The following is a 72,089-nucleotide window of genomic DNA, read 5'->3' on the forward strand; positions in this document are numbered from 1 at the left end:
AATAGAAATGTACAGTTTTGGAAAAGGGGGGATGGATACGATTATTCGAGCCTTGCGCCTCGTTTTCATAGTTGTTCACATAACCAGCTTTATTTACGAGATAAAGGACAATTCGGGAGAACTTGCTGTACTGTACTGTACCTTTTTTATCGTATCAACTTTTTTCTTCAGTTTATCATCTCACTTCTTTCTATTACCGACAGTAATACTTCTATTGAACCATCAAGCTCTACTTTTATTTTCTTTGTTAATATTTCGATTTGCAGTTTGCATAAGTTACATTCGGCTATCTTGCTTTCTGAAAAGAGATTGTGATTATAAACATATAAGCTTTCGTTGTAAGATATAAAGTTTCATTATTGTTTTAAAGGAATCACTTTCTCGCATTTTTGAATCTTCCAAATTTCTAATCCTCTGCGCTAGAGGTTCCAATTCGTTATCGAATGTTTTCGAAGGGGGCGGGGATTTCTTTCTCGTATGCGGAGACATCTCAGACGCAGACACGCGGGACTAGCGAACGAAAGAGTGTCGGTCGTGGAAAAACCGTCGTCGCTCTGGCTGCTCTCGTTTCGAACCATATACTCTAATTTTGACCTTTCTTTGGCGTTTCCCTCTTTTTCGTAGCCACGTCGTCGAAGGGAAGCTGCTAGTTTGTCCGCGAATTAGCAGACTCAACATTCCGAGTAAAATCTAAATGCGTTGTTTGATTGCGCAAATAAACGACAACCTTGCGTGTCTAGGTTAATACTGAGCTCCAAAATGGATGTAGTTTCTATCACTGTACGTCTTTCGTCACTTTGGATATATAACGGTCTTATTTCACAAGGGTATTTCATTTTAAGGGAGACCCCATAATCAAATGATGCCACCGTGTCAGATTTGCACATTTTTTATCTCACTCGCACAGGAGGTGAGATATTTCATTCGTTGTTCCGACATTTCTTCGTATTTGTGTACCTCGAGTCAATGTGTGTTCTCTTTTCGTTACACCTACGCGCTTCGCCACGAACGACGTATTTCGACGATTTTATGGTAAATTTTGTTGGCACAAAAAATATGTGCTTTATAAGCACATTTCGATCGGCGCATTCTGAATAAGTATTTTGAGAACATATTTATTCCGACATGCGGCACAACTCTTTCTATTTCGGTCGACAAATCTTTTTTTGTTCGTCCATTCGTTGGAGTGAACATTGGTCGACAAATTGTTCTTATTTTCGTTTGGTCATAAGAGCGAGGCATATTTCAATCGACATCTTCCGGCAAATTTATTCGTGTCGTCTTCTTGTTCGATCTACGACGAGCTAACCGTCCTTTTCCCGCGTTCTCGCTCTCGTTCGCTCGCGGCAAGGTTTTGTCGAAAGAATGAATACGATCTCGTTTGTCCGCACGAATTTAAACAAGGAAATTATAGGACATAGCGGTCTCTGTTGTTACTCAGGATTTGAATGGATTTACTTTTTCAAAGGAGCTGGTAAGCCGTAGCTCTCCAGCGTGTCTTTATTTCACTCCAATCACACAATTATTACACGAGAGTGGGAACTTGTCCACTTCGGTCCATGCTCCTTCCTGATCAGTCGTAAAAATGGGACTGCCGCGCGCTTAACGAATGGCCCACTTATACTCCTGTCTTATCTCTTTCGGAGACTGAGAGTGGGGTGGTAAGGATCAGCGTTGCAACTGTTACGCAGGATTTGAATGACTTCGCTTTTTAAAAGGAGCTGGAAAGCTATGGCTTTTCAGCTTATGTTTATTTTACAACAGTTTTATAAAATTGATACACTTAGAGTGGGAACTTTTACACTGTGATCGATGTTCCGAGCCGATTATTAGAATGTCACTGCTTGCTCGCATAATTAATGGCCTATTTATACCTGTGTCTTATCTCTTGTGGGGACTGAGAGTGGGGCGGGAAGGGTCAGCGTTACAATACCTGTGTCTTATCTCTTGTTGGGTCTGAGAGTGGGGCGGGAAGTGTCAGCGTTATAATACCTGTGTCTTATCTCTTGTTGGGACTGAGAGTGGGGCCGGAAGTGTCAGCGATACAGCAACGGCCGCGGAAGCGGTGGCGTCTGGGGATTTAGCGGCCCAATCTGCCCTCGCGGGCACGACGGTGGCATCAAGCGACACCGCCTGCGGTCTTGTTGCCATGGTAGTCACCGCCTTATCCACCGTTTGGAGATGCCTTCACTCGCTTGCCCTGCACTGGCGGGGCACGTTCGGCTGCCGTGGCGGTATCTGGCCGGCCTGTCCGCGCCCGCACAGAGCAGGCAATTGGGCTGGGCCGAACACCCACTGACCTTCTGCTCCTGACTGCCGCACCAATAGCAGCAATCGGACCGATCCTCGGCCGCAGTGCACCCCTGCTTCGTACGGCCCATACCGAAGCAGCGATAACACTGCAAAGGCCGGGCGCCAAGAGTCTCCACGGTGGCCCATTGTGATCCTGCCTGCAGCCGCAACTTTACGTGCGGCCGTTGCAGGACATTGGACCCAGAGGGTGACAAGACCCGAGGGGGAGGACCGGATCCCACTGGTTCTGACCTCCCCCTTGGTGCACCCACCAATACGAGCGATCACCGTGGCGGCCTCTCGGGGTATGGTTGAGTCGAGGAGACCGCGGATCCTGTAGATCCGCTTTCTTCGTTGGCCTTGTAAGAGCGCGATGCTTAATCTGTGCCAGATCTTCCTTGGACCTGGCAGTGGACATCGTCGCAGCGGCACTACAGCAGGCGCGGCCTCCGGTCTTACGGGATTCGGCAGAGCCGGCCCACGGCACCTCCCAACAGACCAGGCGAACTCAGTCGCCGACTTCCCGGGACCCCTCCCCACGGCGCTAGCTTCCTCCTGAACGATGCCAATATTGCATCGATGAGGGAGCCGATCTGCGCCAGCAGGTTTCCCGGCCCAGCCGCGGGTGCAGTCGCGACCCTCGCCGCTCCCGCCACGGGTCTGATAGCATCCAGTTGCCGACGGGCAGTGGCGGCACCGGTGACGGATCCGTCCTCGGCGGCGGCATCGCCGAAGCCGACGCCCACCCCTCCACCAACTGAAGGAGCTGCGACATCTCTGCCCGCAGCTCCGCCAGCTGACCATTCAAGAGGGCATTCTCCGCTTCCAGCGCCCTTATGGAGTCAGAAGATGACCGGAGTGCTAGTTTGCCGACCGTAACCCGTATGTTGTGTGCGGTCACCCTCAACGCCCAAGCCAGGCTGTCCTTGAGGCTCTTAGATATCGAGGCCACCTTTGCGACCTCGTCCTGGGTTTGTAGCACCTTCGCAGCAATATCCCCAGTCAGACGGCGGCGGCACTCGCTCGCGAACGTATTGGACGTGATCGACGAGTCAGAGTCGTCGCCGTCGATGTCCGATCGCCCCAACGCAGAGCGCTTCATACCGCGACCTGCCGCGAATCGGGTCTGTAGCCTAGACTCCGCCAGACGCTCAAGGCGCATGCTTAGTTGGCGTACGTCTCCCTCCCCAGCCTGACATTTATCGTCAACGCCAGTAAATCTCCTTATCGCATTATCCCTCGTTGCTGGCTCGCCCAAACCCGGATACGACGGGCTCTGGCGGTTCCGAAGCCCTCTGAGCAGTAAACTCTATATTGTTATGCGACATATGTCCATAAACTCTTCGTTGGTCGCTCTTAGTTTTAGTATCCTTCCATTTTCGCAACCGGGACGATCGAAATACGTGAGACTTTGCTATTTGTTGGGCAGCATAGCGATTGGATTTTTGCACAATTTTTATGAACCCAGGATTTCCCCTAAATTCGAACTGTGGTGGATCGCTTTTATCGCTTATCCATGTATCCACATCATGATCAGGACTATGAAGCTGCTCAATCGATGAAGTTTATAGAATCCTTCGAAGTCGTTTTGCAGGGAAAGGTCGTATTTTGTCTTCACTTTCAGATGTAAACTAGGTTTCGCACGTATCACTTCCTCCCGAAATTATGTCGCTATTGTCCTCAGAGTACCCTTCCTTGTTGGTGGAAAATTCTTCTTCAAAAAATACTGATTCTTCTTCACGATCCATTGTTCTGGATTGAGGAAATAAGTTATTTATTTTTATTCTAATATCAGAATTTATATAGCTATCTATATGATGTACATTCGTTAATGCACCACCTTCTAAATATCACCACTTATATAATTCAACACTATGTTTATTGATAATACGAGTAGATACGGTCTTTTGCTTTCAAAAAATCTATCTGATAGAAATATCATTTAGATAGGAAAAGCACCGTCAGTCTCTAAAGTTTCTAGGGTAAGTACTGTGCTCTCTGGCACAGTCCTCTTCCCAGAGAGCATCCGGTTCCCCTACTTTTTAGTCAGATCTTTGTTCAATTGTTTATTACTTTGTAACGTGTAACGTTGAGTCGATGACGTGGGGGCATCGGCCACGTGCACGCACTACAGAAAATATCTTTCAATATGAAGATTTTTATTTTAAAAAACAACACTACGAGATAACTCGTACATGGCACTCAGCACATGAGTCTTATTTTGTGACGCCAGCTACGAGTTATCTCGTACTGTTTTTTTTTCAATAAAAATACTGTAAATGCCATTGCAATATTATATCAGTAACTTAATATTATTATATTTTGTAAAACTTCATGTTTTTTTTTTCTTTCAAATAAAACCGTGGCACCCAGGGCAAGACGCAGTAAATTTGCGTGGCAGTCAATGGGTTAAAGACTAATATGATCTTTGGTTTGATGAAGAGGAAAGTAAAACACAATATCTAAAAACTCTAGACAAAGAAGAGATAAATCTAACTATTCTTTCCAGTATTTTAAGTGGAGCAGGAGCTAACGCTGCAAAAACCTTTAAAGATTTATATGACCTTTGGTTTGATGAAGAAAGAAGTAAAACAGAATGTTTAAAAATTCTGGAAAAAGAATGAATACATCTAACTAATATTTCCAGTATTTTTAACCCCTTGCACTACGCGGAAACTCTGGAAAAGCCGTGCCAAACTTGTCCAGCGGAATGTTCGCGGGAGGAATCCAGCGGCCGAGCTCGAGTGGCGTAATTTGAAACACGACACTTTACGACCGAATTACATAGTTCCGCTCGTATTTACTTCCCGCAATGGAGCTCTTTGGAAATTCAAATGAATTTGAATAAAAAACTTGCAAAAAATAGTTTAATTATTACATATTATAAGAAATAAATTTTGCATAAGTAATAATAATATGATTAAGCAATAGCGGGTAAATATAAATGAAAGCAAATCCACGGTAGTAATATTTTAAGTGAAATCAATATCGTTATCACCAGATCTAAAAATGAGAAACAAAATATAAATAAGCAATTAAATATTAACAAACTATTAAGTTAAAAAATAATTACGAATCTAAAATTAGTAATCTTGCTTGGTATGATAGGTTATAAAACAATTCTGTACATGTAAGGCCACCTTACATTTTGAGCATTCCCACGTCGTTTCATTTCGTTCATTGTGTTTGTGACACACGTTGCATATTCTAGTTGAATGTTGCTTTGCGGGAGTTGGATCAATATGTTTTGCAAAATGAGCCCAATATTGTGCCTGTAAGCATATTGGTGTTTGATATCGTGCAGATGTCGAGCGTCTTGTGTAGTCAGGCAGCTGAACATATTTTAAAATTGCCTCGGCTATATCTATTCTGTAATTCACATATGATTGTCTTCCTGAATCTTGTAATTGTTTTTTTATAATATATGTATTAAATAGGGTCATTTCGGACATGTTAAAATAGAGTTCTTTATAGCCCTTCAGATATTTCCTCGTGATGGGGAAACATGCCAACATTTGGTCATTGGGGTCAATTCCACCCATTCCATTGTTGTATTCAATCACGTAATTGGGTTTCAATTTGGTTCTAGCGTGTCTATCTCTCACCTCGGTCAATTCCACAGATGCGTATTTGGTTGCCAACATATAAACATCACGTTTATCGTTCCATTGTTACGAGCCGAGGGCCAGGCAGGTTGGGTGGCCGGAGGTTGCACGCAATTGGGATTTTTCATAGGGGTGCGTAGACCGGCCGATGCTTATTTCGGCATGGGTGGCTACGTTTAAGGTTGTAATTATTGGTATTAGACTGCCTCGTAACTTTGTAAGAAAAAGAAATAAAGATATACCTCTAGCGGTAAAGACATATCTTTGTGGGTTGTACCAACTACTGCTTCGAAATAGGAAATGGAAATAATTGAACTTGTAACCAAAGAAAACTGGTAAAAGCTAATTTATTACGCGTTTCCGGTTTTTACAAATGTATGTAGGTGTTCGCAGACTATCGCGCTCTCAGCTTTTCGCACTGAATCGGCGGGAGCTTCTGATTTGATGTCTACTACCCACTAGTTTGTTCGAAGGAGAATTAAGACTCGTCTCACTAGCGTTTCCACGTCGACGAATGACTCGAAACTATCCCGATTCCCGGTCGCGTTTAGGCCTTCATATAGCCAGATTTTCTCTGGAAAAATGGTAGTGGGGGTGTTCCTATGTGATCCGCTAGTAGCCGATCCGCCTCGATCCCTATATATACTCCGAGACTTCGTCCTACCCTTACGTCTAAGGCAAGGGCCCGCTAGGATAGCCTTACCGATGAGTCCTCTAGCGGGCCCCGGACGAAACGTCTCCCCACTCCTTTCCTTTACCACGACACACGAACTGCCGCCAAACTGGTGACCCCGACGTGATATGAACACACAACCTTTCTGATCAACCTACATCATTGTAAATATTGTACATAGTAGCTTTAAGGCTCTGATGTAGGTTGATCCAGCTGGGATCAGGATCAGGTAACGTTTGCACTACCTCGGGCATTAAACGCGGTCAAGTCGAGTAGAGCTACGCAGGCATCCTTACGACCGCGTCGATGCCCACGAGGTATAGCAAACACCTAGCATGGAGAGGACCTCCATCTTAGATATCGTTATCACTGGCAGGGGGGTATGTGGCGGCTACCTCCAGACCCGCCAGCAGAGGGCTCCTCTTCCCGCTAGTAGCCGATCCGCCTCGATCCCTATATATACTCCGAGACTTCGTCCTACCCTTATGTCTAAGGCAAGGGCCCGCTAGGATAGCCTTACCGATGAGTCCACTAGCGGGCCCCGGACGAAACGTCTCCCCACTCCTTTCCTTTTCCACGACATTCGAACAGCCGCCAAAAACCCGTTGCACGTTCTGTGTAGATATTCTCCTGGTTTTAATTTCTTTTTTAGAAGATCTTTCGGCATAGTTTTCCTGGTATTACGCACGGTACGAATAACATTTATCTTTTGATTGTGCAATTTCAGAAATAGAGCGGATGAGGAATACCATTTGTCCATATATAATGTGTATCCTTTATTTAGTACCGGTTTTGACACTTCCATCACAACATTTTCCGATGCACTGTCATTTAGGTCAATTTTGTCTTGGCCAATATATATTTTTAATTTGCTGCAGAATCCAGTTTTTGCTTCATATTATTTATATATTTTTATTAAAAACCTGGCTCGCGTTTGGATGGGTTACACTGTTTCTATGCCAAGCAGCCCTTATATTGCATCAATGACTCATCAATACTTATATATTGATCTGGTGTGTAAGTCTTATTGAATTTGTCGTTCCAATAATTAATAATTGGTCTTATCTTGTAAAGGCAGTCGTTGTTTTGGGCCGTTACATTATTTGCGAAATGATGTGATATTTGAGTGAATCTTTTCAACGGCATTACTGTACCAAATGTAGGAGTTTCTATCACTTCCCGGTCAATATTAGGTTTTTTGTCTTGCGTCATCAAAATACACAACGCAAAATAAGCGAACATCTCATTCTTGGTGACTGGAAACCAACGATCATCCATTTTCCTTCTTCTCCTATTGCTCATTATTTGTTGGGCATAAAAATTTGTTTGCGTAACTACAAGGACCAGAAAGTTTCGTCGAACACGGTAAAAAATAAATCTAATAATCTGTCATGTGTATCTAACTGATCTAAAACATAGTCTTTAACACCATGAGACTTGGAATATTCCTAAATTTTTATTATGGTTTCAGTTTCCTTCCAATTCCAGTCAATACTCGAATAAGATCTAGGATTTTCCTCTTCATCAGTATCATATATAATTAATCTTCGTGCAGGATTCACCACTGGCACAATGACGCTGCTGACATCAGAATTTTCATCACTCTTTGTAACTATTTCTTCTACTCTTTCATTACTCTCACTTCTCCGCGAGGTAAGTGCTTTTTTACCAATTTTGCTTCTTTTCTTATACATGGTCGTGAGCTTAGTAAAATTATAAATAATGAAGAATATTACTTTCTGTAAAGGAGGCTGTTCGAAACGTATGCGCTTTGTACAACGGAATGGTACAAGCTGAAGAACGACTGAAACTTTCTTGGTCTCACCAAGTGCCCATGTTTATTTAACTTAGAGATGTTATCTGTACCGCGGACCTGTAATACTATCCCCTAGGTAACATTTGGCCTATATGCCTAATGCCATTCGAGATAATCATACTTGGCCCGGGATTAGGACCACGATTCAGACTCGTGATATCTATGTTTGGCATTGAATTGTAGCACGAGTCAGACTCGTGATATCTATGTTTGGCATTGAATTGTAGCACGAGTCAGACTCGTGATATTCAATTTTGGCACAAAATTTTCATCACGAGTCAGACTCGTGAAAGTAGTGCAAGGGGTTAATGTAGTAGGAGCTAATGCTGCAAAAGTTTTTAAAAATTTATATGACTCTTGGTTTGATGCAAAAGGAAATAAAAAACAGAGTTTAAAAAATTTTATTGCAGTCAAAAATAAGGCGAAGAGCTTTACGCTGCATGACTTATCTAGCATGTCAAGAGGACGGAAAAACGCACACTATGACGACCCACACATAGAAGAAAAACCATATACGTGTATTGGTTTTGGAGGTTTACATCCACTAAAACTGACGCTTTAATATCGAAGTGTGCAGTTCGCAAGTGGAAAAATTAGATTCCCAAACGACTAAACTCGAGGTCTTCGGTTGTAGAAATATCCGTTTTGCAGTTATTGAGGAGATATTTGCAATATTCGACCAGAGTGGTGTGTCAATCTCACGAGCATGACGTCACAAGGTGACCGCCGCTAACAATTTTTCGTAAACATCGAGAGATTTAGAGCTCGAATCGAAAATTCACAACCGAAGCAACCGAGATAAGGCATGTACAAAGGCAGTGGAGTGTATTTTCAGTTGTTTACTTACATAATTGAGACATACGGCTAGTGGATCTAAAACACTACCTCGAGGTTCCGACATTTTTCACTACTAGCACCACAGTTCTCTTCCAACCAAAAAGATGCACCACAGACGAGCTTGTCGATGACTATAGTTAGTTACAGTCGATAATACAGATCGACAAGTTACATAGTTTTATACTTCCATCCAAAATATTTCGGACCAGGAAAAGGTGACATGCGGGGCAGTCTCCATACTCGAGCGGCACGGCAGTTACAGCAGCTACGCTCGTCGAATATTGTAAATATCTCAAGTATAATAAAAAAGTGGTCATTTCTGCAACCTTGGGCTTAGACTTTTCGAAATCGAAATATCCAACTCCCGAACTGCTCACTTGAATATTGGCACGTCCATCTTAGTTGATGTGAACAGTTGTCACGAAGATATTCTGCCACGCCCTAGGTTTCTTGACCAGGGGAAGGTGGCATGCGGAGCAGACTCGGACTCGTGAGCAGCACTTTTTGCAACATAATCTTTGAAAACATTAAAAAGTTCTGATTTGTGTTCCATTAAATATGTAACGCAATAATGAGTGTACTCATCTATGAATGTTACAAAATAATATTTGTTATTTATTGTGGAAGGATTAATTGTACCGCACACGTCCGAATGTGCTATAAACAAAGGTCCTTTTACATGATCTTTATCTTTATCCTTTTTAAATGGCAATCGTGCTTGTTTTCCTTTAATGCAAGCTTCGCATAAGTTATTATTTGGTATTATTTTATTTACCAATTCAATATCGCTAATCATATCTTTATTTCTTAACTCTAAGAATTTACCTTTTCCAATATGTCCCAAGCGTTCATGCCGTAGTTCAAAATTAGCTTTGATAGTGTTGTACATTTGGACTGAGTTTACTTGTTCATGCTTTATTTTCATGCTCCCATCATAACATGATGGAAGTGGTAATAATAAATGAGAAATTACATCTATCTCTTCTAATTTTCCTCCAGCTGCTTTCAATTCAGTGATTAGGCCATCAAATGTCGTGAAGTGTTTCATCAATGGGGTGTCACTTTGCAATTTTGTACTCAGTAATTTCTTTCGCAGAACCAGTTGAATGGCGAGACTTTTTCGCTTGTACAAATTGTCCAAATTTCTGAAGATTTCTCTCGCACTGTTTTCTGATTTCACGAAACATAGTAACGAGTCTGGCAGATTCTCTGTAATTATGCCTTCTGCTTTATCCCACTTCTCCGTTTTATTGAGTGGTAGTTCTTCGTCGATTACGTGCATAATATTTAGTTCTATCAGCACAGCACGTACACGGAATTTCGAAACACTGTATCGTTCACCATCGAACACTTTAATGTTTCGTTTTGTACCCGCACTTTCCATTCCATTGTTCTATAAGTATTTACAGTTTCTGTTTATGACATTAGAACGTTACACGTTAAGATAATAGCGTTCTCATTGCACAGTCCTTTTACACTTCCTTTGAATGTAAACTCGCTAATCAGAACGAAGGAGAGTCTCTCTGTAGCAGTACCAGACGAAGAAGTGTAGCGACCAGTCGTGCGCACAATAGGAACTTCAGTCCTCGTGCAAACGGCCAGCGTAATTTATGACTCTCCTTCGAAGAAGCTATTTTTGAGATGACAAGTCCCAAACCTTGACAGCACATGTTTGCAATAGAGTTTTTTAAGAAATTCCTCAATAGCTAAAGAGACCGTCATTAATTAGGAGAGTTTCCGAAGGGTACTCGAAGCGGATCCAGCGACTCAAGGGCCACGTGGTCCGACGCGGGTGACCTGGAGGAAAAGTTCCACACGTTGTCACGTACAACTCATTATCCCCTCCGATTACCACGCCGTCCCGAAAATACGCAAGGAGCGTAAGGGGCAGGCGGTAAAAAGGACAAAATGCGCAACGCTGATTGGAAAGGCCCAACGCGTTGTTCAAGAATTTTACCAGGGCAAACGGCGAAGGGAAAAAGCAGACTCATTCACTGCATCGCGACTCGTCCTAAGACACAGTCCACGGAAATAAAGAAGTTTTTCCACTGCACACGAGTGTGCTAGTAATTCCGAACCATCCTACCCAAAGAAGAATTTTATATATTTTATATTTTATAACATCTATTGAGATTATGACTTGGATTATTTCTTAAATGAATATGATATTAATTCATTTTCTTAAAAGTTTTATTATTACTTTTATTTGAGAGAAGGTATATGTGCGAAATGTTTGACAGACCAAATTCAACTATGAGACGGGCGACTGAATATCGCTTGCTTATATACCCTTTTTGGTGTGACGAACATTATCTTGAATCTGACAAGTTCGGAGATGACAGCATTTTCGCAAAGAAAAGAGTTACTTCAAATGACGCTCACAAGTTCAAGTCTGCCCCGCATGCCACCTTCCCCTGGTCAAAAAACCTGGAGCGTGGTAGAATATCTTCGTGACAACTGTTCATATCAACTAAGATAGATGTGCCAATATTCAAGTGAGCAGTTCGGGAGTTGGGTATTTCGATTCCGAAAAGTCTAAGCTGAGTTGCTTCGGTTGTAGAAATGACCATTTTCTATTATACTTGAGATATTTACAATATTCGACGAGCGTTGCTGCTATAACTGCCGCGCCGCTCACGAGTATGGGGACTGCCCCGCATGCCACCTTCCCCTGGTCAAGAAACATAGAGCGTGACAGAACGGGCTCATGAAGCAGGAATCAGTTTCATGAAACTCAGTTTGTTTTAACTACAACGGTTTGAAACGGTTTTAACGACATGGCAATATTGTAGCGAGGAATGAAATGTGGCAATCATGTTAAGTCGCTATCCTTCTGTTTCAGCTTTTTTTCTCTCTTCCGCTACTGTTCAATTTTCTTACATTCCTGAGTCGGTATTTCATACATTCTTTTTTACCGATACATCGTGTTCGATACCTGTGGTCACAGAAACATACGTGTACCACCTGGCGGTCGAAAATATTTCTAATTTGCTTTGTCTAATGTCCGTTCGCACAACTGCAGCGCGTCGATCAACTCCGTTAAGGTCGAATTCTTACCCGCCCCGTTAATGCCCTTCAGTCCCGAGGTTATCGATCCTGCCTGGCACTATGCTTACACGCCTAATGTGAACATTATCAGTCGAGCACGCTGCTAGCACGACACGAGCCTGGCACGTACATGTGAATCGGCCCTTAACGAAAAATAGTAACCACTGAGAGACGAGATCCAGCTGGCGCGAGGCAGCAGAGCCAATGTGCGGAACTGGGCTTTGAGCGCTTGTTGGCTCAGTCATCTTGCGCCAACCGAGTTTACCTCTCATCGATTACTATTTTTTGTTAATGACTCGTAAACAAAGATGCAGACCACATTTTCGCTAAGGAAAAAATTACTTGAAATGAATCCTTTCCTGCAAATAACATATTTTTGGAACACCCGGTATAATCTCCGAATATTGAAGCGCGACAGCATAATTTTAATCTATAGCCTAATAGCAATATAGCAATTCATTATCAACGATTCTCATTTTAAATTGCTGGTGTCTCTTGCTTGTTTTGTTTCAAGTATGCGTCTTTATTTTACTATTATCGATTCTTCATTACGTTTCTAGACTCTTGTTCTTACACATATAATCAAATATTTTTTGATCCTTTATATAATTCATATCCGTTTATGTATCGGTTTATGTAATACCTTTACCTAGATATATAACGATTATATGTAACGCGTAGTGACTATGTGTTTTGTGTATACGTTCAGCTCATCAGACGTTGTCGTCTCTCTATAAATGTCCCCAACATTATCGAACGCAACTTTTAACTGCAACCGTAGAAAAAGGCAATGACGGAAGTTGTGCGTAACGGATACAATAGTTACGTCAACGTTTTTCATTTGATGCAACAAAAACTGGAATAACATGTTTTCGAATTTTTATTGCTTGAGAGCTGGAGAGAAAATTAACATATCTTTGAAAGTACGAGAACATTAGGCAGGCTTACTTCTTAACCCTTCTTATGGACGGTATCTGAAAAATACTTCATTTATTTTTAAAAGTTTGGAGCATTAGGAGGAATAACAGTTTTCACAGGTGATTTCATAGACTTTTATTTTTGGTATTAAAACAGATCAAATACGTAAATTGTTATTGCCTTAAAAGAAATTACTACTTATATAATTGTATGATTGCAAATATTTTATAATTCCTACATGGAATAATCTCCATAGATATTGATTCTTGTCTCTCAGTTTATTCTCTCTCAGCGATCTACTAAGAACACCTACCCTATTTCAGTGAACAGTGGATCGCTATCTAAATCTACAGCGATTCATACACATTTAATTTTTTAACTTAATTAACATTTTGAAGATCTCAATAGCTTGTATGCATACTAAAAATTTCATCGAAATCGGTTCACGTCGATTTGAACTACGGAAAATTAAAAATTACAAAACATCGTAGTTTTTTTATAACTTTCGACCGATAACTGTAAGAAATCTCGGAATTTTGCATTGTGTAATTGTTTGTAGTTCCTAACAATGTTATTCGATGAAATTATCGATTAATTACCGAGATCTTTGTTTCTTTCTTTATTTCTTATATTTTCATTATTGTCTCAGATAAAAACGTTGTCATTTTTTCATTTCGTAATCATCTTATCGAATTGCAAATGTTTAAAACAATTTTTTAGTCATTGTCTAGTAAACTAGTTCCACCATCATTCCAACAAAATTTTGATCGCTGAGCCTAGTTAAAAGAAAGTTTTCCGTTTTAAAAAGTGTACAAAATACGTTTCATCCACTATAGATGTTTGAAAGATTTAGTTCCGACGTGATGTCAACACCTATTGCCGATCGCTATATTTTATTAGATTCTAATCAGTAATTATTCAAAAGACCGTATGTAATAGATACGATTCAGTGTTTCGACCGTTTCAGTATAAATCTGCAAAATTTACCCTGATGAAATGCTTAAAGTAGTCGAAGGGTTAAAAAAGAGTAAGGACGAATATTTTATCTTATTACTAGTCGCGAGCTTGTCTGCATGCCTAATTTCTATGAGAGGTATTTTTCTGAAAAACATTCAACGTATATTTATCTTATCGGCCACCATGGATGTTGAAAAGCTAAAAACAACCCTTATAATTTGGAAATAGAAAGTACATTTAATTTAATTTTTGATCATCGATGAGAAATCATAGTTTGCAAAAGGTGTAATGATTGCACACACTAACTAAATCATATTCAATATGTTCTTTCGCGAAGGAATATGACAATTTTTTCACATTTGGCGACTATTTGGCGTCGAACTTACATATCTATCTACCGCAATAGCCGCGTTGTGTCATAAACCCGGAACACTAAGTTCATTCCAATTGTTCCTTAGCACGGAAACATAAATGAACACTTTGGTAAGAAGAGACACGATTATTCGAGCTTTTTGGCTCATCGTTTTTGTAGTCGCCGACTGTCAACAACTATAAGAACGAGTTGTCGGGTTCTCATATTGTCCATTTTTGTTTACAAGCTGAGGAATAATTAGAGAGAATTTTCTGTATTTCCGAAGAGTTATCTGAAATCGAGCGCGTAACAGCATCCGAAGCTACGAAAAATTGATCTAGAAGAATTCCCGTGACATTGTCGAACGCCGCGGTGACTGCACGGCCATGCGAATAACAGTCCCATCTTCTCCAAGATAAGACCTGCTTGGGGAGAGGTCGGAACACGACGGAAGATTTATGGATCATACGTTAAGAAGGAGCTGACTTGGAAAATGTAATGTTCGGTGAAATCCAATCAACGTACTTCTTCTGCATGAAAATGAAAGCCCTTATCGGGGTTATCAGGTATTACCTCGAATGTCTCGTGACTCGATCTATGACAACACGGATCATCAATCGGGTAACGAGGGGTAGATAGCAACAGGATTGCCAGGGATGCTTGCAACTTTTGTCATTGTTCGTGTTGCGTTGGTCGACTACACTGCCGTGTTCAACAGTTCATCCGTAACGTCACAAATGGAGGCAGATGATATTTGAGTGAACCCCTGGCAACCTCGGTTCAGGAACGAACTTCCAAAACACGAGAACACTTACATATAGCGAGGAGATTGCATCAAATTGGATCCGATTGTCCAACATTAGTTTGGTGGGCAATATTTCGGCGACACGGGAATCAATGTGTCCGCGATCGACTGTTTTAGGCCCGATTCGGGCCTTACAAAGCCGGATTTTAACGCTTTACAGGCCGCACGGTTTTTCCTGGATTAAACTGCTATTTTACAAACAAACAAAATTATAATTAAAGCATAACTTGTAAATCAACAATCAATCGCCAGGTAAATGCTTTCACAAATATTTAAATTTAAGGAATTCGTAACATTAAATAAAAATGCATGTACCAGACGGAAGATTAAAGAAAAAAAGATAATTTACGATTTCGCACTCGTTCTCAGTATTTTCGGATCCGATTCGAAGTAGTCGAACTCTTTTCGTAGCAAGACGAAGAGTACCTCGAATTGCGATAGGATAGAAGGAATTTAGAAAATAGGAATTATTTATTATACGTGTATCTTGTATAATTCGCTCGTATGACGGACAAAATTAAATTTAATAAATACACAAGTAATATTTACACTTCTTTCAATCACTCACAACACAAGTATTGCGGGTAGAATTGATTCAAGCACAGTAGAGCTAACACGAACAGCGAAGTACATTAATTAGCATGATGATAAAAAAAAACACGGTACAAAATCGAATGACCGTAGCACATTTGCATATATTGTCTACGAATTTGCCATGCGAGAGAGAGATTGAGTGAGAGAGAGAGAGAGAGAGAGAGAGAGAACGCGGCAGGGGTCCGTGAGCAGAGATAGCAAGGATCAAGAATACAGAGTGGAGAGCGCAGAAACGTGGAAGTCGCGAGGCGATAAGTCGACTGGTTGCGTGGTGGCTTGGAAGTAGATGCTCAACGAATAAGCCTTCCAGGATTCGGGGTTTAGCAAGCGTGGAGGCGCGTCTCGCCCCTACGACACTGCCCGTTCCCGGAAGGGAACGTTTACGAGGTTTCGTGTGGTCTCCGTCATGCACGAAAGATTTCCTCGGGGACTTTGCGTTGCAAGGAGAAGTGTTGTGATCAACGATATCTGACGTCTTCGTCCAGCTTGGGGATTCCGGTATGTTTCGCGACCTTGGTTAAGAATACAGATCCTATAATTTCGAAGGACTCGGGAATCCTCGCAGTGTCGGCGCTTGCGAGCCGACTTTCCGTTGGCCGTCGCCGCGCTCTCGTGCAGCTCCCGTTATCGTAGGCGGAGTCGACGGTCAGATTATAATGGCGACCTACACCTGTGCATTGGTAGTTACGGATTTGGTGCCTATCTATCGTACTGTCGCCCCGGGGAAATTACTACAACTGATCGCCGCGGATATAATAATCTATACATTATAAAAGGTGCGAGTGCTGGGTGCAGCCGCGTGACTGCGCAACGTGAAGCAATTACTCGATTAAAGTCTGATTTAGAGTCTACTTTCGTGTCTTAATAATGTCCGCGAAATCCGTCAGCGGTACGGGTAACTCTCCCCTATTCCCGTGATCGAATCCTAGACCACTATCCTATAGATCTATCTTGCGCCAATCGGTTACTGACGTAGCCGCAGTAAAAAGTATCTCGCGTTTCGTGTGGCACTCTTCTGGTGCCGGGCGTACGGACTTGATATCGTGCGTCACGTCGGATTTCTCGGGAACCAAATTTTGTGGCCTAAGCGTCTTAAAATTCCGGAGTCGCATCGGTCCGCGTCCGGAGACTCGCATAGGTCAGGGCAGCATCACTAGTTATTAAACACTATATTATTATAAAAATTATAAAGATGTACAAAATATATTTAATTATATATTAACATTGTCTTTATATATAACTATTAAACACTATATAATTATAATAATTATAAAGATAGACGTCCTGCTCTATCGAATCGATTACTTGTTGCCAATGGTGACATCAACCCTATAACAGTTGCATTCACATTTCACAGTATGTCTGAATGCAAGTTTCTTTTAACTTCAGTGCAACTCAATAGAATTATGTGGACATTATATGTCTGGTCGAAACCGCTCCTGATTGGTCGAGTCACTGTACCGAAACAGTCACCGAAGCGTGAAGCGTGATCACGGCTATATATACTGCAAATTTTGACAAATGTGTCATTTGACGCCTTGTATCTATTTCAGCAAGATGGAAAACTTCAGGACTTTCCTTGATGTGATCGGAGTGCTCGACCCTAACAAGGTAGATTTTATTTCCGTACTTCCACCAGAGGTGTCGCAGTTGATCCTACGTATGTTGGATCCTCGGTCCCTGCTTTGCGCTGGTAGAGTGTCAGGTAAGTGGTTGAATGTCTGCAAGGATGATCCTGTCCTGAAACGAACCGCAAAACACTATAAGCAGCGCATAATACAGAGACAGTTGCACCTCATGTACAAGCCCGACCAGGTACAAGGGGGACTCTGTGCCGCGTTCGAATCAATGAACAAGTCACGGAGCATGAACTTTCGATATCTTTTTTACCATGTGATAGTGATAATTTTAAGAAAAACGCTGTTCATCTTTATTTCAGAATATCTGAATAATATTTACGAACTTTTCGGACCCGAAATAATAATTAGTTTAACCGTGACAGCCGTTTTAATTTTCTGGTGTGCATGACACCTCATGTGTACCATATGAAATTTTTATGCAAGGTGTACACAGTGAAGATTAACAAAGTTCGCAAATGATATTTTAATTTAAATAATTCCGTGTCCGAACATAATTCAACGAATGATTTGCAAAGCTGATTTAATAATAAATAATCGCGATAAGGGACGTAAAGAATTTGTTTATTAGAGAAATATATGAAAAATATTATCGATAAGAAACTGACCCATTGAGTTGAGGATGCATTTGCTGACTCGTACGCACTGATCTCGTACAACGAACAGCTGATCCCAGGTCGATGACCGCAATATTCAAGGGATACTGTCGGAGGAACCTCTGGTATAGTTACTTACGAAGTTCACTCACACTGCACTGTCACCAAACACTGATCAATTAATTAATCACTGATAATCCGAATCACTTGTTGATAGTACGAAAAATCACTGAGACTCGTTCGCTGATAATCGTTTATTCGACGCGTTCGTTCGGGAGTCGACGTTTCACTGCCGAAAAATTCAGGTCTCGGCCGTGGGCCCTTGTCCTTCGTCGTTCGGCCGTCCGAGAAAATGAACCAGATGTGCAGAGACGCAATCTACGGCCGACCCGCTGTCACAAAATGATACCCGATACCATTTTCCTCAAACGGCCGTTAATTACGTTCTAAAAGCGCAGAATACCGTCGGTGACAGCGGGTAGTACTACAATACTACGAAGAAAGTATGAACTGCTCAGATTGTCCTAAAAAATTGACAAATTTTTAAGATGAGACGCGATTATTCGTGCCTTGCGTTTTGTTTTTACTGTTATTTCTGAGTTTTCGAGCGCAATCGAGACAATTCTTGTGCGCGATCTCAGCGCGAATTAGGGTGAAATTATTGCATATGCCTTTAAATAATATAACTATAACTTTTAATAAATATAACTATATTACAGATAATGATATATAACAATATTATAATATAATACAATATTATTATAATATTTTATAGTTACGAATTGTTAACGATAAATAAAAACGAGCCGCAACGCTCAAATAATCGTATCTCCTCTTTCTAAATTGTTCGCTTCTGTGGACCATCTGTGCGTCAGTTAGGGAGACATTACTGTACGTCGTTCGAAAGAATGTATCAGTGAAGTTATGCTATTCGGAGAACAGATGCCTCTATCCGACGGATATTCGACGAGCCTACGCGTTCGACGGACAGTGTGAAGAAACAGTTTACCCTATTTTTCGATCAACCCTAGAATTTTAAGCAATCTTGGAGTAAGAGTAATCGAACGGCAAAGAAAGAACGACACCGTTTAGATACGCAACAAATGGGTTGCAGATGTGACGACGAAGAACAATGGCTATATAAATACAACGGTAATCTTCATGAAGCAATGAAACCAATATCGAAGCAAATGTTAATTTGTCTCGATGGCTCTGTTCAGAAAAATGTCACGAAAACATGGGACAATAGCCTAAAGAAAGCAGGTATAAGATCGCGAAAAGAGCGCACTTGGTCATCCGTGATCCGCCGGCGCAACCCCCACCCCCACCCCCCGGTAAAACTCATTACCGAGATACTTTATCATAGCGAAAAATGCTAATCGTTGATTGGTGCGCACTTCGGCCACAAAATATGTATAAAAATGGCTCAAATAGGAAAAGTACCAATTTGATTATCAACTGTCGTTGCGAGTGGTCACGTACATTTAAAGTTCCGCAGTTCTGACTCTCATCGAAACAGATCGTTATAGTTTCTTACGAGTATTATTCGCGTCTAGTGTCAAGTGTTGCTATCGGTGACGATAAATAGTGATATATAAATTGTGAGAATTATGGCACCAACAAGGAAATCGGAGAGACTGCAACGCTTGTATATCTTAAGGAAACTACGAAAATTGCCTTCTGTACAAACTAGATGGAACAGTAGAGCTGGCCTCGGAGCGGTCCAGCGTATTCAAAGAGTTGCGTCAAGAACTCCTGGGCTTGCGAATAGAAATATACGCAAACTTAAACGACCAAGTATAGCAAGCCCGCAATACGATCAAGTAGATACAGAGTTATTGTCGTGGATCGAAGAAAGAAGAACACGTGACGAGCGCGTAACCAACAATCAAATATTAAAAAAGGCAAGGTAACTGAGAGAAGATTTGCTATTGTGTTTGCGATTTGGTCCGAGTCGCGAGTGGTTGCAACAATTTAAACAGCGTCATGGCATAGAATGGGAAATCATGTACAGTTATCAAGATGTAATTAATGATAAGTATGCAGTTAATTTTAAAAGAATGTTACTGCAGGAAAACTTAAATTTAGAAAATGTTTACTATATGGACGAAAGCGCGTTGCTATGGGACACGCTTCCAAAGGAGATATCGTCTGCAACGGAAGAAAATTCTCTTAGCGGACACACGCGGAAAAACAAAAGTATTACAATTGGCTTATGTGTAAATGCGGCTGGCACACATAAGCTTAAGCCTCTTGTAATTTACGAATTGAAAGAAACAAGAACTGTGAGAGACGAGATTGCATTACCTACATTATTTAAATCGGTGCCGAACGCACGAATGACCAAAGCATTATTATTCGATTTGTCCATTTGTAAAAAGATATCATGCACAGAGAGGAATATCTGGAAAAGTAATTCTATTGTTGGACAATTCCGAAGCCCATAAAATTCTTCAACCGATGGAGCGAGTGAGGGATTATGGGGGAAACGAAAAGAATTTTCCGTCATGAATTCTTGAAACGAGTTTTGGAGTGTAATGCAGAGATGAATAATTATGATTTTGATTGCAATTACACGTTTAAAGTCTGCATGCACATCTTATCGCCTTCCTGGATATCAATTAGAATGGGATATATCCAATATGCATGGAATAATCTCATTAATCCTTCTAACTTTTCTATTCGGTCAAACCTAATAAATATGGAACCTGATTGGTCAGACATAGTAAATGCGATAACAGGGAAACAATGCACCATGACACATGTTAGAAAATATTTATTAGAATGTGACGAGGAAGAAAAAAGAAATGGAAACGAAGTACAGAGAGAACCTGGTGAATCTGATTTTTATGATAACAGTACTATGAGTGCTGAATCACTTATCCGGGGGGGGGGGTATCTTATCCGGGAATTAAAAATGATTATTGAAACTACCCCACCTGACATACAAAACATGGACGGGGTTAGTAATATTACATATCATGAGGAAGGAGCGACCATATAAGTAAGTACATACCTATTCATATAATGGTAAAAATTTTTCAACCAATTTGAAAATATGAATTATTTACAAATTAATTTTTCTTTTTTTAGGTTATTGGTTCGTAAAAGATGCAGGAAAACCATCGCCTTCGACCACAGCTATTCCAAGGATGATACGCAACGGAACGATTCGTTGCAAAATGCTATTTTCCACGTACCTAATTATAAACAATGTCAATGAAGATTTTAATATTGTATATATTTAATGTTGATATTAATGTTGGAATCGAATGAATTTCATAGTAAATATTGAATAAATAAATGTACATAATCAAAATTATAACGTGTTCGATCTTATTTTTATCGGAAATACCTGTCCAAACTGCATTGCGCGCACTGTCAGCAATATGTAAAATAAATGATCGGTGTTAAAATGTTAAAATTTAAAAAAGTTATCTCATTGTATTATGGAATTCGAGTCAAAGAAATCGCGGCACACGTGTTCACTGACTTCGTAGAACATCGGCTTAGAGAGAAAATCAATGAATTAGAGGGCCGTGACAATGTCATAGCGCGAATCCCAGAATACCGAAGTTCGTCAAATCCCGGAGAAAGTACGGTATTTGTTTTCTATAATAACGTTACACAAACTTATAAACGAAACACACGAATAGTTAAAATTTTCGAAATTGATTCTATCAAAGCAACACGTTTTATTCAACATATTTTATATTTTCAATTCTTTGCAAAAAATCGCAACCTTTCAGATTGTATTACCCTTGGACCATATATGGTCTGAGATATTGTCAATGGGGTGAGAACCTACGTATAGTATACAGTGTACAGGATGTAGCGAGATTAATTGTACAAGTAAAAATATGATTCTACATGTTATTTAAAATAAAAAGTGTAGAACATTTTTATGCCGCATGTATAAGCATTTTCCTAATAGAATTGTAGTTTTATAACTACATTTCTATTTTATAATAGAAAGAAAATGTGAATTTATTATAAATCGAGATCGTAACCATAAGTACTGGACAGTGAATTGTATTCTAATACACGTGGTTCAACGAATGGTCCTATTCCATTCATTCATAACGACGCTTTCGCCAGGAAAATTTTATTTTATAATTTTTATCAATTTTTGCATGTAAAATCATCTCGCGTTCTACCATAACACAGGATCCACCATATCTTCATTAATTTCTTTCCAATATACTTACCATTTATGTGCTATTGAAGAAACAAACTTATGCGGATGTTCATATCTAGTTTACACCCTTATTTATACATTTGCCTGTTGTAATCCCCGTTTTCTCACATTTAGAATAGAGTTAGCAAAGTTTAGTCTAGCAATAGCACAAACTACACTACACGTAGAACAACAAAATCTCTGTTCAGGACATTATGCTGTCAAATTGGCAATTACTAACTTATTTTTGGTTTACATAAAAAGAACTTAAATAAAAATATAACGAAGAAATAATTATTCCAAATATGTAAAATCTAGTAAAAGCGAAAAGTATTATTGTTACACTTGTTATATCGTTAATTAATATTCTAAAAGTTAATTAATCCAATATTTCGTTAAGCACTTTGAGCAATATTGATTTAAAAAAAAACGTGTCCCTAAACATTTGATTTATTTGAAATCAGGAATAATATATTCAAAGTTCTTGAAAAATGTTCTCTGTACCGGATAACAAATAGATGTTCCTATACAAATAACACTTTAGACGTGTTGTGGAATGTGTGTGATATGCACCCCCTGTGAATGTGCTGGTGGCTTGCAGACTCAGACCAGGAGGATCATTCTCACAACTCTGGCCGTCTTAACATCAGAAAGCTATTAGGTAAGAGTTTGTTAAAATAACGAACATTATTGTTAACTTTTTACGTTTTCACAAGCATTTACAAAATATGACAACACTTGCTTTCTTTGCATTAGTTTAATTATTTAACCATGAATGAGCATTATGAAAAGTAGTCTGCTTTTTCAGAATGTAGAGTATTAATGTTAAATTATTAATGTTATCATCGGTTACATCTCTGTAATAATTTCATTCGCATACGATAGCAAAGACTATATTATTGTTTCTCTCAGAACTAGTTAATGTAATCTAGAATTTGATTTATATTCGTTTATACAATAGAATAGTGTAACCGTACATCTAAAGCTAAAGAATTCGTAGACTAACTTGGTCTAAATTGTAAATTAATGTTTAAAAATTCTAGTTACAATTAATCTTGTTAATCAACAAGAAATACGTCGATACTTTTATTGTATATATATCCAGGATGGAATGTTTATACAGGAATACTTGAATATCGCTGTTAATTATAATTATACATATGAAAACATCGTTTGAAACGAATCATGATTTTCCTTCTTTTGTAAAGTTTCAAAGTCATCTATGTTCTTTAAATGTAGAAACCATATCATTTACTTCCATAGTCTTACAAGTATTATTGCTACGCTAAACTCTAGTAAAATTGATATTAATTTGCTCAAAACAATGAAAGATAAAAGTGTTACCATGGATTACACATAAATGAACAACGAAAAATAATTTTCTATTTTGGAAAGGCATAATTTCGAGGCTGGTGAAGACGGGGATGATAGTAGTGGCGGTGGAAATTCCTGGCGGGAAGAACTTCAACGTCGCTATCAGCAAGAGAACGATTTCCTGGCCGAATTGCGTGCACGTAACGTTAATATGACGCAGACACCGTCGGCCACTCCATCCAGCGAGCAAGAACAAGAAAGAGGCGAGAGAGAAGATGCGGATGGAGAAAAACAGGAAGAGAACGAATCCAACTGGACAGAACCTGTGGAGCGATAGCTTAATCGATAAGTTTAATTTAAAAGTATTTACATGTACTTGAATAACGGCTTAGAAACTGCTACCTAATCGAAACGCAAATAAATTATTATAGCACCATGAGCTATTTATAATGGGCATATATCTAGGTGTTAGTGTGAAATAACTATAAACATTCGTATTAGACTTTGGACAGTATTTAAAACTTAAAAACTTGCATTTTCAAAGCAATACTTTTAATCAAAAGAATTGTCAGCTCGGTGAAAACGAAACGCCGTTATAGTAATATCACCGTATCAATTTTAAGGGAACCATCAGATCAATAACATTGTTTGTAGACGAACCGAACTTTTTATCAGACGTTTACAATATTTATAAAATGCGGAGAGGTCGTTTGTTGCTTTCAACGTCATTGTATCATCGCTAAGTACCTACACAGATTAATTGCAGTCGCATATATGAGTTCCAATCCTTTTCTATTGCAGGAGAATGTATCGATGTTTCTTTCTTCCTACGTTTACATTCACATATTATGAAACGTTGTAACGCTCTAAATGATCCACACCACCATTGCACATAACACATCTATGGGCCTAAACAGATAAGAACCGATATCATACTTAGATTAGAGACATAGAGAAAACAAAAACTTCGTTTGCTTATTCAAGGTTAAATCATTTGTGTAAGTTTCACACGCACACACACAAATATAATAACGAAGAGACGTTTTTCTTTCAACACTAAGTGCTCAATAAGAAACTTTTTAGTCTACAACGTGTAGGTGAACGAAATAGACAAGAAATTTTGCACAAATCAAATGTTTGACCAAACTTTGTATAAAAAGGTAAGTGAATGTAATTAATGGACTTTTTAAAATATTTAATAAAAGGTCCTTCCGTCCTTCCTTTGGGCCGTGTTCCTCCAGTGCCTCTGGCCTTGCTGTCACCTGGGAGACCATCGTGTCCAGCCTCACCCCATGGTTCATCCACATGAACAGGTTCCGCTACCTCAGGATTGGGGGTGCCTCTTTCCTATGCGACCACTTTTATCCTCCCTTCTCTCTTCTTCTAAAATCAGCTCTGACTCTAGTTTCGTGTTTCTTGTTCCAGAACCAGATTGGAATATGTCTCTCTAATTGACGCTCAGATTGTCCACAGAACTGGACACTTTGGGAAGAGGAGATACGATTATTCGAGCCTTGCAGTTAGTTGTTATAGTTACGAATTGTCAACAACTATAAAAAACGAGCTACAATCTTAGCGTCAGTAAGGGAGACATTACTGTACTCTTGAACTTCGCTATCCACAATACTCATTTGCAGTTATTGTGAGTTCGGTGCAACCTCCAGTTCCTTGTCGATCCAATCTTATCAACCCAAGCTTCAGCTGGGAGTCATCCTCGCCTTGGACCCATGACCCAAAGTTCCACTGCTCTGGGGAATTATCATAATTATATTTCATGTTGCCTATATCGAACCAGTGAATTCAAACAGCCCTGCAGGCTGGTTCAGACACAGTAATCCAGTCGAGTGACTAGTAATGAGTCAAATGTATATACTCTATTCTAAGTTACTAAATTACTCGACTAAATTGCTGGCTGCGTTTGAACCAGCCTTTATAGATGAAGTATAATACTTGGACACTCCGTAGTAGTAGTAGTAGTATAAGTACTATAATACTTGAACTCTCACCTTTTCTGAGGTGTCCAGTACGGTTCAATCATATCCAGCCATCCGTTGTTCAACCAAATGCTCACCTGCCCACGTCATGGTCTTGTAGATATACATTGCGGTCCTAAAATTGTGGTACTTCTGGTTAATGAGAGAATCCTGAGGTTGATTGAAGTAGTTTTTTCCTTTAGAACCAAACTACTATAATCATAGTGCTCAGAGATGTGTTGCGGTCCATGGCAGCAGCTGCTAGAGGCACGTTGGACACGAAACCATAAATATAAATCGTCTTCACCGGGTTGATGAGCCCAGGCTGCTTGGGAGCTTAGTTACAGAAGCTCATGTTCTTTTATACATTCGTACTACTTAGATACAACATTCAGTAATATGAGACATATCAATAGATTATTGGAACTTTTGTTCAATAGGTGATACTTTCTGGTTAAATAATAGAGGCCTCGAATCTACCGATTTATATAGGTGTAACATTCATTTTATTTTATTTCACTTGCATTTATTTTATTGTCTGAAATGTAACATTTATGTTGTAGTAAATAGACAGTTTTAGAAACTCATAATGAAAATCAATTTTAATTAAGCTAGAAGTCAGTATTATTGTGCTGTTGTTTGAAAGATGAATAATGTTTATGAGTCAATAGCTTCGAGGTAAATTATGTTACACCACTACAGGGGATAATGTATATAAGTATTACTGTTGATTACGTATCGGACATAAAATACTAATATATATATGGTGTAAAACTTTATATATATATATATATGAGTCTGTATTTCTTAGGCATTTCGACTACTATCTACATTGTTCTCATCTCACTTTTCACATTCTTGAAAACTATTACATTCGAATGCCTAAGTTTTACACCATAGTCACAATTACGTTGCATTTACAGCTGTACGTTGCATAATAATAGGTCTGATATTGTTTTCTGTGCTATACCTAAATTTTAGTTCCTAGATTATGTAATTAAATAATATTCAATAAAATGATCGTTGAATTGTAATAAATAGAGAGCGACGCATTTTGTAATATTTATATAGCGCATAACAACATTCGCAAATATTCTGTGTCTATATTCATATGATCACTTTTGTCTATATATTAACATTTACAAGGATTGTGTAATGACTACATGATACAACTATTGAATAAAAAATGAAACGATAACTTGTAACTAATTTATAGATTTCGGATCACCGAATCACAAGTTTCCCTTGTGTTTTTCCCTTTAGAATTCTGTGTAATTTTATCCTATCATGTCATTAGATTTTTATGGCATGTAACGGTATTAGTATTAGCCTTCTTATTCATTATGAAGATCTTATTAAATTTATTATGGTACTATGACATTGGTACAAGGTAAATTTCAGTTCATGTTTCTATTTATGCAACGATTCATAAACGGAATTAATTATCTTTTTTATTTTCTAATATATACATATTGTATATAACTCTTTGATCAGAGATCCATAGTTGGATATTTGCAAATAGTCTAAGATTATTGACTTTTTCAAGATGAAAGTATAAAAGATGAAAATTAAAACTACAATATTAACACTATTTGCGAGCAAACTAAAAGGGTTTCACGAAAATAATAATAATAATCTTCGAAAATTACGATAATGAAAATACCAGTAATATAATAAAAACATAGGGTATTAATGAACTGATAATACAATTTGAAAGGAAATAATTTTACGCAAGAAAAGGTATTAAAAGTATAAAACAAAAGTTGGTATTATAGTAAACTTCATTTGTGATTCAGTCAATATTGCAAATACAGTAATCTCTCCCTAAAAGATGCGGGATCGGAATCCGAAATGTATTTCAAAGTACTAAAAGACGTGATTCATCAAGCCTCCCGGCCCCCCTTTATAATATTGTTCGACACAATAATATATAACGGCATATTGACCGCTGCCTATCATAAAATATCAAGTAGTTTCGTCCGACACGAGTTTCATTTTCTGTCTCTCACTCTCTCTCTCTCTCTCTCTCTCTAATAGGACCATTCGTTGGACCACATATATTAGAATACAATTCACTGTCCAGTACTTATGGTTACGATCTCGATTTATAATAAATTCACATTTGCTTTCTATTTTATAACTAAAATTCTATTAGAAAAATGCTTATACATGTTGCATACAAATATTCTATGCATTTTATTTAAGATATATAACATGTAGAATCATATTTTTACTTCTGCAATTAATCTCGCTACATCCTTGTACACTGTATACTGTACATAGGTTCTCACCCCATTGACAATATCTTAGACCACATATGGTCCAAGGGTAATACAATCTGAATGGTTGCGACATTGTTACGGCCCTCTAATTCATTGATTTTGTCTCTAAGCCGATATTCTACGAAGTCAGTGAACACGTGTGCCGCGACTTCTTTGACTCAAATTCCATAATACAATGAGATAACTTTTTTAAATTTTAACATTTTTAACACCGATCTTTTATTTTACATATTGCTGACAGTGCGCGCGATATAGTTTGGACAGGTATTTCCGATTAAAATAAAATCGATCACGATATAATTTCGATTATGTACATTTATTCATTCAATATTTAATATGAAATTCATTCGATTCCATCGTTATTGCGATTACATAAGTAAAATTCTAAATTATATATAAAATTATATTGACATTAATATCAACATTAAATATATATAGCATTAAAATCTTCAACGACATAGTGTATAATTAGGTAAGTGGAAAATAGTATTTTGCATTAAATCGTTCCGTTGCATATCATCCTTGGAATTGCCGTGGTCAAAAAGGTGATAGTTTCCCGCTATCTTCTAACAACAATTCAACTATAAAAAAAATTAATTTGTAAATAATTCATATTTTCAAATTGGTTGAAAATTGTTTACCATTATATGAACAAGTATGTACTTACCTATATGGTTGTTGCTCCCTCGTCATGATGTATGATATAATATTACGCACGATGTATTGTATGTGAGGTGGTTCAGTTGGAATAATCATTCTTCATCCCTGAATGAGGTAACGGGTTTCTGCAGTCATAGTTCAGTTACTATACAAAATTAATCCTCCAGGTTCATTCCTTATTTCGGTACCATTCCTTTTATCTTCCTCGTCACATTTTAATAAATATTTTCTAACATGAGTAGGAATGCTAGTAACGTTCTAAGCCACTGTGCTCGAGGGGTAAGTCAAACCGCGGGGCAAGAGAGGGGAATCCAGCCGCCATGAGCGCTGGTGGGTATGGAGGGGGAAGTGTGGCCTTGAGCGCAGGTAGGTGTGGAGGGGGATGGGCCGCGGCGTGCTCCGTAGTGGGGGGAGTCTCGCGGTTTTGCATTTCGTACGCGTTATCGATAGTCGCTTATCTACCGGTCTTCTGTTCTTATTGAATTTAATTATGCAGCGTTTTATATCGCGCTTGCATTTTCACATAGTAGGAGATGTTTTGGAGTGAGAGAGAGAGAGAGAGAGAGAGGAGAGAGGGGTAGCCGCATCGCAACGGTTTCTCTCTCTCTCTCTCTCTCTCTCTCTCTTCGGCAGCATTTGTAACGAGTTTGGACACGTTTTTTAAAGCGGTCTTCTCGTCTTATTGAAATTTAATTATGCAGTGTTTTTTATCGCGCTTGCATTTTTACATTGTAGGAGATGTTTTGGAGTGAGAGAGAGAGAGGGGGTGTAGACACATCGCAACGGTTTATCTCTCTCTTCAACAGCATCTGTAACGAGTTTGGACACGTTTTTAAAGCGGTCTTCTCGTCTTATTGAAATTTAATTATGCAGTGTTTTTTATCGCGCTTGCATTTTTACATTGTAGGAGATGTTTTGGAGTGAGAGAGAGAGAGGGGGTGTAGACACATCGCAACGGTTTATCTCTCTCTTCAACAGCATCTGTAACGAGTTTGGACACGTTTTTAAAGCGGTCTTCTCGTCTTATTGAAATTTAATTATGCAGTGTTTTTTATCGCGCTTGCATTTTTACATTGTAGGAGATGTTTTGGAGTGAGAGAGAGAGAGAGGGGGTGTAGACACATCGCAACGGTTTATCTCTCTCTTCAACAGCATCTGTAACGAGTTTGGACACGTTTTTAAAGCGGTCTTCTCGTCTTATTGAAATTTAATAATGCAGCGTTTTTTATCGCGCTTGCATTTTTACATTGTAGGAGATGTTTTGGAGTGAGAGGGAGGGATAGACACATCGTATCGGTTTCTCTCTGCCGCTCGATCGTTTTTCGTCATCGACGAAACGTGGTTTTTTGGAGTGTGAGAGAGAGGTGTAGACGTGTCGCAACGGTTTCTCTCTCTCTCTTTCTCTCTCTCTCTCTCTTCCGCACGGTCCGCTATGAACGAAGCGCGGTTTTTGGAGTGTGAGAGAGAGGTGTAGCCGCATCGCAACGGTTTCTCTCTCTTCGGCACGGTCCGCTATGAACGACGCGTGGTTTCACATTTCGTTTGGATTGAGATAGAGGGGTAGATTCGTCGAAATTTAACTATCTAGCGTTTTCTTATCGCGCGCGCATTTTTGAGAGAGATAGAGAGGGGTAAAAGTAAAAGATTTAATAACATATTTATTTGAGAAAGAATCCAAGCCCTAATCCCAATAGGTTGTTGAAAAAAGAAACTTTAGCCTCGGACAAAAATTAATCTATAGTTTACTTTGGATCGAGATTCGAAAATATTAGCTTACGTTTCCGCCCGGTTCCGTCAGCGCGTACCGACGGTAATGTAAACTATATCTAAGATACCGCGATATGCCATCGGCGGTTGCATTTTTGCGGTTTCGAATCCCGGATGACTCTCGGACGCGTTATCTTCTCACGGTGTCAGTTTTCTCATCTTATTGAATTTTCTTTCGCTAAATTCGCTATTCAGTCGCGAATCGTTATGGAAGTTTGTTCGTTTGCAATATCCATCGCGAGCATGCCGTCCTTGAACACGGTGTTCATAATTTTTCGGATTCGACAGAACGGATTTTTAGCCGATATTACAACGTTCTTTCGTGCAACGTTTACGCGATACTAGATACCATCGGGATGGGAGAGAGTCGCAACGGTTGGTTGATGCAAAGTTTAGTTAAATTTGTTAAAACTGGTAATTTAACCGAAGACGTTAAATTGAAATTGAAAAATTTGCTTCGTAAGCAAATTTTCGTAAGATGACGCAAGTGTGCAAGGATATGTTAGAATTATTGACTCGTATGTCGACGTAGATCCGAACTGTCGACGAGTATCGCGAATGGACGAAATCGTACATCGAGTGTTTGCGGTTGCGTAGAAAATACATGAACATCGAGAAAATAAACCGAGGATCCACGAGTGTAAAATCGAGCTTACTATCGATCGTGTGTCGCATGAAAACACTGAACGCCGCGCTGTGTCATCGGTTTTCGTCTCGCGTTGGCAGAGGTTTGTACGGAAGCGTTGGCGCGAGAGCATCGACTCTTCGTTGGGAGAACATCGAGTCGGCGTTTCAGAATCGCATATCGACCGGCATCGTGATCAACGTCGAACATATCGATCCGCGTTATTTTTTCATTCGTTTTTGAAAGTGAACGTGGTATTGGAGGTGAAATTTGTGTTGCGCGACGAGGTTTCGGTGAAAAGTTTTAAAACGCGAAATCCGATCGTCCAATCTACGTCACTGATACGCGAAAGATCTTATGCCTACGCTTCTGGCCTCGATCCAGGAGTTTCAAGAACGGGACAGCGGATGGGCGTTGTCGAAGATCTTGCACTTGATGGTGAATTCTAACAAGTATCAACCGTTGCAAGTAGGTTGCGGGATACCCGTGCCCCGAGCAGTGCAACTGAAGAGAGTCGTCGTCAACGTGAACAGTAAGGACGACGCGTGTTTCTTTTGGGCAGTGGTGTCAAGTCTGTATGTAGATCATTCGTATCGCGCATCATCCTATCTGCATGACAGCGATGTGCTCCGTACCGAGGGATTCCAAATGCCGGTGTCGTTCAAAGACATACCGAAGTTCGAAGAGGCGAACGACGTTTCCGTGAACGTGTTCGAATGGGATAGGAAACGAGAAAGCTGTCAAACATTGCAACCAACCTCGAGGAAACGGGAGAAACACGCAAATTTGTTGTTTCTACAGGATACGATAAATTTGTGGAATTATTACGTCAGTATAAGGAATTTATCCCGTCATGTTTCATCCCAGCTTAGCACGCACCATCATAAGTATATTTGCAATCGGTAAGTACTGTACTCGAATTTATTTTTGTTTCGAAGAAGAAAATTATAGCATGGCTTTCTCTTCCAGGTGTCTGCAATATTTCAGATCGCAGGAAAAATTGGACATTCACGTCGTCGACTGCGGTCGAATGAACGAATGCGCTTTGATCCTTCCGACGGAAGACGACAAGTGGCTGAAGTTCAAGAACCACGCGTATAAGAAACCGGCACCGTTCGTTATCTACGCAGACTTGGAATGTCTGCTGGAGAAACAGAAAGATCAAGGTCATGGAACTTGTCGCAGATATCAGCATCACCGTGCCTTCAGTGTAGGCTACTACCTTCATTGTCGATACGATAGCTCCCTGTGCGAGTATCGGACTTATCGCAACGAGAAAGATTGTATCGCGTGGTTCGCATCGGAGTTTTACAAGTTGAGCCTTAAATTGCAGCCGGCGTTCGATCGGGCGGTTCCGATGGCTACAATGACTGTCGCGCAAATTTCGGAATTCCATACCGCCACGCATTGCCACGTGTGCGAAGAACCGTTAGGCGATCGTGACGTATGAGTGCGCGATCATTGTCATTTCACGGGCGCGTATCGTGGTCCGGCACACAACAATTGCAATTTGGGCTATCGTTCTTCGTTCGTGGTTCCGGTGTTTTTTCACAACTTGTCCTGCTACGACGCACACTTCATCATCAAGGAGTTAGCTAACGCGTTCGAAGGTAAAATAGATGTGCTACCTCTTACGAAAGAGAACTACATTTCTTTTACGAAACACGCGAAGAACGTGGGCAAATCATGGAAGAAACATATAAAGTTCCGATTCGTCGATTCCTTCAAGTTTTTGAACTCCAGTCTGGACAAGCTGTCGTCGTCTCTTGACAAGAGCGATTTGCGGATCTTGAGGAATCAATTCGGGCAAATTTGTGACGACGATTTCCATCTGCTAACCAGGAAAGGTGTTTTCCCGTACGACTACGTAGCGACATACGATAAATTAAGCGACACCCGTTTACCGCCGCGCGAAGCATTTTACAGCGAGCTGTACGACAGCGAGATATCCGATGTCGACTACCGCCACGCGAGCGAAGTTTGGTCACGTTTCAACATACAAACGTTAGGGCAGTACAGCGACCTGTACTTGAAAGTAGACGTGCTGTTGTTGGCGAACGTGTTTGAAAATTTTCGCGAAATGTCGCTCGATAATTACAGCCTCGATCCAGCGCATTATTACACGTTGCCCGGTTTCGCGTGGGACGCGATGCTCACCGACATGGACATGCTTTTGTTCGTGGAGCGGGGATTACGGGGTGGGTTGAGTCAATGTTCGCATCGTTACGCGCGCGCGAATAACAAGTACATGTCGATGTACGATTGGAACTAATCGTCCACCTATCTGATGTATTTCAACGTTAATAATTTGTTGGGCCATGTCGCAACCTTTGCCGCACAGAGGTTTCCGATGGGTCGACGATGCGAGTGATTTCAACGTCGAATCCGTGCCTATCGTCAGCCCCGTCGGATACATACGACTTGGAGTACCACCAGGCAATTCACAATTCTCACTCGGATTTTCCGTTTTGTCCGATTCACGAAGTTAGAGCGTCGCAAAAGAAATTGCTAGCAACGGTTAGCGACAAGACCCGTTACGTTCTCCATTATCGATACCTCCAGCAACGTTTGAGGCATAATTTAAAATTGAAGGGAATCCATCGGATACTGGAAGCTATCGAGCTGGTTACGTGCTTACATAGATTTAAACGCAAGATTGTGCGCCAGCGCGAACACTGATTTCTCGAGGAATCTGTTTAAACTGATGTACAACGCGGTTTTCGGAAAGACGATGGAGAACGTGAGAGATCGCGTGAACGTGGTGTTGCTCTCGCGATGAAGCGGTCGACATGGTGCAGAACGTTTAATATCCCGACCAAATTTCCACAGATGTACCGTATTCTCCGAGGATTTTATTGTGATTCAAATGAAACAGCTTTCCATTAAATTTTATAAACCCGTTTACATAGGCATGTCGGTGTTGGACATGTCGAAATTACGTTTGTACGACTTTTTGAAAATTTTGTACACGGACACGGATAGTTTGATTTATCGGATTGCTTGTGACTATGCGTACGAGACGATAAAACGTGACATTGACCGACACGATACCAGCAATTATGATAGAGACAACGCGCATGGTGTTCCAATCGCTAACAACAAAGTCATCGGATTGATGAAGGACGAGAACAGGGGCAAAATCATGACAGAGTTTGTGGGTCTTCGCTCGAAAATGTACCCGATTCAGGTACAGAACAAAAACGATGTGAAAAAAATTAAAGGAATTAGGACCAACGCGAAGATCAAAAGTATAACTTTTGACGACTATGGCATGCCTTTACGATCACTTGGAAAAGTCGGTTTGCATTAAATTGATAAAATCTGTAAAGCGTAGCGTGTATTCGATATCGCAGATGAAGTTAGCGCTGAGTCCGTACGACGATAAACGCTACATTACCAGTAATTCGATCTATACTCTTCTTTGGGGACATTACGATATCGCTAGGAGAGAGAAAACGGTTACTACTCCATGATCTCATCCAACTTTTCCTCCATCTGACGAATTCCAAGTTGCGCGCGCACTCATTTATACGAGTGGAACGGGGACGTATACGCTTCTTAGTCTTGTGTGTAGGGAGGGGAGGCAAAATGGTTGGATAATTGCATATAAAAACTCAAACATTGCGAACAGCGAGTACTGCGTTCTACAGACAGCTCATTGCACAGTCATTCATCGGTGTTATTATTATATACGTACATACCATGTTAAATCAAACCGATAATTTTGTGTAAAAAAATGGATTTGACAACAACTTCAACGACGATGACGACGACGGTGGTGGTGCAAACAAACGAAAAAACTATGGGTAAGTAAAAAGCATTCCTTTGGGTAGAAGGAATTACGAGTTATGAAGGTAATGTCGTTTTTTTATAGACACTTCACTCCAATGAAACGAACGTTTCAGCAGCAGCAGCTGCCGATACGATGCAACGCGCGAATCTTGGGTAGAAGATACTCCATAGCTGGCAACTATTTCAAGTTCCTCGAAATTTGCGTGCGAGTGGATGAAAATATGAGCATCGAATTCATCTTGTGGGACAATCGTAGAGCAGAGATTTCTTTTTCGATGTCTACGTGGAAACTGCTGATAAAAACTAGAGATTATATAAACAGTTGCTTCGACACGGACAAGAAGGAGAAACGAATCGACTAGAATTTATCGTTACAGATAGTTAATTTTAATGAAATGAATCTAGTCAAGTTGTTCAATTTTCCTACATCGATCTATGTTACTAAACAGACGATGTATAATTTGTACATATGCTCGTCGATATTGTAAGAAGTATCGAGAATAGTAATAATAAGAATTACGCTGCCGCGATTATCGCAAACGAATCGTTCCAACAAAATTGTTTAATCGATTGTGAACACACTGTGCTAGCTCTATGTTTAGATTCAATCGTGTGGAAAGCTAATCGTTGAAAGTGTGGGAGAGATGAATCCTTTTACGTTTATTTCATTTCCTTTTCTACGCAATACTTTTTCCACTAAATACACGTCGGCATACTTGGTAGCGCTCATCTCGTGTTCGTAAAATCCCCCGGCGATAGGTCTGTTCTTCGAGTCGGTCAACAGGTATGTGACGGGATTGGTTCGCTTCATCGCAATGATCCTAAATACTTCCGTCGTCTACGAGCTTATGCGCACGTAGTCGCCAACATTGAATTTCGCAGGACCGGCGATCTTAACGTTGCTGTGGACGGTGGTTTTCGATTATTATAATTTTCTATCAATGCGGGAAGCTCGTCGATCCATCGATACTTTCCGCTCAACGAGAAGAATTTCCACATGTTGTTCTTCAGCGTACGATTGAATCGCTCGACTATGGATGCTTTCATGGTGCTGTACGTGGAATAATGTTTGACGTTCTGTTTTCTCAGATATTCTTGAAAATCTTTATTGTAGAAATCTTTCCCCATATCGGTCTGCAATTTGTTCGGTATTCTACCGTACTTTCTCAACACCGACGCGAAAGCTTTGCACACGTCGTTGGCATTTTTACTTTTCAGAGGGACTGCCCAAGCATATTTGCTAAATGCATCGATTATTGTGAGAATGTATCGATGTCCTCTATTATCTCTAGCATATCGTTGAACCTCGACGATGTCGGCTTGCCAAAGACCGTGAAGTCCTCGCACGATCACTCGCCTGCGTGGGAAGAAGCGCCTCGCTGGAGCATGCAGTTCGTTCACCAACTTTACTTTCTCATCGCTCATGATTACCACTGATACCTCTCTCTCTCTCTCTCTCTCTCTCTCTCTCTCTCTCTCTTTCTCTTGCTTTATCGGGTTCGCGGTCGCTTCAAAACGAAAGATGAATGAATTCTTCGTTTAACTTTATGCTACCGAGGTTTGTTCGGTTGCTGCTGCTGCCGCAACATTTTTCACGTTTCTCGGTTCAATCATTATCTTCTGCTCTTTCGACGATGTTTCGAGCAGCTCTTGTTGTTGTTTAATCTGATGTATTTGTCGATAATCGTGGTCGAGTCTTAACTCAATATTTGTAAATCTATCGTTCCAATTTTCGTCCACGAATATCGTTTGATTGGTTTCGCAGCAATTCCAACGAATGCTCGTTCTATCCAACCACCTGTTAAATTTATCAACAGGCATTTCATTCATTACTGCAGTAACGAGTATCAAACTATTTAATTTATAATCAATCCGGCTTCGCGAAGTTCTTCGATTATGTGGATATTACTTCGTTATCGTGACCAGTTGGAATTTTTATACCTTTTCTATACCTTTTCCGCGCAACGTAGAAAACATCGTCCCTATGATAGTTTTGTACTTGTAACCCTTATTCCCCATTATCTGGTTACCTCGTTGATGCGCACGCGTAGCGATGAGAATGTTTCTGTAAATATTCTTATCGATCTCGGTGTACAGAATCTCGTCGGGTATTCTTTTGTATATCAATTTGTAGAGACCTGGAGTTCCCTTGTACCTAATTTTATTGATAACGATATCGTCGTTGCTTTCAACATCAAACGTGGTGTTTCCAAGCATCAGTTTGTCATTGTGAAAATACACTCCGTACACGTTGTCCAAATTTTTCGGTGGTCCGCTAAAGAAATTGTGCAAGATTGTTGAACAAATGTTCGTATTCGTCGCGGTGCGTTTCAGGACTTTTCAAAATGTGTCTCACCGATGATTCCAAAGATGCTGTAGCCGTTGGAGACAATTCGAAAGTTTTCTCCTGTTGCGTCGAAAGTATCGTAGGTATCGGTTCGAGCGCCTTATTGCCACCCGCTTCGTTATCGTCACTGTTGCCACCGTCGTTGCCATCGTCATCGTCGTCCTCGTCATCGTCACCGTTGTCATACAACACAGTCGATGTCATCGTTGGTAGGAACAGAGGAATATATTTTCTTTTTCTTCTTCAAATGCATCCTTGGCGTTAAAACTCCTTCGTCATGCTTCCTCTTCTTCTTCTTCTTGTTCCATTTTCTCTCCACCTTCTTCGTAGAGAACAGCGACTGCGTTTGTGGATCCGACGGCCGATCCACGATCGTTGTATTATCGTTAGCTTCCGTAGCTGTATTTTGAACCAGCTCTTTCAACGGCTCCACGATCGGACGTAATTTCGTCTCAATGTTCGACTTCGTATCCATTTTCCCAACCTTCAGGGCTAAACTCTTTTTACGTATGTCGTCACTGGTCTTGGCTATTTCTTTGGTGATCACGGCTCGCCGGTTTTCCTTAGACCGACGCATATCGAGCGGTACGATACGACTCCGACGACTCTTGCGGTCCAAATGAGCCTCCGATCACAGCACGATGAATTCGTTAAATCCACGCCGGTAACGACCACGATTCGCAGAGCTGTCTTTGTCGATTACGATGAATCCATACTTGTTTCGCCAACACCTTCTACAAAGTGTGTTGAACGTTTCGAACGACATATCTGTATTCACATGATCCTGATGAACATGTCGCAGATTTGTGACATCTTGATTGAATAGAATCACTAGATTCGCAATGTCGCGAATCAAATGTTTGGGTATTCTCGCGTACGATTGCGACTGTCTGCCCATCGCGAAATATTCTCTCATGACATCCTGTTCGTCGCAAGCAACGTCGTCAAAGATAAATATTGAATTCGGTCGAGCATCTGCCGGGGGAATCACGTCCGCGTTGTCCGAGTAGGCAAAATAACCTACATCCCCCACGAACGAGAGCAAGTTGCTCAAGTATTGATGCTTTGGTTGACGCAGCGATTTCGAATACACATACACGTTTGCGAATCGCAGCCCATTCGGACTCTCCAACAGACTAATCATAACGTTCGTTTTACTTGTTACGAGCCGAGGGACAGGCAGGTTGGGTGGCCGGAGGTTGCATGCAATTGGAATTTTTGGTTGAGGTGCGTTGACCAGCCGATGTTTATTTCGACACGGGTGGCTACCTTCAAGGAGGTAAGGATGAGGTGCATAGACCAGCCGATGTTTATTTCGACACGGGTGGCTACCTTTAAGGTTAGAATGAGGTGTGTAGACCAGCCGATGTTTATTTCGAAACGGATGGCTACCTTTAAGGTTAGGATGAGGTGCGTAGAACAGCCGATGTTTATTTCAACACGGGTGGCAACCTTTAAGGTTACGATAAGGTGTTTGGAGAAATTGATATTAGGGTGCCTCATAACTTTGTTAGAAAAGAAATAAAGATATACCTCGAGCGGTGAAGATATATCTTGGTGGGTTATACCAACTACTGGTTAGAAACAGGAGACGGAAATGATTAAACTTGGAACCAAAGAAAACTGGTAAAAACTAATTTATTACGCGTTGGGTTTTACAACTGCATATAGTGTTCGCGGACTCTTGCGCGCTCTCAACTTTTCGCACTGAATCGGCGGGGGCTTCTATACCGTAAAAACAGCTCTGTATACCGTTACAGATTGGTAAAAACAGATCTGTATACCGTTACAGACTGGTAAAAACAGCTCTGTATGCCGTTTACAGACTGGTAAAAACAGCTCTGTATACCGTTACAGACTGGTAAAAACAGCGCTGTATACCGTTACAGACTGGTAAAAACAGCACTGTATACCATTAGAGACTGGTAAAAACTGTTGAAAACTGAAGAAAAAGAAGGAGGAGGACCGACGAGCAGTTAAAGGAAAGAGAAAGAATGGTGGAAGAAACAGTGTCAAAAGAATTCTACCGATCGCCAAACGAGGCGGTTTTCTACCGCTGTTGTTACCTGCTTTGGGAGCTTTGGGAGCGTTGACAGGAGGCGCTGCTGGGGTGATCAAAACGATAAACGATGCGAAAGCTGCGAAGAAACAATTGGAAGAAACGCGACGACACAATCCTGCTATAGAGGGTCGCGGAGTGTATCTCATACCATACAAACGTGGAAGAGGAATGAAGAAGAAAAAAAGACAAAAGACAGGAAAAAGATAACTCGACGACGGACGTTGAATTGAAAATCGTCTGTAAAAAATCGCCTGTACCGCGTTTCGCGAAGTTTTCATGCGCGATGAATTGCCGAAACAAGTATGGGCAAACGAACGAGGAATAGTGAATCTGGATAGCGGTCATGGTTCAGGAACGTACTGGGTCGCGTATATAAAGCATGGTTCGCAAGTCAGTTACTCCGATAGTTTTGGAGATCTTCGACCACCGATCGAATTGATTCGTTATTTCGGACCGAACGCGGCGCTCTCGTACAATCACAAGATTTATCAAAGTTACGACGAAAGTGTGTGCGGGCAATTGTGTGTGAAATTCCTGCGAGGAACTCTGATATAGTTCGTCGCAAGAATGTCATACACGTTCACATTATCGGAAAGAAGTAGCGTGTTATTGTCCAAGTACTTCCCGCCTATAGATTCCAACAATGCTGATTACGAACTGGGCCTGCACGATACCAAACATCAGTTCAAATATCGGAAACAATAAATTCTATTTCGGTGACGAGGGTGAGGAGATAATCATCCCGGACGGTTCGTACGAACTGGAGGCGATCAAAGCTTACTTGAGGTGTGACATAAGCGCGCGGTGTCCTTCTCCAACCAAAGATAACAACGATATAGAATATCCACTGATCCTACAAGCGAACAATAACACTATGAAAAGCGAAATTAAAAGTGCATATAAGATAGATTTTACGAAACCTGACACCGTGGGTCCTATCCTAGGATTCTCTAGAAATCGCATTCCATCACCGAACTTGTGGCATGTATCGGACACTTCCGTGAATATCATTAACACGAATATTATTCGAATGGAATGCAACGTAACCACCGGTTCGTACGATAACGGGAAACTGGTTCACATGATACACGAATTCGCACCCAACGTGTCGTCGTGTTCGAATCGTTACACGATCAATGGATGATTTAACAATTCGCATCGTGGACCAGTCTGGACGTTTGATTGATTTTCGAAACGAAGAAATCACGGTACAGCTGCACGTTCGTCGAACAGTCTCATAACCTTGACATAACCGTTATGTTAATTCAAAATAATAATAATACGATATCGAATATGTCGAACATAGCAAACGGTGCGCCGTTTCGAAATAACAACAACAATAAGGAGAAGAAGAAGACGAGAAAACTAACCGCGCGAAACGTGGAATATCTACGATCTTTGGGATTCATCGTTACCAAGTAATCGAACTCGCTTCACCACCATGTCCGACGACATTTTGAACATCTCCGAGGCACCAATCTTCGACAATCGAATAACTATGATCGACCTGCACACCTACAATCCATACGCTAACATAATGTTTGGAAACAAAGATGAGATAAGAATACCCAATCAACGTCAAGACTTGTACACTTTTCCGTGTAAAAGCTTCCTACACGTGGAGGGAAGACTCAGCCTACCTGGAGGATCGACCTACGAGTATCGACCACGGTAGCTCTAGACAACAATGCGGTAGCGTTTATGTTCGACGAGATACGTTACGAACTGAACGGAGTGGAAATCGATCGGTCCAGAAATCCCGGTACAACGACGACCTTGAAGAATTACGTGAGTCTGAACATTACGAAATCCAACTCGCTATCCAACTCGGGCTGGATGTACAGAAACGATGATCAACGGAGGGAAAATCTCATTGCAACGCCTACGAATTTTCGAAATTTCAACTTTTGTATGCCTATGAACACATTGCTAGGCTTCTGCGAAGATTACAAACGCGTTATAATAAATGCTCGGAACGAATTGATTTTGATTCGCGCGCGCAACGACGCTAACGCGTTACGAAGCTGGTCCGACAATGCGAAACCTGTCCTGGATTTGCATAAAATTCAATGGAGAATGCCGCACGTCGCTTTGTACGAAATACACAAGTTGTCGATGCTGCGTATTCTTGAGAGCGAAATATCGATCAGCATGATTTTCCGTTCGTGGAAACTGTACGAATATCCGATGTTGCAAACAACCACGAAGCACACGTGGGCGATAAAAACGGCACCGCAAATGGAAAAACCGCGATACGTGTTATTCGCGTTACAAACCGAAAGGAAAAACGATTTAAAGAAAACGCTACCCAATTCGATTCGTTCTTCTTATCCAATATTCGACTTTACTTGAACTCGGAAATGTATCCCTACGACGATTTATACATCGAGTTCAAAAAGGATAAATACGCATTGCTCTAGGACATGTACACGAAATTTCTATTATGGAAACGGCGAGGTGTTACTGAATACAATCGACTTTCTAATGTACGGACCGTTCGTCGTCATCGATTGCTCACGACGAAACGAAGCGCTGAAAAATGCAACCATCGACGTGCGAATCGAATTCGAATGTCAAAAGGATGTCCTGCCTCTGACGACTGCATACTGCCTGATGATACATGACTGCATCGTCGAGTACAATCCGTTGACGAACATTGTCCAAAAAATTATATAATTATGAAAATTTTATTGTAAAACTAACATGTATCGAAAATATATATTTACTATCTTAAAATATCTCTCTCTTTCTGATCCTTTATTCCGAACAACCGCCAAACTTAGTAGCAAAAAGAAATAACTAACACTGCAAGCATCCTGCATTCTCCCTATAAAACTGCACTAATACTGTATGATTAAATTTGGCTAGGTGATTATATCTATTTAAGAAAGATAAATGCAATACTTTTTTTTAGAATTTATGCGATTGATGTGAATGTTTTTACACAACAAATTTACAAAATCAAAATACTTTAAACTTTGTATTACATTCATTTTTCATTCATAGTTGGTGCCACCACCCTCGTTGTCGTCGTTGGTGGAGAAAACAGACATTGCACACTAAACATATATTATAATCAAATGTTTTAAAATAAATTTCAATTTCATTAATTTCAAACTCACAATTATTACACACGCCTCTCTCTCCTCCTCCATCGTATGGTAAAAGATGCCACATTCGTCCACGCTTCTTGGTGGTATCGAAATCGTTCGAGGATCGTCGCCGACAAGCACGTTGCCGCAACCTTCGCCGAGGACATACGGACAAATCCTGGACCAAAAGCGATGTTCCAACATGGGTTTGTCCCCGGCTTTCCAACGATAGAGTTCTATGCCGCACGCGAAGCATTCCACGAAATCATCCTCCCTCAGATAATAAAATACAGCGTTCGCGAGCTCCTCCGGATTAATAAACGGGACTGACCAATTTCCAAAGCTGCGAAGCCTGTCTTCTTCGCACCGATAATCCGTCATACGTTCTTACGTTTTGTAAGGATGGTACGCTCGCGATGGATGTTGCAAACGAACAAACTTCCATAACGATTGGCGACCGAATTGCGAATTTAGCAAAAGAAAATTCAATAAGATGAGAAAACTGATACCATGGGAAGACAACGTGTCCGAGAGTCATCCGGGATGCGAAACCACAAAATTTGCGACAGCGTTCGCGAAAACGCCTTAACCCCCTTTCCTCCGCGGTTCGGCATTCTCATCGCCGCTGTTTCAGCGCGATAAGAAAACGCAACATAATTAAATTTCAATAAGATGAGAAGACCGCTGTAGAAAAAACGTGTGCAGACTCGTTACAAAATGCTGCGGAAGAGAGAAAGCGATGCGTCTACCCTCCCTCTCACCCCCCCAAAACATCTCCTAAAATGTAAAAATGCAAGCGCGATAAGAAAACGCTGCATAATTAAATTTCAATAACACGAGAAGACTGCTTAGAAAACGTGTCCAGACTCGTTACAAATGCTATGGAAGAGAGAGAGAGAGAGAGAGAGAGAGAGAGAGAGAGAGAGAGAGAGAGGGAGAGAGAGAGAAAGAAAGAGAGAGAGAGAGAGAAAGAAAGGGAGAAAGAGAGAGAGAGAGAAAGAGAGAGAGAGGGAAACCAAATCGCATAATTAAACGCCGCATAATTAAATTTCAATAAGACGAGAAGACAGCTGTAGAAAAAACGTGTCCAAACTCGTTACAAATGTTGCGGAAGAGAGAGAGAGAGAGAGAAACCGTTGCGACGCGTCTACCTCTCTCTGTCACTCCAAAATCTGCGTTTCGTTTATAGCGTATCGGGCGGCAGAGAGAAACTGATGCGTCTACCCTTCGCTCTCACCACCCAAATCATCTCATTTCAATAAGACGAGAAGACCGCTTTAAAAAACGTGTCCAAACTCGTTACAGATGCTGTCGAAGAGAGAGAGAGAAACCGTTGCGATGCGTCTACCCCTCTCTCTCTCTCACTCCAAAACATCTCCTACAATGTAAAAATGCAAGAGCGATAAAACGCTGCATAATTAAATTCAATAAGATGAGAACACCGGAAAATAAGCGACTATCGATATCGCGTACGAAATGCGAAACCGCGAGACACCCCCCGCTCCCCATCGCGGAGCTCACAGCAGCCCTATCCCCTCCATACCCACCGACGCTCGCGGCAGCACTTCCGTCCCCAGACCCACCTGCGCTCAAGGCCACACTTCCCCCTCCATACCCACCGGTGCTCGCCGCGGCTGGACCCCCCCCCCTTGCCCCGTGGTTGCTATCTAACCTACCCAACGTTAGAGGTGAATGCTTGGATCGTCGCAAGACGAACAGAAGCGAAAGCATTTGCCAAAAATGTTTTCATTAATCAAGAACGAAAGTTAGAGATTCGAAGGCGATCAGATACCGCCCTAGTTCTAAGCATAAACGATGCCAGCTAGCGATCCGCCGAAGTTCCTACGATGACTCGGCGGGCAGCTTCCGGGAAACCAAAGCTTTTGGGTTCCGGGGGAAGTATGGTTGCAAAGCTTAAACTTAAAGGAATTGACGGAAGGGCACCACCAGGAGTGAAGCCTGTTGCTTAATTTGACTCAACACGGGAAACCTCACCAGGCCCGGACACCGGAAGGATCGACAGATTGATAGTGCTTTCTTGATTCGGTGGGTGGTGGTGCATGGCCGTTCGTAGTTGGTGGAGCGATTTGTCTGCTTAATTCCCATAACGAACGAGACTCTGGCCTGCTAAATAGACGTAATTATGGTATCTGGAAGGCCCTCAGCTTCTGCCGGTGGGATTTTTATTACCAATGTACAAAGGAATCTTCTTAGAGAGACTGGCGGCTCCTAGCCGCACGACATTGAGCAATAACAGGTCTGTGATAACCTTAGATGTTCTGGGCTCCAGAACACAGAAAGAAACACGTTGGGTGCAAAGAGAAGAGTTGTGCCCGCCAGATCATTTGTGCGTATTACACGTATTAAGCCTTTAATCTGCGCTGCGTAGGCCATCATCCAGAGATGTGTGTTGTGGGGATTTGGTGGTTTCACGTAGCACCCCACGCACAAAAATATAAAGTAAATGGAGAAGAGTTGGGCTGGCCAGATCATTCGTGCGTATTACACGGCCAGACGTGTGTATTACACGTATTAGGCCTTTGATCTGCGTTGCGTAGGCCATCTTCCAGATGTGTTGTTGGGGTTTGTGATTATGAAAGCGCCCCAACACACAAAAATAAGCGCACGAGAAGAGTTGGGCCCGGCCAGATCATTCGTGCGTATTACACGGCCAGACGTGTGCGTATTACACGTATTAGGCCTTTGATCTGTGTTGCGTAGGCCAACTTCTCGTTAGAGAGAAAGCCGACGTATTTTTTTTTTGTACACAGTTGTAGTAGGACAGGGAGGGATGCGAGCGTGCTAATCACGCTTACTCAAGTCTTCGCTGTGGTGTAAAAGGAATCGTTGGGAAGGTCTAAAGGACGAAAATATCAGGCAGTCAGATGACAACTTAATGCTCGTTTACACTGGTATCAAGAGAGACTGGCTTGTGTAGCTCGTTTTAAAGCTGTGTTGTTGTCTGACACTCTACTCTGATGCGCGCTAGTGGCAGCATGAGCGTGGGACGTATATATGACACCCAGCTAGAGACGGCCGTGAGTCCGTCCGGTGTATAACGACGAAAGGAGACAGAAACTTTCTGAATCCAGTATCGGGTTGATATTATCCAGTTTGAATCCATATCTCCGTCATTTTTGGACGTCATATACTCTGTGTTTCTTCGATAGAAGGCTTTTCAATGTTCTATTCGCTCCGACCGACGATGATGATACTTGCAAGAAAACCGTGGTTTTGGATTTGCTCGTACATAATTCGACGGAAATATCTCGTTCTTTAAGGTACAATTATGCGCGCTGGTTGGAGCTCTTCGGGTATCGGCTTGTTCCGAAATAACACAAATTCATGTAGCAAATACACATTATATATGAGAATAAAGGGAAAAAATTACCCTGAGCGGTGGATCACTTGGCTCGTGAGTCGATGAAGAACGCAGGTAATTGCGCGTCAACGTGTGAACTGCAGGACACATGAACATCGACATTTCGAACGCACATTGCGGTCCACGAATACAATTCATGGACCACGCCTGGCTGAGGGTCGTTCACGTACCTATAAACTGCTTGCGTTGGCACTTGTAAGTCCCCGTCGACGTTCCATAGAGCGTATCCGAGTCGGGTTGCAAAGTTGCTATACGTACGAGCGAATGATGACGCAGTGGCTCACGGGGCACGGTTGCTTCGGGAGTTACCTGTGTCGCATCGGGAGGGAGGTGGATGCGCGCTGTCATCACTACGGGAGTCCCCAGGACACGGCGCAGCATACGCTGGAGAAGTGTCCAGCGTGGTCCTCGGAGCGCCGTGGCCTGCGGACGATCGTAGGGTGGAACTTCGCACTCCCGGCTGTAGTTGCGGAGGTGGCTGGGAGTGCGAGGTCATGGGAGGCTTTCTCCTCCTTCTGTGAGAGCGTCATGCTGCAGAAGGAGGAGGCCGAGCGGCATCGCAGGCGGAACTGTGATCCTGGTTGGCGAAGGGGGGTGCGGAGTACCAGGGTGCGCGCCGACCGCGCACTTCCGCTGAGTACCCGCTAATAACGCGAAGCGGGGGCCATCCCGCGGCGGTAGGCATCGGCCCCACTAGGGGTCTTGGCCGGCCGCCCGTGGGGTGGTCTCCGGTGAGCCGCCAGGCGAAACAAACGGGCTTCGCTAGTCCATCGGGCGGCTCAACAGGGGGGGTAAGGCGCTCGGCGACGGAGTGCAGAGCGCCTTCGGGTCGGGGTGATAGGGGGGGGGGGCATCTGCCCCTCCGGGGAAGAATGAAGACGAGCGTGGGAGTCTGGTTAGAATGCGCGCGCGGATCCCAGACTCCCGCCGCAAGCTCGCGAGACGGACATGGAGGAATTAGCGGGTTGAGGAATTAGCAGTTGTCGGGCTGATCGCTCCACTTCCGGGATCGGGAGGCTCGATGGAACCCCGAATAATCCCGCTACTTCTCTCGCGAAGGGGCGGGATATCCGTAAAGGGATTACCTCCATGTAAAAAAAAATGTCAAGGTTATGTCAAGGTCCCCGCCCCCCGTGTCCGCTACCTTGTCGTGGTGGGGGGGCTTCGTGCCCTAATGATCCTGGAGGCTGTGCCAGCTGGGAATTTATTCCCTGGCAGGTTCTACCATGCCGGAGTGGCTTGAGATGAGGGGCCAACTAAAGTCGGACACATACCGTAAACCTGTGGTCATGTTTTACAGAAACGGGGGTCTTGCCTTAACCGGTCGGGCCGCGAGGATGACAACCTCTCTAAAAAATCCCTAGCCCCAAGCAGTGTTGCGCGGTGATGAGGGTGTAGCTGGAGTAAGCGCCAGCTATGGTTGGTGGGTGCACCAATCTTTAGCGGACAACCCCGGGGTACCTGGCGACCCTCGGGTGTATTAGCCTTCCCCGGGTATGGCGGCTCTGCCCGGGGTGACCTTCTTTCCGACCACACTCGTGGGACTAAATATGGATTGTTCTTCTTTAATAATAACCGGGGAGGGGGGAAACGAGCGTCAGGGGGAGGTGCGCGAGCCTATCGTGCGCCTCGAAAGATGCGCAGAGCCGGTGTCGCGGAGGCATTTGGCAACACGCGGCACAAAGAGGTCCGCAGCGGGCCTTGGTGAGTTCGATGAGGGGGAGGAATCAGATTTCTCTGTCTCCTCCACCACTCATCGCAGAGCGTCCCGGGCACGTCGTCTGCGAGGAAGAGAGGCCGGCCGCCGACGACCGGCGACTATTTTCGCCTCACAGAGGCCAAACTTAGGCTGGCCGAGGCCTCGCAGTTGGAGGCCGAGGCAAGGGAGGTGGCGGCGATATTTGACCCGGGTGCCCCCGTGCCGAGACCATCGCGGTCGAGCATCCCGCTCCGGACAAGACGGATATCGCGGAAAATTTCCGCAACCGTCCGACGCGGGATGTCGCGGCCGCTATATTGGAGAGCCTGGATGAGGTGGCCAAGATCTCCGGCATATCGAAGGGGCTGAAGGGCAACTTGGCTAGCGCCCTGAGGGTGGCTGCCTTAAACGGCAGGGTGGGGGTGTCGGAGCTGGCAGTGAGGTCACCTACCGACGCCACGCGTGTCCTGGAGGCCGAAAATGCCGTCCTCAGGGGGCAAATGACGGAGCTGCGGGCGGAGGTGGCCCGACTCTGTCAGGTGGTGGAGGCAAGAACGGCTGCTGCCGCAATGCCTCCGCCGCCGGGCCCGGGAGAAGGCTCAGTATCGCCACCGATCGTCGGTGCCCGGGATCGCCATCGCTCCGGGCGGGAAAAGTCCTGGCCCCCACCTGCGGCTGCGCCCGCAGATTTGCTGGCGCAAATGGGCGCCCTGATAGATGCCAAATTGGCGTCATTCAGGAGGGAGCTTGCGCCGCGGGTGGATTCTGTCCTGCGATCGGTGGCACCTGGGCCGTCGGTCCCCCCTCAGTCTTCGGACAGGGAGGGGCGGACAAGGAAGAAAGGCAGGAAGAAGGGGAAAGTTGCAGACGCTAAAGCGGCTCAGACGGAGCCCGCACGCACGCGAGCTGAACTGGCACCACCCTCCGCCGCGCCTGTAAACCAGGAGGCGTGGTCTCAGGTGGTTGGCCGGAAAGCCAAAAAGACGGCTGCCAGGTCCACTGCGGCCGTGAATAAAAAAGGACGGGTGGCCACGGCGGCCACTGCCAGGTCCAAGGTGGACCTGGCAGAAATTGGCATCGCCTCGCTGAGGCCGCGAAGGGCGGTGGCTGGGGGGATAATTTTGGAGGTCCCTGGCACCGATGGGGCCGCCAAGGCCACCGTCCTCGCCACAAATGTGGCGGAAACGCTGGCGGGAACCGGCGTAAAGGTCGCGCGTCCGGTCAAAAAAGTCGACCTTAGGGTGCGCGGCCTGGTCGATTCGACCACGCCGGCGGAGGTCGCTACGGCTGTTGCCCGCGTGGGCGGGTGTAGCGAGGGGGACATTCATACCGGCGAAATCCGGTCTTCCCCCTCGGGATTGGTTACCCTCTGGGTCCGATGTCCTGCCGCGGCCGCTCGCAAGGTTGCGGTCGCGGGTCGGATAACTGTCGGCTGGACCCAGGCGGCCGTGGAGGCCCTGAGTGCCCGGCCTCTGCAGTGTTACCGCTGCTTTGGTGTTGGCCATACCAGGCAGCGGTGCATTGCTGCCGAGGACAGGTCCGACTGCTGTTATGGATGCGGCAGTCGGGACCATAAGATGGCAGTCTGTGCGGCCACGCCCAATTGCCCGCTTTGTGCGGGCGCGGGCAAGCAGTCTGGTTACCGCCTCGGCAGTCGGGCGTGTCCTGGCAGTGCGAGGCGAGGCAAGGGAGGCGGCCAAAGGCCGTCTGCCAGGTTGAATAATAAAGGGAGGGAAATCACGATGGCCAAGGCAGCGACCACCGTGGCCAGCAACGAAAAGGCGGCATCGCCTGATGCTACTGCCGCAACCGCGGGGGCGGATGGAGTTAGCAAGACCCCAGACGCCACCGCATCCGCGGCCGTAACGGCGATGGACACGGCTGTGTAATGGGGCCCCCGGGTTTATGGCACGGACAAGCGTGGGTCATCTGAGGAGACGGAAACCTTTTTTTGCAGCTGCCGAACATCTGGGCAGTGTCTTCCGTCTTTTCTAATGATCGCGACACGTCGTAAATCCGAAAGGCCCGGAAAATAATCCCGCAATAACACTTGAGATTTTTGAACGCGTCTTGGGATAGTTAGTCCCAACCGCCGCGGGGATGACATCTCAAGGCCCAGAGGACCTCCCGACTGAAGGACGGTACGAGAGGGTGGTGACAAAAAGTTTGGAGGACGCTGATTGCAAAATCATAAGATTCGAGAAAACCAATCAATGCATCCCGGCATGGAGGTGGAGGTTCCTTCAGGAATCTCAAGTGGGGAAAAATGTATAAAATACGCGAGCAGTCGAGGCACACACAAATATAGATATATTCTCATTCGGAGTCTCACTCGTTCGTTTCAAGTCTCAATCATTCGGAGACTTACTCTTCTCATTCGGAGACTCATTCGTTTCGGAGTTTCAATTCGTTTTCAAGTCTCAATCATTCGGAGACTCACTCTTCTCAATCGGAGAGTCATTCGTTTCGGAGTTTCAATTCGTTTCAAGTTTCAATCATTCGGAGACTCAATCGCATTCATTCGTATAACGACGTCCAACATTCGAGGACGTCGCGTAAACCGTACGAAGAGCATAAATTGTTAGCTCTCTCGTGACGTTAAATCGTTCGTTCATTCGAAATCGGTCAATATCGGACCGATAAATAGTGTAAACTGACGCGTCTTCAAACAGTGAAACCCGGGCCTTACAACCCCGGTAGGGTTGCGTCCGATCCCCGCGCGTCAAACAAGGCGCCGTAAAAGCACGGCGCTACATTTTTGGTCCTTCGAGCCGGATTTGGGAATCGCTCCAGGACTCGAGCAGCCAGCCTTGCAGAGTATCGAGATATGTCTTCGGCAATCATTCGGTCCAGAGACGCTTCCATCACGCAAGGACATCGTGCAAGGTAATCTCGTCCAAAAGGACTTGCTATTTCTTAATAAGAACGTGATCATTCCTTTCGTGATTCCCATCCACTTACATCGCATCATTTAATATTTCGACCTCAGTTGAGGACCGAGACCAACAAATTCGCGCTCTAAAAATGAAACGCCGCTCATTCAAGTCACAAATAACGTGGCTTCGGAATTTCATTGAATCATACGTCGATTCAGAAAAAGATAGAATCAGATTAGATGATCGAATCGGTAGACTCCGCAAGTCATTTGAAAATTTTAACGCGGATCGAGATGTTCTTATGATGATAGAAGATTTCGATGAATTAGAGCGCGAGCGCGAAGAAGTGACTGACGCATACGACGACGTGATGGCATCAGCACTCATTCTCCAACGATCATTCGATTCGCAGTCCCGAGAGAACATTTCCGCGCGAAATTCTCCGGTATCAACTGCACAGATATCAGTCTTCTCGTATTCTAATGATAGAGTACATCTCCATGTAACTAACGCACGAACATTTTTTTTGTTCATTATCAATCAAAAAACCTTTGACATAACAGCTTCATATACCGCTACAGACTGGTATAAACAACTCTATATACCGCTACAGACTGGTAAGAAACAGCTCTGTATACCGCTACAGACTGGTAAGAAACAGCTCTGTATACTGCTACAGACTGGTAAGAAACAGCTCTGTATACCGCTACAGACTGGTAAGAAACAGCTCTGTATACCGCTACAGACTGGTAAGAAACAGCTCTGTATACCGCCACAGACTGATATAAACAGCTCTGTATACCGCTACAGACTGGTAAGAAACAGCTCTGTATACCGCTACAGACTGGTAAAAGACATCCCCTGACAAGATTAGGTATAGGTCTGATAAGGAAGAAGGGTCGACGAGCGGTCAAAGAAAAGAAGAAGAAGAAGAACGACAGTAGCTATTGTACAATATACGAAGAATTCTACCAATTGCCAAACGAGGTGGTTTTCTACCGCTGCTGTTTCCTGCTTTGGGAGCTTTGGGAGCATTGTCAGGCGGTGCTGCTGCAGTGGCTAAAACGATAAACCAGGCGAAAGCTGCGAAGAAACAATTGGAAAAAATGGAACGACACAATCGTGCCATGGAGGGTCGTGGAGAATATCTTGCTCCGTACAAGCGTAGGAAAGGAATAAAGGAAGACGAAAGGAAAAAGAAGATAACTCAACGACGGATCGCGACGGATCGCGAATCAGCTACTTCGATAGTTTTGGAAATCTTCAGCCACCAATCGAATTAATTCTATACTTCGGACCGAACACGGCAATCTCATACAATCGCAAGAATTATCAAAATTACAACGAAAGCGTATGTGGACAATTGTGTGTAAAATTTTTGCGGGAATCTCTGACATAGTATTTTTTAATCATTCTACCGCCACCGCCGCAAGAATGTCCTACACGTTCACGTCATCGCGAAGAAGTAGCGTTTTATCGTCCAAGTACTTCCCGCCTATAGATCGGAGCAATGCCAACTACGAACTGGGTCTGCTCGATTTACAAACTTATTACACGATACCAAACATCAGTTCGAATATTGGAAACAATAAATTTTATTTCGACGACAAAGATGAGGAGATAAGCATCCCGGATGGTTCGTACGAACTGGAGACGATCAACGCTTACTTGAGGCGCGAGATAAGCATGCGGTATCCTGCAGCCAAAGATAAGAACGATCCGGAATACCCGCTGATCTTGCGAGCGAACAACAATACTATGAAAAGCGAAATTAAAAGCGCATATAAGATAAGTTTTACAAAGCCTAATAACGTGGGTCCTATTCTAGGATTCTCTATGAATCGTGTTTTATCACCAAACACATGGCATATATCGGACACCCCCGTGAATATCATTAATACGAATATTATTCGAATAGAATGCAACGTAACCACCGGTTCGTACGATAACGGGAAACTGGTTCACACGATACACGAATTCGCGCCCAACGTGTCGCCAGGGTATAAAATATCGGAAACGCCGGCACGAGTCATTTACCTTCCGACCGTCACACGGTCAATGGATGATTTAACGATTCGCATTGTGGACCAGTCGGGACGTTTAATTGATTTTCGAAACGAAGAAATCACGATACGGTTGCACGTTCGTCGAACCATCTCATAACCTCGGTAAAGAAATGTCATGCTAATTCACAATAATACGCCAAGCTTCAAAAACGGTGTATCGTTCCAAAATAATAATAATAATAATAATAATAATAATAATAATAATAATAATAATAATAATAATAATAATAAGGAGAAGAAGAAGACGTGGAAATTAACTGCACGAAACGTTAAATATCTACAATCTTTGGGATTTGTCGTTAACAAGTAATCGCGCGCTCCCGCATCATGTCGTACGAAATTTTCAACATCTCCGAAGCACCAATCTTCGACAATCGAATAACAAAGATCGACCTGCATACCTACAATCCGTACGCCAACACTACGTTTGGAAACAGCGATGAGATAAGAATACCCATTCAACATCAAGACTTGTACACTCTTCCGTGTAAAAGCTTCCTATTCGTGGAGGGAAGACTCAGCCTACCGGGAGGATTGGCCAACGACACGGTAGCTCTAGACAATAATGCGGTAGCGTTTATGTTCGACGAGATACGTTACGAACTGAACGAAGTGGAAATCGATCGATCCAGAAATCCCGGTACAACGACGACCTTGAAGAATTACATCAGTCTAAACATTACGAAGAACAACGCGCTGTCCAACGCGGGCTGGATGTACAGAAACGATGATCAATGGAGGGAAAATCTCATCGCAACGCCTACGATTTTTCGAAATTTCAACTTTTGTATGCCTATGAACACATTGCTAGGCTTCTGCGAAGATTACAAACGCGTTGTAATAAATGCTCGGCACGTATTGATTTTGATTCGCGCGCGCAACGACGCTAACGCGCTACGAAGCTGGTCCGACAATGTGAAACCTGTCCTGGATTTGCATAAAATTCAATGGAGAATGCCGCACGTTTCTTTGGACGAAATACACAAGTTGTCGATGCTGCGTATTCTTGAGAGCGAAAGATCGATCAGCATGAGTTTCCGTTCGTGGGAACTGTACGAATATCCGATGCTGCAAACAACCACGAAGCACACGTGGGCGATAAAAACGGCTCCGCAAATGGAAAAACCGCGATACGTGATATTCGCACACAAACCGAAAGGAAAAATGATTTAAAGAAAAACGCTACCCAATTCGATTCCTGCTTCTTATCCAATATTCGACTTTACTTGAACTCGGAAATGTATCCCTACGACGATTTAGACATCGATTTCGAAAAGGATAAATACGCGTTGCTCTACGACATGTGCGCGAAATTTCAAGAGTCCTATAAAGATAAATTTTAATTTCTTTAAAATAACATTTGTTATACACACCTCTTCTCATCCATGGTATAATCGTAGATACCGCACTCGTCCACACCGCTTCTTGATGGTGGTAGTGATATTGAAATGATTGTTGGATGAGCACCGATCGGCACGTTGCCGCAATTTCTCCCCAGTACATATGGGCAATTTCTTGACCAGAAATGATGCTCCGACATAGCCTTGTCGTTATGCTGCCACCGATGCAATTCGATGTCGCATGCAAAACATGCGACAAAATCGTCCTACCCCAGATAGTAAAATCCTGCGGCTGCAAGCTCCTCCGGCTGAATATATTCAATTGGTCAAAATTCAAAACTTCGAAGCCTATCCTCCTCGCGTCGATAATCCATCATTATCTCTTTCTGCAAAAAAAGGTACCATGGAAATGAAAAATAATAGTAACTAAAAAAGGAAAAAAATACGTTACCTTCCATGAACTACTTCCAAAAGACGCGCTCCTCGCTGAGGGCACAGTGATACTGAGCCGTTGATGGCAATCGCAAGCCTTCTCCTCCTCCTCCTCCTCCTCCTCTTCAAGAAGACGCTGTTAATTAAATAACAATTATTATACATACCTCTTCTCATCCATCGTATCAACACCGATCGGCACGTTGTTACAATTTTTTCTCCCGAGGATATCACCTCGACCAAAAAAAGATTCGCACAGGCTTACGTCTTTCGCTCTATTTCTACAAAAAATGCACCATAAAAATAATTGTAAAAAATAAAAAATAAAGAATAAAAAATAAAAAAAATTACCTTGCTGGTACCAATTGCGAAAGATTCGCACCTCGCTGAGGAGTGCACACAGGCTTACGTCTTTCGCTCTATTTCTACAAAAAATGCACCATAAAAATAATTGTAAAAAATAAAAAATAAACAATAAAAAATAAAAAAATTACCTTGCTGGTACCAATTGCGAAAGATTCGCACCTCCCTGAGGAGTGCACACAGGCTTACGTCTTTCGCTCTATTTCTACAAAAAATGCACCATAAAAATAATTGTAAAAAATAAAAAATAAAGAATAAAAAATAAAAAAAATTACCTTGCTGGTACCAATTGCGAAAGATTCGCACCTCGCTGAGGAGTGCACACAGGCTTACGGCTTTCGCTCTATTTCTACAAAAAATGCACCATAAAAATAATTGTAAAAAATAAAAAAAATAAAGAATGAAAAATAAAAAAATTACCTTGCTGGTACCAATTGCGAAAGAGATTCGCACCTCACTGAGAGCACACTATTGAGGTTCCTTCCGCTTCGAGTTTGAATTAGATGTCCAACAATGAAGCCTGCATGGTGGGTCTATTGGCCCATACTTCGGGTCCGCGGCTAAAATTTCGAATTTGGAGCAACCAAAAGATTCTAAATTCACATGTCGCACGCCAATTTGGCTTAACAAATCCCTCTCAATATGACCCCCCTTATACGCGATTACGGGATCCTTGAAACCGCGAATAAAAAGTTTAACTAACATTCCAATGTGTTTTTGTTTATAATTATCTTGCCCGGAAAATTTTTTGAATGGAATCCCGTGTATAAAACTCGAGACATACCATGCAGATTTCCTGTCAGCATCGCTCAAATCGCTGTATTGGACGTCTAATTCAAACTCATAGCGGGCAGCGTAGCCTGTGGGCACGTTCGCGATCGCCATTTCTTTACAAACAAATATTTTTATGGATATTTAATTCATCCATATCAATGATAAAGTCAACTTTTGACATATGTTAAAATATTTTTCAGTAGAAGGTGCGTGCTCACTTTGTCACAACGATTTGATTTGCTCCGCATTAGGCTTCGTCTATTTATTAACATGCACACATACACTTCTCTCACATCGTTATAATCCATCTCACTCTCTCTCCAAAACGATAAAGTAGAAAAATACATCTCTCCATCCATATCGTTGCAAGATAGCGAAACTGCTGCAAAAGAGAATGCGGTGCAAGAGAAAAAAACCGAGATAAAAAACCTTACTTTAATAAATCTCAACGAGACCAAAATCCTGATATCGCTTCGCAAGCGACTTTCCGGGTAAAGCATCCGCGAGTCTCTCCGGATACAAAACCACAAACTTCTTCGACGTTGCAAACGATTGCAACAATGACACTTTCAAATTCCATATCAATTCCCAACTCAGTAGCGAATAAAATGTTCGATGCAGAGGGAAAGGCAAATATGCAAAAAACAGTAAACGAGAGAGAGAGAAAAATGTCTCTTTCTCTCTGTCCACATCGTTACTGCAAAGAAAAAACTGGGGAAAGGAGACTTCCTAATCATGGAAAGGATGTGGCAACAAACCGTTGCAAGGTGGAAAAAATACATCTCTCTCTCTCTCTGTCCGCATCGTTTTTGCAAGAGAGAGAACAACCGCTGCATCCCCTCTCTCTCTCTCTCTAACTCCCTACAATATTATACCGTCTCTCTCCAAAAACACTTCCTTAACGCGCGCGAGGAACATCGTTTTTGCAAGAGAGAGAACAACCGCTGAATCCCCTCTCTCTCGCTCTCTACAATATTATACCGAGATAAAAAAACGTTACTTTAAGAAATCTAATAAACGAGACCAAAATCCCTGATATCGCTTCGCAAGATAAGCAACTTCCGGGTAAGGCATCCGAGATCACGGCAGGTAATCCGGAGATGGCTGCAATAGCGATCAGAAACCCGGATCTAACCGTGGTTAAGGTGTCTAACTTTTGCGACACGAATATATCCTGTGCTAGCATTTCAGGCTCGTTTGGGAGTTTCTTTCTGATCAGCCAGTACTTCCAATGCTCTGAAGAAGTTGAATCCGGTCTGGCACGATTGGGGAGAGCTCTTAATGCACTGAGGCACAGCCGAGTCATTATCTCTGCCGACGTCAACACAAAATCAACCCTGTGGGGTAGCGCGAAGACGGACGCGAGAGGCCGTAAACTCGAAGAGTTTATCGTGAGCCATGGCTTGGTTGTCTTGAACGAGGCTGGAAACGCTCAGCCGTTTTCCAGCCCTAGTGGACAGTCTTACATCGACGTCACACTAGCTACACTTGATGTATGCGACAAAGTGCGAGGTTGGAAAGTCCGCAAGGATCTGAAGACTAGTGATCACCAAGTGATAGAGTTTTCTTTGAAGATAGGCATTGACGAAACCGAGATACCGGCTCGAAAGCGCAAACAAGTCCGATAAGGCGCTGCTGTAATGCAAGAGGAATCTATCCCCAGTTCCACTGAATAGAGGGGAAGTCGAACATCTTGCACAGAAGATCAAAAGACGATCATCCAAGCGTGTAATTCCTCAATGCCAACCAAGCGATGGCACTCAAAATCCGTCCCATGTTGGACTGCAGACTTGACAAGACAGAAGAGGCGAGTCCGCAAACTTAGACGAGCCTCCCAGAATCAGGCATGTTCGGATAAGCAGAAGGTGGCCACGAGGACCGAGTATCTTAAACAGAGAAAGACCTACAAAGCCGCTATTAGAGCTACTAGAACCTTGCGTCGTTATGTATAAGATCACAAGGCAGAAGATGACCATTGGCGCAGTCGTCTCTAACATTCGTACTGCCCTGGGTTTCACGACAGACTGGGACTCCACCGCTAATTCCAGACGACTCGACCGAGAACGACTCTCTGAATCATGTGCGCGTCAGGAGGGAAGCTGCTTCCGCGCCGGTAAGAGAGAACGCAACTCCTTTCACTCACTCGATGCTTAGCGCGGCGGTCAACCCGACTGAAGAGCGGAAAGTATCTGGACCTTCACCGAATTGAGCCGGAGGTTTCAAAACGCTCGAGTCGAATGATCCGCCATGAACTCCTCCGACTCTACAACGGATGCCTGGAACACGGAATCTTTCCTGCTAGATGGAAATTTAGGTCCATTATTACGAAACTGAAAGGGACTGACAGACCTAGGACGCAGTCCTACAGGCCAATCTGCTTACTCTCGGTAGTAGGTAAAGTCTTGGAGAAGCTGATCGTGATGCGATTAACTAATTTGTTCTGGCACCCAGACTACGCCTCCGATCAGCAATATGGATTCAGGCCGCAGCGATCCATGACTGATGCCGTGGTAAAGCTGAGGGAGCTTGTGTCCAGTCGTGAAGAAAAGTATGTCATGGGTCTGCTCTTCGACATCGCTGAAGCCTTTGACAATGTCTGGTGGCCGAGCATACTCAACGCAATGAGGAAGAAAGTCAACAAAGGTTGTCCACACGGATCGATTCTCGGTGCGAGCTATGGGAACTGAATCTTCGATAAGGTTTTGCGTCTCCTATCGAACACCGGGCCTTCTTGCGGGCTCGTAGCCTATGCAGACTATCTGCTCGTCCTGGTCTACGCGAATAACAGTGCAGATCTAGAAAGCATTCTCCAATTGGTGGCGGACATCATTTCTCGCTGGTGCGACCAGCAAAAATTGTCGATGTCTGCAGCCTAAACCAAGGTGGTGTTCTTGAAAGGCTAGTTCAATAGAGAAACGCTGCCTTTTGTAAAAGTAGGTGATCGGAGTATCGCCAAGAAAGATTCCGTGAGGTATCATAATGTGTACTTCGATTACGGACTGGAAACTCATTCCCATGTTGAGTACTTGAGTGCTAAGTCTGTGCGAACGCTGAATACGCTAGCAAAGATTGCCAAGTCGAACTGGGGATTGAGACATCGGGCCATGCGTACTATATATATGTACCGCAGACTGTCCCTTCCAATCGTAACGTATGCTGCTGCGGGCTAGGCAGACCATCTTACCTCTGGGACGAGTATGTTGCTCACTCCTTCATGCCCTGGTCAAGTTTTACAACCTATTAGTGCAGTTCGGATCCTACACAACACAATTGGGGGGGGGGGGGGGGGGTAGAACCACTCTCATACCAAAACCAGGTAAAGATTCTAAAGATGTGCAAAACCGGCGGCTTATTGCTATAGAATCGCTACTGGGTAGGATATTTTCTCGCCCACTAGAAAAAATATTACGAACCAAAATTACGAACAGCACTAGACAAAAGAGATTCACAAAAAAAAGGATGGTTGTAAGCTTAACATTTCCATATTGGCCAGGGTCATGAGAGTGACGAAAGAGAAAACAGGTGACGTGGTGACTATCATCAATACAGCCAAAGCCTTTGATACCGTCCCCCATTCAGCTAAGGAGAATAGGCTGGTGCTTAAGGGCATTCCGGCAATCATCAGAAAGTATATTAGGGACATGTACGATGACTGGTCCTGAACAGAGGGGTCAAGCAGACCTTTAGCATCATAGCCGACTCATATAATGAAGACCACAGACGAGACAACGGAGGGCGTTATGATGGGTGACGAAAATGTTTCTATCTCGGCCTTTGCTGACAATCCGGTGCAGGTGGCCGAAGAAATGGAGGTAGCAAGAAAAAAAAACAGAATAACTCCATAGCTACCAATGCACCACCTTTCAAATCGTCCGTAAAAAATACCCCGGGCTCAGATTTTTTTTCTAGCAGGACTAGTCAACAAGATTTCCCAACACAAATTTCATCTTTCCTGCAAAACACCAATTGATCAACTAACAAACAATTTAGGACTGATAAGTGGTTTATATATCTATACGAACACACCACCCCACGGTTATGGCTCCCAGGGACCAAAAGTTGTTGAGACTGTCAACCGAGCTTTGCATATAACAAGAAAAAGAGTAACAAAGTGTTGGAGATTAATGGATACAATATTGAGAGATTAAATTGGGAGGTAGAGGATGGTGACTTTCCGATGAATGAGACTCATGCAAATTTTATGCCGGACGAGTTGAAGAAAATGGCCATGATATTTCTCCAAAATAACATTTCAGCCATAGACAGTTGTGTTGAAAGGACCATGGAACATGCCTTGCATACTAATTCAGACATCTTAACAAAAGGTAGACAAACACTTGATTGTTTCACTCACCAAAGTGTAGCAGCTAGCGTTGCTTATAAACGAATGTATGATTTCTATAGAAATACTTTTTCAGTGGGCTCCATAAGTTGTTTGGAATGGATCAGATATTTCTTTTTGGCTATGCAAGAAAAAGAGTTAACGGTACCTGCAATAATTGAAACTACAAGTATAGAAGAAAAATATGATAGAGTGCTCAAAATGAGAGTTCAAAAGGAGAAAAAGCATAGTAAATGGGTAAATAAAACACTAACAGGTGAAGCTTGTAGGAAACAGATGATGGATTACGCTAGATCATTTGCTTCTTATTTAAAACACAAAGAAGGAGGGAAATTGAATAGAAGAGCTATAGCGTCAGCAAACATGATTCTTCGAATTTTCTTATACATCATAGAAGATTTTCACTTATCATTAGGGAAAATTATTCAAGGCTCCACTATTTCGGTAGGAGGGGAAGAAAAGAAAGCAAAGATAATAAATAACTTAGGAGATATAGGCTTGTCCGAAACTGGTACAGTTGTTGAGATCCAAGGAACAAAAGATGCAACTAAATGGAATGAATGTCTATCACCAACAGCTTTTGCCATGATGCATAAAGTCTTCTTTGAACCTCAAATTCGCTTGCACTTAGGTCTCCCTAAACCCTCCGAATTTGCACTCATTTTTCAGGAAATAGCATTATCAGCTCATTTGATTAGGGCTGTAAAAAGAATACAAATGGGTGTTGGGCCGATCGCTGTCAATGATTTTTACTACAATAGGTTAAACTGGAACACTGATTCTTTAGATCGATTTAACTTAGAAACTAAAAATTGGTTGAAGGACACCAGAGAAAGAATAGACACAGAAAACTACTTGGAAGCTAGCCCTGGCATGCTCATGGGAATGTTAAATGCAGGAAGTACGACATTAGGTTTATTAGCAACAGGATATGCCTTAGATCACAAAGCCCAACAAGCTAAAACTCTCCGATCAAGTGATGATTAAACTACAATTTATGTTGGGGCAGACACTCAATCCCTCATTGAATGTATAGAGATAAATCGAAGAGCTTTAGCAGCAATAGGAATTAATTTGAGTTTGGAAAAGACTTTCTTTTATGAAAAATTTTATTCAGAGTACACTTCATGGTATCAAGACCAAGGTTTTGTAAGTCAATTTGGAGTCGAGACTAGTGCTATTAGACCTCAGGGAAAAAATCCTCCAGATGACTTTTACAGTGTAGCAAAAGGGACAGCGACCAGCTTAAGTACTTTGACTTTAAACCATATAGGATCCCTGGGATGCATGCAACTGTCATTTAGCGGAAATAGCTTTTAGAGAGACACACACTCAGTGTGAGGAGGACGAAATATACTTAAGAAAAATTTGCAACCCAAATAACCCAGTTGCTCCAGAACCACTTGAGGATATTACTTATTCAAAAGATACAGGTAGATTAACCACAAGTGAAATTGAGACGCCTAGAACAATTTTTCATTATATGAAAAGGTCCAATCGCACGGTGAATAACTCAATGAAAGAGCAAATGTTCAAAACTGAGAAAATTAACGCTGAAACAACAAAACTACACCACACAAGTCCTCACTGGACATGGGAATTTTCGTTCGCGCCTCTTCGCGTACGGGGTTGCCGACAGTGAGGCGTGTGGGTGTGGTCACGGGTCGGACACGGTAGACCACTTCCTTCTCCACTGCAAGGACTTCGACCCGCAGAGAGAGGCTCTGCGGGACATGACCCCTAGCGGAAGCTGGAAATGGCCTGAGGCGGCACAACACTTCGTGTCGTCAGAAAAGGTCTTCCAGGTATTCGCATCCTTCTGCCGGGAAACCCTTTGGTTAAAGGGCTTCCGGTAGGAAAAATCCTGATTCCAACACCCATCCCGATTTCCTAGGTCTTCGCTTAGTGGACGCGAGTCGTCGCGTCACGAGTTCGCCTCCCCGTGGTTCCCCGTGGGCGCCAGCAGATGGATGGAAACTGAAATTCGCTGGCGGCTAAAGAACTCGTCCATTGTAAACGTCTCAATGGCACGTGCGGATTTTTCCTCGGCCCTTTCCCTTGAACGTGGGGCCGCTGGAAGTAGATGGAAATTTAGTTGTGTATGCCCGAACGGGCGAGGAAGCATATCCGCGTCACCTTCGTGGTGGCCGGATTCACACTAAACTGTCCCTATCTACGTGGCGCAGGGCGCTGAACACAGGCAGAAAGGCGGGTAGGATACGGCTTGCCGGGTCCTATTCTGCTGATTCCTTAAGTACTAGGCGTTGTAGAGTAGCGACTACACGACCCCGAAGCGCTAGCCGACCAATGCTGGAGATGCGGTGTCTCCGAACATGGTATTAGCGTAGCTACGACAGGTCCTACCAGTCAGCCTTCTAAATACTGGTACCTCGGGTGTCGGCGTGCCCACGAGGTCCCGGCCATCTGGCTCGGGATACCTCGGGCCGGCAGTGGGTAGGCCCATCGAGGGGGCAGTGGTAAATGGCTAAAGCTGGCCAGAGGCTCTTTCCTTTCCTTTCCTTACCTCTTCCCTCCCTCCTTGTTCTGTCCCCCTCTCAATTTGTTAGGAGCCTCGACGGGTGAGCTGCGGTATTCAGCTCGGGAACCGACCTGCTGAGCCGGTAGAGCATAGAAAGGACTCGGCACCACCAGTTGTCTGCTGACGAGAGTCCGCGTCCTCGTAGTAACTGGTAGCTCCTGCATGGCTTGGCATGTGGGAGCGCGCTTATTGAGCGTATCTCAATTCCGCGCCCATGGGGGCCGTGTGGATAAGCCTTTGGGCAGGTGCCGCACGTAAAAATCACTAGAGACTTCTGTCCCTATCTACGACTGTCGCCGCATGAAGAAGAGGGTACTCTAGGACACTGACTCCGAGACCGTTGCCACCTCTGACCAGACCTTCCGACCGCCAATGGAGATCAGCCGGAAGAAGACAAAGAAGAAAAGGAAGGACAAACAACCGACCCAGGACCAGACACCAGAGCGATCGCCGGACAAAGCGTCAGAGGAGGACACCAATGCGGTCGCGTTCAGGGCAAGCGCGGCCAAGGCGTACCGGCAGCTCATGCATACCATCACGTTGCCGCAGAACGAGATCTCGCCCTCCGTGGTGCACGCCCTGTGCACGCAGGCTACCAAGTTGCACGACTACCTGGTAAAAATGCTTGTGTATTGCAGTAAGCTGGAGGGATGCCTCGATGAAGCCGAGCAGCAGACAAAGGCGCACTCGCGCTCCTGCCAGGCCCTCCAGGAGCAAGCCGCCGCCGTCGCCGTCGCAGCCGCCGCCACCACAAGGAAGCCACCCACGTACGCGGAGCGGGTTGGGGTCAAGTCGGCGATTGCTGCGAGGTCAACCCAAAAGCAGGACCCGCCGAACGTCGTAATCATAACACCGACGGACCAGACGAAGTTCGACGACAGCGACAAGACCAAAGAGGCCGTCTTCCAGCTGGTGTCCCCAAGGTCCCATGACCTCCGGATCAAGGGAATTCGGAAAACCCAGGGCTCCGGCGTCGCCCTGGTCACGGCCAATAGGTCTGATGTCGCCACCCTCATGGCCGACGACAAGCTCCGAGCCGCTGGACTGGTTGTGGCCCCTGCGCCGAAGAGGAACCCCAGGATCATCATGTTCGACGTTCCCCGGACCCAGGACGATAAGGAAATCGTCGCAGACGTAGCCGATCAAAACCTCGGGAAGGAAGAGGCCGCCACGGTCAAGAAGGAGATGAACCTGGTGTTCAAGAGTGGAGACAGAGACAGGTGCAACCTGGTGTTTGAAGTCTCCAGACGCGCCCGCAACCTCCTGGTGCCCAAGGAGAGGCTTTACATTGGCTGGAGATGCTGTCGAGTCCAAGACCGCCTCACTGTGACGAGATGCTACAAGTGTCAGGGCTTCGGACACCCAGCTAAATTCTGCAGGGCAGAAAAGGAGGTCTGCGGCCACTGCGCCGAAGCGGGACACAATTTCAAGGCGTGCCCGAAGAAGGACTGGCAAGCCACCTGCGCCAACTGCTCAAGGGCAGGAAAGAGCTCCGCACACTGTGTCACGAGCAAAGACTGCCATGCGTACATCACAGCCATAAATCTGTCGCTCACACGCACGGATTATGGTTATTAAGCCCCACACCAAAAGCATCCCGGGCATCACGATCATGCAACACAACATGAGGCGCTCGCGTCTGGTGTCGCTGGAGGTCGACAAACTGATGGCGGACAACAGGCGCATCGACATCCTCCTGGCGCAGGAGCCCTACTGCGCCAGAGGGAGACTCGTGGGCATTAACTCCTCAGCCACGATCATCACCGGGGCGAGAGACGGCGCGGAGGCCATGGCAGCTGTCGTCGTGCGTAACCCCAACATAGCGGCGCTCAAGATTGCGCACCTCAGTGACGAGCACTGTGTCTGTACGGAAATCACCGGCCCCTTCGGCCGCCTGTACGTGGCCTCGGTCTACTTCCAGTGCTCGGACAGCGTGGTCCCGTACCTGGACAGAGTGGACAGACTGGTAGCCCTGCTTCCGGGACAGAAACTGGTTCTGGGGGCCGACGTGAACTCCCAAGAGCACCCACCGCACCGGACGGACGAGAGGGGCGAACTTCTCGAGGACAGGATCGCACAGTGGGGCCTAACGGTCCTGAACGAGCCTGGCACCTCACTTACCTACAAGTCCCACAGAGGCGCCTCAAATATTGACGTCACGCACGCCTCGGGCTGGATCCTCCCGATGGTCAGGGACTGGGGCGTCAGGGAGGGATGGACTGCCAGCGACCACGCTGTCATCCTACTGCGTCTGGGACCCGACGGGGTCGCCCCGAGCCGCGGGCGGGACGGGAGGTTCAACGTCGCCGCGGCCGACTGGAAGCGCTATCGGAGCGCCCTGACCGAGCTGAGGAGGGGCCAGGACTTGACTGGACAGCTGAGCGCCGACCTTGGGATTGCGCGGGCCGTGCGTGCGATACAGGACCTGGTGATCGCGGCATGCAGGGCCGTGATGAGGACCAAGACTCTTCGTGCTAGAACTGCCCCTTGGTGGACCCCCGAGCTCAACAGAGCGAAGAGGGCCACGTACTCGGCCAGGAAGCGATACCAGCGGGAGACCAACCCGGACCTGAGGTCCGAGAAGAGAGCGACCTACCTGCGGCTTAGGCGCTCGTACCAGGACTCGGTCCACGAGGCGAAAAAGGCCAGCTGGCGGTCTTTCGTCACGGACGCTGGCAACCGCGACCCCTGGGGCGTGGTTTACAAGCTCTGTACGAGGAGATTCACCCCCGACATGGCCCTGGCAACCACGGGCGCGACTGACGTCGCCCCAACATGGGGAGCCTCCGCGAGGGCCCTCCTTGACGCCCTCGTGCCGGACGACACCCCGGACACCACTCGGGAGCAGGAGCACCGGCGCGCCGAGGCGCTCACCCCTGCATCTGCGCCGGACACGCCCCCGTTCACGGAGGGGGAGCTTCGGGTCGCGGTCTCGGGCATGAGGAACGGTAAGGCCCCCGGCATAGATGGTATTGAGGTGGACGTCCTCAAGGCCTCGTACGGGATCATGCACGGTGACCTCCTGGAGGTTTACAACGCGTGCCTCCGGCGCGGAGTCTTCCCCGGACAGTGGAAGATCGGCTCCATTCGCGCCCTCCTGAAGGGACCTGGCAGGGACGCCGGTGACCCGGCGTCGTATCGGTCGATTTGCCTCCTGCCGGTGCTGAGGAAGTGCTTCGAGAGGCTCCTCCTCAAGAGGCTCGAACCTGTGCTGCTGGACCCCCGACACGCGAGCGCGGACCAGTACGGGTTCAGGACTGGGAGGTCGACGACGGCGATTTTAGGGTCTTGAATGCAGCCCTCAGATCACCTTGATATCATTAATATGACGTCAAAAGATAGTAATCCTACTGTTAGTACTGTTGGCCAAGCAGTGATGGCTGGCAGCAATCGGGAAGGCATGGAGCGGCTCGCTTCAGAAATGAGGCGAAGTTCCGCCCGTCGCACAATGCCCCGTGGCCGAGGGTCAGGAGGTCGTTTGCGACATCAAAGAGGCAGAGTTGACAAATTAAGAGAAGAAAAGGGAAATGCAGCGAGTCATGATCTCGCGAAGGCACAACACACCAAACTATATCCTGGTGTTGCGTCAGCCCAATCAGCGGCTGAACGTCTGGAAACGACAGCTACCCTAAGAGCGATCACAATATGTGTAACAACACGTTCTATGGGATTTGGAACAGTTAATACTTTTATTGCTTTATTGGACTTACATACTGTTCCAGTCAGAGGCACGCTTTACCAGATGTATCGCCCCCCCCCGTGTCCACTACCTTGTCGTGGTGGGGGGCTTCGTGCCCTAATGATCCTCAAGGCTGTGCCAGCGGGGAATTTATTCCCTGGCAGGTTCTACCTAGCTGGAGTGGCTTGAGGTGAGGGGCCTACTAAAGTCGGACACATACCGTAAACCTGTGGTCATGTTTTACAGGAACGGAGGTTTTGCCTTAGCCGGCCGGGCCGCGAGGATGACAACCTCTCTAAAAAATCCCTAGCCCCAAGCAGTGTTGCGCGGTGAAGAGGGCGTAGCTGGAGTAAGCGCCAGCTATGGTTGGTGGGTGCACCAATCGTTAGCGGACAACCCCGGGGTACCTGGCGACCCCCCGGGCGTATTAGCCTTCCCGGGTATGGCGGCTCTACCCGGGGTGACCTCCTTTCCGACCACACTCGTGGGATCGATTATGGATTCATTTACAAACAAAACAGGGGAGGGGGGTAACGAGCGTGAGGGGGAGGCGTGCGAGGCTATCGTGCGCCTCGAGAGATATGTGGAGCCGGTGTCGCGGGGGCATTCTGCCACACGCGGCACAAAGAGGCCTGCGGCGGGCCTTGGCGATTGCGATGGGGGGGGGGAGGAGTCGGACTTCTCTGTCTCCTCCCACCACTCGACGCAGAGCGTCCCGGGCACCTCTTCTACAAGGAAGAGAGGCCGGCCACCGTCGACTGGTGTGTGCGTTGATCTCCGCGAGGCCAAACGTAAACAGGCTGAGGCCGACAAAAGCCTCATCGCGGGCATCTTTGACCCGGTTGCTCCGGGGCCGAAGCCCGCGAGATCGGGCGACCCGCTTCCAGACGAAGTGGAGGTCGCTGCGGATTTCCGCAACCGCCCGACGCGAGACGTAGCGGCGGCGGTGATGGAGAGCCTGGGCGACGTCGCGAGGATTTCTGCCGCGACGATGGGGCTAAAGGCCAGCGCGGTCCGATCCCTGCGGGCGGCGGCACTGAGCAGCCGGGTGGGTGTTGCGAAGCTGGCGATCAGGTCAGCTCCCAACGCTACCCGGCTGTTGGAGGCCGAAAATGCTCTGCTGAGGGAGTAGATGACGGAGCTGCGGGCCGAGGTCGCCCGACTCCGTCAAGCGGTGGAGGTGGGGCCGGTTGTTGCCGGGATGCCTCCGCCGCTGCCCCCTGGGGGGGGGGGGCACAGGGCTGCTGCCGGTTATCGGCGCTCGGGGACCCCAGTCCCCTGGGCGAGGAGGGTCCTCGCCCCCACCCGCGGCTGTGCCAGCAGACTTGCTGGCGCAGATCGGCTCCCTGATCGATGCCAAGCTGGCATCGTTCAGGAGGGAGCTGATTCCGCGGGTGCGGGACCCGCGATCGGTGGCACCTGTGCCACCCGCCCCCCCTCTGCTGATGGACAGAAGAGCGGGGAAAAAGGGTGGCAATAAGGGAGGGGCTGTGGCCGCTAGGGCGGCCCTGGCGCAGCCCACTCAACCTCGGGCCGCCCCTGCTGATGCGATGCCTTCCACCACGCCTCCAGTGCCTGAGGTGTGGTCCAAGGTGGTTGGCCGGAAGGCCAAAAGGGCTGCCAAGGCTGCTCCGACAGGGAGGGCAGCCAAGCGGGTGGCATCGGCTGCCCCCGGGAGGGCTCCTCTGCCGCCGCGTCCGCCCCGTACGGCTGCCGTCACGATAACGGTGCCGGCCGGCGGGGCGATGACCTACGCTGAGGCGATGACCACTGTGTGGTCCAAAGTGGACCTGGCAGAGATTGGCATCGCCTCATTGAAGCCCAGGAGGGCCGTGACGGGGGGGATTATTTTCGAGGTCCCCGGAGCAGATGGGGCTGCAAAGGCCACTGCCCTTGCGGTGCTTGTGGACTACCTCCGGGACCGCTCGGCGGTTCTCATCGGCAGGCACGAGCGGGTCAGCAAGGCGGCCACTAAGGGATGCCTCCAGGGCTCAATCCTGGGACCGGGACTATGGAACCTGGTCTTCGATGACCTGCTCCGGGAGCTGCGGAGCGCCGGGACCGGATTCGTGGCGTATGCTGATGACCTACTGGTCATAGTCGACGGGGACAGCCGCGCCCACCTTGAGCGTGCCGGTCAGACGATCGCGACCACCATCGAGGAGTGGTGCACAAGGGAGAAACTCGCACTGTCCCCCGGCAAGTCCGAGATGATCCTGTTCAGGGGCTCGCTGGACGTCAGGAGGCCGCCGACCATCAGGGTCGGGGGAAGGCAGGTGCGCATGGTCAGATCTGTCCGGTACCTGGGCGTGCATTTCGACGAGCGTCTGAGGGTCAGCACACACGCCAGGGCTATTAGGACCAAGACCATGGAAAAATTCGGCGCCTTGCTTGCCGTGGCCAGGCGAGACTGGGGCCTTAGACTCAGGTGCACGCTCACCCTCTACCGGGGTCTCTTCGTCTCCATCGCAACGTATGCGGCCGCGGCGTGGAGGGACCTTCTCACCGTGAGGGACAGGCTGGAGCTGGCCAGGGCCCAGCGACTTGTTCTGCTCAGGATGGCGTCGGCATACAGGACTGTGTCGACGGACGCGCTCCCGGTTCTGCTGGGCGCCCCCCCCCCCCACCCATTGACCTGAAAATCAAGGAGGCCGATTGCAGGTACAGGCTGCGGCGCGGTTTGGACACGGCCTCAGTGGTGCCCACGGTGGCAGTGGACCCGGACGCGGGGGGGGGTGCGCTGGAGGCCATCAGGGGAGCCCTCCTGGAGGAGTGGCAGGCAAGATGGACCGGGAGCACCAAGGGAAGGCACACCTTCAGTGTCTTCCCAAATGTAGAGGCAAGGCTGGGAGCCTGGTGGGTTAAGCCCAACCATTACGCCTCCCAGTTCCTAACAGGACATGGCGACTTCGCGGCCAAGCTTCATCACCTTGGCATCGCCCCGTCTCCGGCCTGCGGATGCGGCTTCAGCTCGGAGGATCCGCTTCACACCCTGATGGACTGCCCGCAACACGCGGAGGAGAGGATGGGCCTGCGGGTGCGCTGCGCGGCCCTCGGGATTGAGTGGCCGCCGACCCTCTCCGCCCTCGTCACCGAGGACATTTACGGGGAGTTCATGGCCGCGGCGCGCGGTATCCTGCGCGCGAAGGAGCGTCCCTGGGGGGTGCCGACCAGGGGAAGACCGCCCACGGCAACCGGGAGGGAACAACACCAATCCACCACCATGACGACCAGATCCACCACCAGCAGATCCGGGCCGCCGCCCGATCCGGATCCCTGAGGAACAGCGCCGGCAACCCAACCCCATACACCGCAACACAACAACAACACCACAACACACGCACGTATGCATCACCAAACAGGCATACGCACGCAAGTACACACACACACACACACACACACAACCCACACCAGCCCCGACCGCGGTAGCAGGCAACACCTCGGTGTTGATGCGGTGGGGCTTCGTCGGCAACTGTCTCGACTGAAGCCAACCTGCACGGGATCAGGCGAAAGCATGCGACTCTACCTCCCCGTGGGCCCCGCTGGACAGCGCTGGCCGGCGCCAAGCGACGGCCAGGGCTGACTAAATGAGTCGCTTCCTACTAGGTAAATCCAACTTGTCCAATGAGGCGTACTGCCGAGGGCAGGATTTTTCCAAGCCAATCCTGGCATAACATCTAGCCAGCGGTTCACCTGGCGGCGGCTCGCTGGAGAGTGGCGGCCAAATAACATCTGGCCGGTCCAAGCCGATATGGGCGCAAGCCTCGGGCGCGGCCGGGTCGACTCTCGACCCATGGACCACAGTAAACTGTCCCTATCTACACCCTTACCTCTCCCCTCCCTCCTTGTTCTGTCCCTCCCTCAAGTTGTTGGGGGCCTCGACGGGTGAGCTGCGGTATTCAGCTCGGGAACCGACCTGCTGAGCCGGTAAAGCATAGAAAGGGCTCGGCACCACCAGTTGTCTGCTGACGAGAGTCCGCGTCCTCGTAGTAACTGGTAGCTCCTGCATGGCTTGGCATGTGGGAGCGCGCTTATTGAGCGTATCTCAATTCCGCGCCCATGGGGGCCGTGTGGATAAGCCTTTGGGCAGGTGCTGCACGTTAAATCACTCAAGACTTCTGTCCCTATCTACTGGTCTCCAAAGTCCAATCCCGCCTCCACGCGGCGGAGACCGGGCAACGCAAGTCTGTATTTGCGGCCAGAAAGGGCTATGGCACCCGCCCTGCCTAGTCTCATCCTTCCCTATCATAGATTCCTCCTCATCACGGTTTTGTGGAGCTGAACGGCCGCGGTGCTTGCGTGAGGTGCTTGACCCCCGCTACCGTAGCTGGCGAAGCTCTGCCACGCCAACCGCAACTTGCTTATCCACCCTAGACGGGCACCAACCATGGGCAGCCGCCTAGAACACTACCAACGAGCAAAGAATAGCTGTCACTCGCCAACCTAGCACGCTGCATAATCATTGCTGTCGTGTGGAAAAGGGGGTGATTACATGTGGCAGAGTGCCGTCGCTGCGGAGGGCAGTGGCGGGCACCCACCGCCGCGGTCGAGCGGCGAAGCAAAACCCTCCCAAAAACCTATATACACAGTTGGAGTAGGTAGTACGGCCTACCCAACTCAAAATAAACTTGAACACTCCTTACACGGACACGGAGTTAAGACTGGGTCTTCCGTACCCAGCCTAATGAACGATGAGCGAAGGCGGCGATTTACCCACGTTCGGACCCCTCGTAGGTGTTCCGTCGGGGGGTAGGTAATCATCATTGTGTATGCCAACATTGGCGAGGAAACATATCTGCGCCACCTTCGCGGTGGCCAGATTCACAATAAATGTCCCTATCTACTCCCCTTTTAAAATTTATTAATCGGGTATCCGGAAGGAGAAATACACCATAATGTCTCAACGAAAAGAATTCGTACCCCGTGGAAGGGGCCAGAGTCGTGGCCGAGGGCGCGGCTTTGCGATGCGACGCAACGATCGTGAACAATTTTATAATGATCGTAGTGGTGAAGAAAAGCGACATGAACGCCCTAGAGCTCCTAAACCCAGGCCTTTGGCGAATGTACGCTCACCACGCGTCGAGGGGGAGAAGGTTGCTGGTGCACCTAAACCTACGCACCTAGCCACTTCGGGTACTGCTCCGAAGAATGACCCGCTCCATTTGGAGTCTTTGATTCCAGTAGTGGTGTCGGAGGGCAGACCCCTCGTCAAAGAAGAAAATGTATATCCATCATTTTCTGGACTACCTGGGATAACTTCCCAATTACATCAAACTATTTGTTCTATTGATAATGGATTTAGTAGACGAGTCCCTGAGTCAGCTTTCAGTTATTATTGCGGTGCAATTACTTTTTCTCGCTTACTTAAATTGAAGAAATTGACTGGAGCTTTTACGACTCCTGAAGAAGATGCATTTATGGACGCAATTTATACTGCCAATTTGCAAGTCCCTGCACTGTTGAATTACTATCTATCAGCGTTTGGTGATATAAAACTTAACGCGGACGGGATGTTCACGTTAAGTTTAAGAAAATTAATTATGCCACCTCTGAAGATGATAACTCAGTTGGTTGGTTTGGAAAAGTGAACGGTAGGAATCACTGGATGTATGCAGCTTATCCCTGCCTTCCAGTGTATTTATCTCGTGTCCCCAAAGTGACATTGTATATACTGCCGATCGAGACATTGATGATCCCTTTTGGCGATTGCCATTAGATATGGAACCCGAGGATGTTGATAATGTACATCCTGGTCATCTAACACGAAATCTTCTGGGCTATGGCCCAGCTAGAAAATTAACACCGATACAGACCCAATGGTTACAAGAAGCCGGATGGAGTGAAGCCGGCGATTACAGCACCGATATTGATACTATGGCCTTGATGATGCCTCTCGTCTTGGCTGTTCAGACTGAGTTACAGTCTGTAAAGATTAAGCTTGTACCATTAGTTGCCGATATTGCTGGCTCCGTTGCCCAATCGGTAACTATCCAGACATCACCTGGCTCTACTGCTATACTTGAGCCTAGATTATCTATGATTGCCTTATACGGCTGTGAGATACCTGGTAACATAGTTGTTGCCTCTAAGAGTGTTCGACCATTACAATATCATATTGTTGATGATGAAGAAGTAAATAACTGGTCAATTTATGAATGGGAGGACTTTAGCTCCGTTCCAGTAGCTTGGCAAGCTACTATTAACACTTTATATGATTCTTGTGGTTCGCTTCTTAGACTTCAGATGTATAGAACCGCACCCTTCACACCTCATGCGGAAGTGTTGAAGTTGTGCAATATATTGCACGCTACAGAGTAGCTTTGATATAGTTATGGGTTTATTTCAAGGGAAAATAAGCGACTCAACAATGCGGACC

General features: G+C 45.1%; 1 protein-coding gene, 2 long non-coding RNA genes and 1 other non-coding gene across 4 annotated transcripts; 2 read left to right on the forward strand and 2 right to left on the reverse strand.

Annotated features, from left to right (window-relative positions):
- Window positions 1-28,173: 28,173 nt before the first annotated feature.
- Window positions 28,174-28,909, reverse strand: LOC143260197 (uncharacterized). Its single transcript, XR_013034327.1, has 2 exons — window positions 28,544-28,909; window positions 28,174-28,457 (listed from the first exon to the last, which is right to left on the reverse strand). It is a non-coding gene; the product is annotated as an uncharacterized LOC143260197 (long non-coding RNA).
- Window positions 28,910-31,285: 2,376 nt separating this feature from the next.
- On the forward strand, window positions 31,286-33,200 carry LOC143260111 (uncharacterized). The gene is made up of 3 exons (XM_076524701.1): window positions 31,286-31,830; window positions 31,898-32,372; window positions 32,517-33,200. The coding sequence occupies exons 1-3, from the start codon at window positions 31,286-31,288 to the stop codon at window positions 33,198-33,200; spliced, it is 1,704 nt and encodes a 567-aa protein (XP_076380816.1).
- Window positions 33,201-45,609: 12,409 nt separating this feature from the next.
- On the forward strand, window positions 45,610-45,764 carry LOC143260217 (5.8S ribosomal RNA). The gene has a single exon (XR_013034342.1). It is a non-coding gene; the product is annotated as a 5.8S ribosomal RNA (ribosomal RNA).
- A 7,802-nt stretch (window positions 45,765-53,566) lies between these two features.
- On the reverse strand, window positions 53,567-54,138 carry LOC143260180 (uncharacterized). The gene is made up of 2 exons (XR_013034302.1): window positions 54,036-54,138; window positions 53,567-53,970 (listed from the first exon to the last, which is right to left on the reverse strand). It is a non-coding gene; the product is annotated as an uncharacterized LOC143260180 (long non-coding RNA).
- Between the last annotated feature and the right edge of the window lie 17,951 nt (window positions 54,139-72,089).

Source organism: Megalopta genalis, chromosome 10 (assembly GCF_051020955.1).
Source record: "Megalopta genalis isolate 19385.01 chromosome 10, iyMegGena1_principal, whole genome shotgun sequence".
In the NCBI taxonomy this organism is placed as follows: Eukaryota; Metazoa; Arthropoda; class Insecta; order Hymenoptera; family Halictidae; genus Megalopta; species Megalopta genalis.

Bases quoted from the DNA above. Each gene is read 5' to 3' on its own strand.
- LOC143260111 (XM_076524701.1), top strand. From the start codon at position 31,286: ATGCCTACGCTTCTGGCCTCGATCCAGGAGTTTCAAGAACGGGACAGC. The intron at 31,831-31,897 runs GTAAGTACTGTA...TTTCTCTTCCAG, and splicing joins CATAAGTATATTTGCAATCG to GTGTCTGCAATATTTCAGAT. The intron at 32,373-32,516 runs GTATGAGTGCGC...TTCATCATCAAG, and splicing joins AACCGTTAGGCGATCGTGAC to GAGTTAGCTAACGCGTTCGA.